A 71,084-nucleotide genomic window follows, 5' to 3' on the forward strand; every position below is an offset into this window, starting at 1 on the left:
GGAGAGTTAGAGGAGTTGGAGGAGTCAAATGGAGCAGAGATGATGACAGATGAACTGGATGAGATATCGAAGAAGATGAGAGTAATAAGTTAGATTAGGATTGTAGATATGTGTAGTATTATGTGCTAATAATTTTTAAGTGAGGGTATTTTGGTCATTTCCACAGAAAAACGTTAATAAAATAGGAAAGAAATAAATTTGTTGCAAATGATAGTTATCACCCGTTTTTGGTAAATGTTGCAAATAAACGTTAACGGAGGTAGTATATGAAATAAATTCTACGAATTTTTCATGAAATACCATAGAGTTTTTCCAAAATTCACCATATACCACACAATTTTTTTTAATTCACCATATACCATTGATTTTTTGTAAATGTCACAACATACCATTAATGACTAACGGATGTTAACACCATTAGTCATTAAGGCTAATAATGCCACGTGGAAGCTTGTGATTGGTTCCCTTCTAAATTATTTAATTTAAAAATAATTGTTTAATTAATTATCAAATAAAAAAAGTAATAACCAAAAAATAACAAAAAATAATTTTTTTAATTAAAATAAATGTTTTTTTTATTCTAAATCCCCCCTCCCCCAAACGAAGAACATCCCCCCGCCAGCTACATCACACCAGCCTAAACACCCACCGGCGATCCCTTTTGCTCTCTCCCCTCTCATTGTCGCCTCTGCTCCTCCTCTCTCTCTATTTTTTTTAGGAAATTATGGGTAAGGGCTTTTTACGGGTGAGTGTTGGGTTTTTAGGGCGGATTTTTCAGGTGGATTTCGAAGATTAAGGTCGGGTTTGGGGTGGGTATGGTGATATTTTGGGGGTTAGGGTGGGGATTTGAGGTGGGTACGGTTGTTTTGAGGTGGGTGTCGGTGTGGGTCTGCGGGCTTGGGTTGGTTTTGGCCGACGAAGGCCGATGTTGTAGGAGGGGGAACAAAAAGGGGGTAGGTGGAGGAGAGTACAATGGAGGTTGGCCGGCGTTCAGGGAAAGGAAGAGAAAAGGGTCAGGCGCTGGTGTTGGGAGGAATGAGGGGAGGAGAGAGGCTGGGCGTTGCCGGCAGGGGGGATGGTGACTGGCTGGGTGGAAGAAGGGTTGGGTTTTTTTATTTTACAAAAAATATTTTAACTTATTTTTTGGTTTTTATTTTTTGTTATTTTTTGGTTTTTATTTTTTTTATTTGATAATTAATTAAATAATTATTTTTAAATTAAATAATTTAGAAGGAAATCAATCACAAGCTGCCACGTGGCATTATTAGCCTTAATGACTAACGGTGTTAACGTTCGTTAGTCATTAATGGTATGTTGTGACATTTACCAAAAACTCAATGGTATATGGTGAATTAAAATTTTTTGTGTGGTATACGGTGAATTTTGAAAAAACTCAGTGATATTTCATGAAAAATCTGTAAATTTTAACACTATTCCAGATTTCCAACCCATTTTAAATAATCCAATCAAACAACCCTTAGTATTTTAATTTTTTTTTTTTTTTTTTAATGTATACACATCGGTCCAGTTAACTCGGAATTCTGAGGCTGATAGCATCAAATTGAGAAGAGAGACTGAGAAATAATGGAGTTCGAGACGATTAAAAATTACTTAGAAAAACCAGGTAAAGAAGATGAACCTACAGAAATCCACAAACTTCCCTTGAGATTTTTCGACGCTTTCATCATTCATGGTCTTCGCATTAATCAAATCGAACATGGTCGTATTCTCTGCTCCTTCAATGTTCCTCAACGTCTCCTGGTTCGTTTCTCTTTCTTCAATTTTTATGATATTTTTGCTGGGTCTTGTAATTAGGGTTTCTAATTTGACTCTGAATCTCCGAAATTGATTTGGGGATGATATTATAGAATACTGCGAATACTCTTCATGGTGGCGCAATTGCGTCTTTGGTGGATTTGGTGGGTTCGGCTGTTGTTTTCACTGTTGGAGCTCCGTCTACCGGTGTTTCTGTTGAGATCAATGTTTCCTACCTTGATGCTGCACTTCCTGATGTATGTTGAGGGTATTTTTGGGGAGAATTCGTAATTTTGTTGGATTTTTATTGCTTTATTGATGTTGATAAGTTGGAATTTGTATGTGTTCTGTATATTTTGATGTTTTTGACATACTGAATTGTGGGAATGTTGGGGTTGAGCTTGTTGAAGTGATTTTATAATCTATGAAGATTGATTTACTGCTGATTTTTCTAAATTTAATTGTGATTTTAGTCCAATAAGGGTGCTATTGATTTAATTGTTTCTTGGGTGATAAAATTTAGGAATTTCGAGTTTTCGTTAATTGTCGGTGCTTGAAGTGATTCATCATTCAATGGAAGACTAAAGAGGGAAAATCCCGTTTTACAAGTTATAATTATGTACTTGGTATATTACAATAGTGAATGAGATTTGTTTCTTTCTGTAACTGTAGTGCATTACTGGTAAGAAAGTTTAATTGTTTTGTTGGGTGAGCGAGCAATGGAACCTCTGGCTTCTTTTCCTTTTGATCAGAAGCAAACTAGGCTAGCTCCACCATACAGATTGTAGGTTGTGAAAGTGTGTGTGTGGGGGTTTGATTGTAAGATACTAAGAAGTACGAAGGGTTAAAGATTAAGGAGTTCATTCTAGGTCTTTTTCGGGTTATATGTTATATCATATGATGGCTTCTACATAGATTTATTTACTTATTCTGTGTGGAAAACATTCGTCAAACTAATGCTTAATTAAATCTCTTGATATGGTGTGTTGCTAGTCAGAGTGAAAATGAGATTGGTTACTTTTATCTTCCTTGTAGGTTTTGAGGGTTATGTGGCCGTTTCTTTGCTACCTGGATATAGAAAGAAAGCAATAATATGGATGTAGATTTGAGGGTTAGATATGAATATTCTAAGTATCTAGAATTTGGATGTCATATATATTTTAGATTTCTGTATGTTGGGGCTTGGATGTTCCGGTCCAAGTAACCTAGTGGCATTGTTTACTTCGTTTCCATGCATCAAACTATCAAAAATACCTTTTTTTTTGGCTGGCCTATGAGTCTATGACTAGCCGCTTTCTTCTCATAATTTTGGGTTTTTGACAATGTTCAAAAAGTTTTAATATGCTAAGAGAAATCTCTCACATGCTCATGAAAGTTGATAAAGTCGGATAATTTCAACAAAATTGAGTCGGGTTTTGATAGAACCTCACTTAGTTTTGGCTTTTATGCATCTCATAAGTCTGCTATCTGATTTACTTTTTTTTATTCAATGAATCCTGGTGATGTGTTATTGATACGTCAATGTTCAATTTTGATTTATACAGGAAGAGATTGAAGTTGAAGGCAAGGCTCTACGTGTTGGGAAGTCCCTTGCTGTTGTTAGTGTAGAATTAAGGAAGAAGGCAAGCGGCAAGATCATAGCTCAGGGACGGCACACCAAGTACCTTCCTGTATCCAGCAAATTGTAGCTCTTTATTCAGAAATGCCCTTATTGTATTAGCTCTTCTAAGTATGTCATCTATTGCGACATTGAATAACACTTTGTATGTACAGTACATTAAGATCATCTAGTATAATGATGCCTACAAGTACATTTATGTAACATTTATCTTTATAATGCAATATATGATTAATATGAAGTCTTAAATCCATTTTATGTTCTGGTTGAGTGTATATATATATTTTTTATGATCATTTACTTCAAGGCAACAAGAATGTGGTATTGAACAATTACTGTGTTCAAAGTTCAGAAATCAAAACATTATTGGTGTGCAGTAACTCAGCTAGGTTTTCAGATTTCTGAACTCTATCAGATTCAGAACTGACAATAAAGTCGAATACAAAGACACTGTAAATGAAAGTGCAAAATTCAGACATCTTCAGGAGACTGAAAGATCCTATGGTTAGTTTCAGTCAATTTCTGTGATAATAAGAAGTAACTGCTAAACTCCAATGGTGCTAACTGCTAGGTATTGTCTATGAATCCTCAAGAAATTCAGCAGCATCTTCCCAATTTATAATGCTTCTTGTTGTTTTCCTCCCACCTTTTCCATTGCCCATCCTCATCATTGCAACAAATTCTCCATAATCTATTTGGCCATCCTGAACATCAGTCTCATATTAGAACAGTCAGGTACTGCTGTTTTAAGCAGGGAAATACTTTAGCAATTGTATAATATTGTCAAATTTTATATATTCCAATATAAATTTTTGGTACTATTATAATTACTCACATTATCTTGATCAATCTCCTTGATCATTTCCTCTAGGTGATGATCATTGAGTCCAAGTTCGATGCAGGCTTGCTGGAGTTCATCAATGGTTATATAACCACTGCCATCTTTGTCAAAGTATGCGAATGCAGATGCCAAGTTCTCCTCTCTCTCCAACTTGTTCAGGTGCAGGGTTGCAGCGACAAATTCTCCATAGTCTATGGTTCCATTGTCATCCACATCTGCCTGCCAATTGGTAACCTTCACTCAGTAGCCACTAATGAATATGTATGAGAATTATATATGCTTTCTTATTTAGTTAATTGCTCTTACTGCATGCATGAGATCCTCAATTTCAGATTCCTTTATCTTTGAGTCAACCCGTAGTAAGCCATCTTTTAGCTCATCAAATGTTATAGTTCCGCTTTTGTCTTTGTCTATCTTTTTAAATAGCTCCTTCAAACCACCAATTTCTTCTTCAGAGAGTCTCTCAGCTATGACCTGCAAAAGACATATAATATTATAATTTGTCTCTCAAAAAATATGATAGTATGCTTGCGACAGAAAATTCAATATCTTCCAATTTAGAAATCTATTCAAAATCCAAACACTTAAGTCTTAAGACCCATTTCCAAATATCCTAAAAGTTTGGGGTTTGAATGTTATCTGTAACCCAAACCATTGACCTAAGATATCTGTTATTAAAGGCACAGGGAGTACCATATCAGAAATGATTTTTAGTAATGCTATATTGGATTGATATGACCTAAACCCAATATAACTGACTTAATTGGCAGTGATGTATAAATGATCTGTAAGTACTGTAACTAAAGCGCTGCAACGTAGCAGCTCTCCCCATATTTTCAAATGGAAAGTGGCACTTTGTTCTTGGGCTTAGTTTTGTAGAAAGTACAGGCATATTGAATTTTTAAACAGTGTAGATTGAGTTTTACCCGGCAGGCCATCTTCTTAAGCTTGTTCATGGCTGAAAAGTGCTTGAGGCGAGACAAAACAGCTGAATCAAGAGGCCTGTCAGGTACTTTAGTGTCATCAACAATCCACGAATGACCTGTTTGAAACAAACACTAATTACTTATTCATCCTTAATTATGCTACATCCTTAAAAGCTTGTTGGAAGAGATGTCTTACTTAGCACTTGATAGGCTGTGAACCTCTTTCTGGGATCTCTTTCAAGCATATTTCTTATTAAATCTTTGGCATCCTCTGAGATGCTTGGCCATGGTCGTGACTCAAAATCAAGCTTTCCTCTCAATATTTGCCTGAATATTCCTGCATCGGTTTCTACATAACCACAATTAAGAATGAGATTTAGTTGAAACAGTCTTGCAGCTAATTTATTGTGATACAGAAATAAGGTCACTCTGGTTTTTCAAGTTATTCCAGACTGTTTCCATACAAGATTTCTTCAAAAATGTGTATAAACAATTCAGCCAAAACAGAAGAATTTGCAGATACTGTGGGATGCCCTGAATCTAGGCCTTTGTTTACCTGCCCAAAAAGGTGGAACTCCACTGAGTAAAATGTACAATATAACACCTGCACTCCAAACATCTGCTTCTGGGCCATATAGCTTGTTCAATACTTCTGGCGCAACATAGTAAGGACTCCCCACAACATCACTGAAAGTATCACCTTCAAAACACAAGAGAGTGCAAATAGACTATTAGTCAGAGGAATGTTTGGGAAACCCCGGGAAGACGAAAGTTTTTGATCCCTAGTGCAGAAGGTAGGTGTAGTGGTATCTCATATGGGTACTTAGGAGTGATGGTATGTAGGTATATGCTTTATTGTGGTAGCTGAAATGATTGCAGTGGGATTTTTGTTGGTTGTAATGGTTGCGAGGTACCAAAATTGGTATCTCGTGTAGGGTTTTCTGTCACTGATCTTATCCGTTTCCCGAGAAGGAAAACAGTATAAAACTAAATTTAAACAGATTACGAAGATATTCAGTTAATGTGAACACAGAAGTGTAAAATAGTGCTAGTTTTATGCAACTTGCCTATTGGAACTTTGTTGACGACATTATTTTATTTTCATATGTTAAACACAATATTTTACTCGGGACGTGCTTTTAAGTTGGGAAACTCAAGAACATGTCTTAGAGTTCAAACCAATAAAATTCAAGCTTGATCTATGATGTATAGTCTTACCAATTCAGTTCCTTTCACTTTGATTTGATTTTTGATCTTTCTATGCTAAGGTAAACAGGGGGGAAAAAAAACTGTGCATTGTTAAGTACTCTCTTAAGTTGGTTGAAATCAAATTTGCTATTTTTCAAGCCCTTTGATTAACTCTGATACATTGTTTTTTTTGGTCTAAAAAGTTTATGGCTGTTATCAACCTTCAGCAAAACAGCGCAAAGAAATAAAAATGCTGGGAAAGCTGCAAACACACCTGGTTGATAAAACACAGAAAGGCCGAAATCAGTAGCTTTAAGAGAAGAATCCTCTGCAGTACTTTCAAACAAGAAGTTCTCAGGCTTGAGATCTCTATGAATAACCCCCAATGAATGGCAAGCTTCAACAACACCAATGATAGTCTTCATCAACTGAGCAGCCCCTCTCTCGGTATATTGCCCTCTCTGAACGATTCGATCAAACAGTTCTCCACCTTCACACAACTCCATGACCAAATGAACATTAGTCGAGTCCTCATAAGTACCCTTAATGGTTACTACATTCGGGTGCTCGACTAAATGGTGCATTATCTGAATCTCATTCCAAACATCGTCGCAATCTTCCCTACACAAAAGCTTCCTTTTGGGGATTGACTTACAAGCATATTTATCTCCTGTGGAGTTTTCTGTGCACAGGTATGTTGTTCCATATTGACCTTGGCCTAGTTTTTTGCCTAGGGTGTAAAGATCATTAACATTTTTGGTTTCGTAAGGAAGAACCGATGTCGGTTTCGAAAATTTTACCGAGTTGGTCTTGTTGAATGTCATGGTGATTGTTAAGATATTGTGCACTTTAGGGAAAAAATGATGTTAAACCCAGAAAAAGAAGGGTAGAAGAGATTAGTACAGGTTTGAAATTATACTAGTCATATGTTTGAAGATTTTGTTAATAAACAACTTGATGCAGCAAGTTGGCCCAATGTCAGAAAGTGTTAGTGGAAGAATATATCTTATTATATAAATTTGAATTAAATAAACTGTATGGTATATTTATTTGAGCAATTAATAATTAATTTTCATTTGAAATAAGAAGTGTGTTGATATGAACATGGACTGTTTCATCATTCACTCTTTTACGTGGAATATTAAATGCAAGTCATGACCCATTCACATGTCCACTAACATTATTGATAACTTGCTATGAGCCTATTACTAGTTGGATCATTAAAATGTGGACTTTTTTTTGGAAAAATTCTCTTTTATGTTAATTTTTCACATTTTTATTTCTCGTGAGTTGAGATACATAATGTAATTTCTTTCTTTCTTTCTTTTAATTTTGAAAGACCACCACTAAAATACTTAGTATTTGCATTTGAACTCTTGGGTTAAAACTAGTTGTAAAAAGACATGTTAATAGTAGATGACACGATAAAATTTGATTTGTGTAAACCACAATATATGATTATAGAGTAAACAAAATCAGATCATTTTTTTTGGTGAAAACATTATCAGATTATGCGATCTTGCAAATCAACCCAAAAAATCATTGCCAAATAAGTACACCTCAAAAAAACACAAAAAGATAAGATGATAAATATCAGGATGGACATTTAAAACCAAATATTTAATAATGTCCTCATTTTCTCTCAAATCATTACTACTACATGTCTACATCAATTATTTATATATTTATTATTTTTGAAAAATGCTACGGAGTACCGACTAGCTAGTAGCCAAATGTGTTATGAACTTCTAATCAGTAATCAGTTGTTGTTAATTGACTAGATCGCTTTTAAGTATTGATAACTTAACTTACTCAACATTTACCAAATAAAGGCATTGCTTTATCCTGAATTACGTATACGGCTTAAGAATATTTCAAATCTTGAAGGAGTAGCAATACACTAATTATCAGCTTCTTTGTTTTTAACAAAAAAACACTATTGAACAAACAAAAAAACACTATTAAACAAACTATAAAATACAAAAACCACTACACATATTGAAAATTTCACCTATCCGTCTCAAAATGTTCTTGTTTTGACAATAATTCTCGCAAAGAAAAAAAAAAAAAAACCCAAAATAAGAATAATATGAGATGGGAGAAATATTAATTTAGAATAAATTGCAAATAAATATTTGTATGCTAAAAGCCTAAAACACGTTTGGAAGTCATACGGTAATCGTAATATGTATAATGTTTTATAATTTTGTCATGATAATTCTAGAAATATTTGCAATCAAAGTTTGCTCCTCAAAAGTAAAACATCAAATATTGTAGGTGAATAAGGTAATAAATAGACCGGGTAAATCATGTTAAGAAATACTTCGTGCGTGCATAAGATTTATACACAATTCTATAAAAATAATGCCTTTATTTTTCAATTTTTGTTACTTTTTCTTGTTTACCCAACTTAACTTTTACAATACAACTTTGACTATAAACATTTAAATTCTAAAAGTTAGTATATTAAAATTCTAATTTGTATCAAAACAAACCCAATTGTTTGAAATAATCAAACAAAAGAGAGTACGTAATAGTGCAAAAGAAAAACATGGAGATTTCAAAAACAGGAGCTAGTTTGGTTTAGAAAAATCTATCCAATTCTTTTATTAATAAATAAATAAATAAAATTTCACCAAATCCTTTGAGATGAATGGTCGTAGACACAAGAATACTTCAACACTTCTCACGTTATTATGTTTTCTTTTACCTTGATTTCTAATTTTCTATGATAATTTCATAAATTTAATTGTCAATCATCACCAGAAACTAAAAAATTCGGTCCTTGTCATGCAAAGCTTACGCTTCCTTTGTCCTTGGAAGTAGAGGCACATTAATATTCGTCAAATACTTTACCAACTAAATTAATTGATATTAATTCTTTACGAAAAGATAATCCGCATTATAAACACAAGTTTTCATAGAATGATTTTCTGTGGTTTATCACCATTATGATTGAAAGAAAATCTGTAGGTCAATAATTTCAAGTTAAAAATTGATTAATTGAAATAATAATTAAGGGTAAATTGAAAGTAATAGAGAGTTTCATTGATAGGGTTGCATCGCCGCCTCGATTGATTTGTTGCGGCTGCCTCCTATCTCTCTCCCCCTTTCCCCCCCCCCTAAAGAAGCGATATCTGCATTTGTAAAAATTATGCACAAATGGGTGATCATATAATGGAAATGGATGTCCTTGACTTTGATCTTGATCCTGTAACAAAAAAGGCATTAATAATTACGTATTATGATTTATAGACTGAATTACAAAGTTCGGTAATAAGGGGAACTTCTAACTACCAAATGCAAGAAGACTGTATCAAGAGTAAGAGTAAACGAACCTTTACGAGTCTTAAATCGACAGGATGAACTTCCGCATCGACATCGAAATGCCTTGATGGGATGACAATCATCATCAAAATCAATCCCATAATCCTATAGAGACCAAAAAAAGGGAAGCAGTCAATATGAATCTCATTTCATATGTTTAAAGGTTAACTTTTAAAGATTAGTAACTTTCTTATCCCTATATAAGATCATTTGCAAGTCACTTCTGAACAATGTAACAAGTCACCCGTCAACAATTAAAAAGTCACTCTTTAACAATAATTTAAGGTTAGAGTTTACTCAAGTCACTCTTCCAAGTGGTGCAATTTGTTAAACACATAAATCACCATATTAATACATAATGGCATTTCTGAGAAAACTGAAATTTCACATCACAGTCATCTGCTGGATCATAATCAGTTGCACATTCATATTAATTATCTGGGCTTCGGAAAGACAGGCCTCACCCAATTTATAAGACAGCTGAGGCGCATCAAGTCACCCTTCAACAATATCATAAATTACTTCTCGACAATATACAAGTCACCCTCAATAATTTCAAAAATTACCCACGAATAGATATAAAAGGTGACCCCTCAAGACTCTTAACAAACTGACCATCAAAAGAATAAGAAGTCACCCTATAGGACAGTTCATATGTTGTAAAAATATCAGTTCACTTATACAGGCTCTAAACATTATTTTGATATCTCTATGCAAAAATGAACTTACCCAGGTTAGCTCTTCATACGCTTTCACCTCTCGTGTGGTGAAAAAAGCAAGCTGCCAAATCATAGAATACGAACAAATCTATGTAAGATGTGCTTCAACCCAAAAGAAAAGGTATGTATTATGATTTCTTTAGGAAGGTAAGAAATGACTTACATGATAATAATGATGATCTGCAGTCTCCACTTCTACTGGAATTTCAAACAAGTTGGCATCATGGCATCTGAGTGCAAAAGTCGAGTATTTCCAAGTCAGCACATATATAAAAGAAAATTTGCAAAAATACTACATCGAATCTCTCACTTTAATTGTTAGGCAGTAGTATAACATTGTTGATTACCATAAACTTAATTAGTAGGGATAAGAATAATACCTGTGGTTTACAAATCGACCAACGTTCCCATAAGTTGTAGCATCCAAACAGAGTGCAAAATCATCATCCAATATACTTTCAGAACCCCAGTCTGCATCAAGGTGAACTGGATATGTATGCCTCTCATTTGCTCTACTTTGTTTATTCCTCTCATCTAATTCTGTATTTGTTACAACCTCACCAACATACTCACATACAAATGCGCCCTTAGGTAAGTCTTCCAGGGTCCGCAGGCCCCATCCTTTTGCTTCAGATGTCCAGAAAACCTGAATGATAGAGCATCATAATAAGCAATGGAGATACAAGGGAAAACTAAAGTGTGACACTTCCAACTGATGAACAATTGGGGGTGCAGGTTTTCATATTGTTATCCTCAAAGATGGTACAGATCTTGTTTCCACATAAAGTATTTGTCTATCAATCAGTTAGTAATTAGCTTGTTCAATTGGCTAGATACGGTTAGCTATCGAGTCTGCCAGTTTGTTTATTACAATGCTGTTTAATAAAATTAGCTTCACTGTCAACAATTTTGTACAAAAAATCCAATTTTTCCGGAAAAAAACAGCAGATTTGACATGCTGGTCCTGCACTCAGTTAACTTTTCAAGGGCAGAGAAGCTATTAATAGTTTTAAAAAAAAAATAGTTAGCTTTTTTTTTTTATTTTTTTTAAGAAAAATAAAATAAAATAAAAAAATTGGATGTTTGACAACATGGGGAAATTTAAAGGAAAAAAAAAATTAACAAATAAAGAGTCGCAAGAAGCAAAGGACAGTTTGGGACTTGAAAGATATTCGATTTAAAAAATCTGTGTTGAAACAGCCACTAAATATCAAATATGGTTCGTTGTATGCAAAAGAGCATTTGAAAATGTGAGCACAAACAAGCATACATATGACACTTCTCTTTGGTGTGTGTACATGAGTGTTTTTATGTTTTTTAGAACCAAAGTTGTAAGCTGCTGCTTCTTTATATTTTATATACTTCATACTAAAGGGGAAATTTTAAACTTAGATCTCAGGCATTAGTTCAGATTGCAACATTCTGATCCAACATAAAATTTGTTCAATATGTAAGCAGATCAATTAATGCAAAACGGTTAGATTAAAGTTAAGTTTTACCTGCAAGTTGCGAGTGATCCCTCGTTGCACTACTCGATTACCACATTGCGTGCTGCAACCACATTTACTCCAACATTCTTTAATAAATTTCTTCACAGAATGACCCTTGCATTTCTCAGGCTTGCACTCATTCTTAGCCCTCTCGATTGGGCAATCTTGGCAATAGACGTACTTATTCTCAGAAAAGCAAGCTTTTAAGAACTCTGGATTAAGAAGCCCATCCTCAGTGTAGGCAAATTCACCATTAGTTACTCGTGCACATGCACAAGGTACTGGTGAAGAGAGACAATCCCCTGAACAGGCAGGACAACAATCCTCATCTGAGATCCGAGCCAATGAGATATTGACTATTGCTTTTTGGTAAATAATATTTCTTGGTATGTAAAAAAATTTAGGAGGTTCCCTGTTGCCACGCTCATCAACTAATGAGATCTTCACATTCTCTTCACCCTTTGTAATATCATCAACATAAAGCTGGGCGGGCCGCTTCCTGCCATTTCGGAATACCTGTGAGGTATCAATATCGGGCTCCTTCTCATCATCAGCTTGATGGTTTATAGTTTCCTTTATGTCTTGTACAGGAGATGTTGACCTAACTAATGATTGATTTGTACTATCATTAGCTAATTCACAATATCTCTTACAAACATCTTCCAATAAGGATTTCAATGAAAAAGGAGGGCCCGTGATCTTATGTGATCTTAGAAACTCCTCTTCCACTAATTTCAGAACTGCATCCATATCTGGTGTATGAGAAGAAGTTTTTCCAAGAGCCAAGACACAGCAGAGTTTCACATCTCCCGAGGGCAATGAAACAATGTCAAATTTGTGTTCAATTCTCTGAATATTACAATGAGTAGCACTTTCCTTAGTATTTTCATGATCCACACAACCGGATAACTTTGCAGATATATTTCCTGTTGAAGAACCCTCCATTAAATCAGGAAGCACTACAAGAAAACAGCAGCATCAGCTAGAATACCCCGTCTTTCCAAATTGTATGAATCAATTCATGCAATAGAAAATACCTGAATGAATCGTTGAGGTACTTCCGCTAACAGGTATCAGACACTTTGCAGAAACCTCTTCTAATTCCACTGGAAGAGAGGCAGCTCCATCTATGGGAAATTTAGAGCATGATAAACTTAAGGCTATTTCAGACGCAATTTTATCAGAAGTAGGGACCTTGAACGATGAAAGCTGGCCTTTTCCTTTGTGCTTAGCAGAGCAGGAACCAAATTCAACTTGTTTGTTCTCTACACATGAAATTGAAGTGTCCGCTCCTTTACTTGAGGAAGATGTCGGAAGAATGTTTCCTTCTTTATAATCTACCAACATCTCATCACTATCAAATGTTGATGATGCTTCATCCTCCTCTGGATCCCCATGCAACTTTTTCCATGGAGACTCAGACCCATTACAGTCCACTGGCTCCTGCTTCACTTCAACTCTCTATCAAAAGGTGTGCATTACAAGAAGCATAGATAAGAAACTTTAAATGATATCGTATCAAAACCAATATGAATTTTAAAAAAAATAACTAAATTCATACGGATTAAGAATGAAATAGTAAATGAACCTTTTCTTCCTTTTTTTCTTCGTACTCAAATATAGCATCTACAAGAGCACGATAGTTTTCTGCTTCGATAAATTCCCAGTTCTTGTCATACAATTTTAAAAGTTGCTTAAGTACAGGTTTCACTGTCGCTGATGATATTCCTAAGGACCTCATTGCATGAAAAGCCTTACCAACTTTTGGATTCTTCATATTTGTACTGGATAATAGACAGATTGGGTAACAGGAATATTGTATGCCTTTGCCTTCTAAGCATCCATCAGATCTATACCTGCATTCGCAAGATGTTATTTAAGTCTCACAGGATGTTATTAAAGTCATTATCTTCTCTTCCTTTTCTATATATGCACAAATCTTCTAAAAACCAGGCACAAACGGCCAACAAGCATCATAGTTATGTGATCAATTTAAAAATCTATGCAAGGAATACATATTAAAAGGTCAGGGATACATGTTATTTTTCCATAAATATCACACGTAAGAGGGATGTGGTAAAGCATTTGCTAAACACAAAATACCATGTTTCTAGATTTCATTATCACTAAACTGAGAGGTATATATAAAGATTCAACTCAATTTGGTACCCAAAGATAAAAGACACAATTGACATGAGCTTCATAAATTGTCTAGGTAAATAAATTTTGGTGACATTAACACGGAATGGGGAAGCAAACTTTTTCTTCGGAAGATCTTGGTAGTAATGCATAACCCACAAATTAGGGGGTCAGCCTTGCTGAAAATGATACATTGTTCCACAACCCACAGAAGCAGAAAGTTAAAGTTTACAGCACAATATTGAAAGAAGACCCTGGCAATAATATAGAGAAACGATTACCAAAACCATGACTGTAAAGTGTAGAATGATGTGCTGAAAAGATTGGGAAACTATGAAAAATATAAATGAAGACAGAGGCAATATATATCATATCACTGATTCATTGGTGAAAAACTGAATATTCAGCTTGATAGAAAATGGATCTTTTCTAAAGGGCTAAAGCTAGTATTTAAAGTGACTCCGGACAGCTGGACAGAAAACTAACAAGAGATGGTAGGAAGTTGCAAATTGACATTGTGTGGTACGTGAATCTTCATCATCTAATAAAAGCAAAACTCACCTTCTCTTCATGATAAACAAATGATCCCATAACCTCATCATTGATAGCCTCTATCCCTCCCCTGCTTCACAACATCTTTGTATGCAAAAAGCTCATGTTGCATGCAAAAACAAAGATCACTTCGAAGACCAAACTACTATTCCGGAGACAAGTTCTTTCAGTAGAACTTAGAAGTTTAAAAAGGCATTTACTGAATTCCGGGGACAGGTGCCCTCAGTAAAAACTTTGAAGTTTAATATTCCAATTCCTTGAATAAATACTCAAGTAGACTATCTAATAGATGTATCAACAATTTGGAAAAGCTCTGAAAACCATACACATGGAGGTAAATTTCTCCCCATCCAGTCAAGTATTACACACACATGCAAACTATTTTTATATTATTTTACTGCATGCAATGTGATAGACATAAGAGAACTGGAGAAAGGATGAGCCAGTGAGGAGAAATGAACAAAGAGAGAGGATGAAATATTTCTCCCCATTTAGTCAACTGCTTGTGAACAATATACAGGGAATTGAATAAGTAGAGAAGAGGGATCCAAAAGATAATCTATACAGAGTTGCCATCAATAAGTGCAACTCCACTAACTTCCGTTAGAAGGAAAAGAACTTAGTCACTTGACTCTTAAAATACAGTATTAATGTGAGCCCCATTACGAGAACAAAACTTCTATATATAAAATGAAACTTCATTGGGAAATAAAGTAATGCATCATCTTCTATATAGTAATCAGATTTTTTTTACTAGAAAAAATTACAGGATGTTAGTTCAAACTATTAAATATATACTACACAACAAAATCACATAAAATATGCTTACAATTCTCAACTCATTCATAGATACTGTGAGAACTTGCCCACAAATAAAACATAGAATTCAGATTTCTTAAATTCTATTGGGGTTTAAGATACCCAAAAATAGAGCCAACCCAAAGCAAAATAGCACAAGAAAACAAGAATTAAACTTTCTATGCAAAGAAAATTTGTGAAATGCTTTCCTAGAAACCATAACGACGGCAAATCAGCTGGATAAAGCATTTTGAAGGGTTTGAGTAACCTTCCCCAGATGTCAAAGAAACGAGAAGCCTTGGAAACCTTATTAAGCATATCGGGAAGGAAAAGAATAAAAGAGTCAAAGGTTACAAATCTGCTACAGCTTAGAAGAAAGCAAAGGAGCTATATGGCAGTTTACTAACAGCTCCAATCCAATTAATTCTCCCTCATCACAGATATCGTTTATGCAGTACCAAGATGGCTTTTTTACCAGGAAATGCACAGATAACTTGCGACATAGTTTTAAAAAGTTGACATACAAATTGAGTGATGGGTCTCGCCTTGAGGTGAAAATGAGCTGAGTTCAGCTTATTTAGTGACCAAAACTCTAGTTGAGTTTGACTTAAAATAGGTCAAAAGCTCCTCTATATCACCAATCACCCATAACTTGACCTAATTTTGGCAGCAAAATAACACATAAGAAACAATCTATGAGTTTATAGTCTTTATACTTTTATTAATCAAAACAGTGTACGATACTCACAATTGTGTCCTTAAAATTTTTTAAGCTTAAATTATAGCTAGTTTTTCAACTTTCTACTCTATAATTTTGTAAGCCAATATTTTTCGAAACGTGCAATGAGCTCCAGTGCAGTTGCATGGACTAAGTTTAGCTCGGCTTAAATCAAGTTTTCACTAAATAACCTATAGTGCCATGCAAAATGTCTCATCTCATCATCACCCCTAGCCCTACTCCCACCCATTACATGGTGGTTGTGACTCCATTTCAAATGTAAACGTAAAAAGGTTAAATAAAATGCTACTTGCATAAATCAGACACCAAATTCTCTCCAACATGGACACACAATGGCTAGTAACATCCCCATTTGACAATAATGCTCAGTAATCCTTTCATTGTTAACACAAAAACCTGTTAAAGAAACAATACAGAAGAGGAAGTACACTGGCAAGAAGATTATATACTTATACCCTTTTCGTGAATTCATTTGTAATGAACTCACATCTCATTCTTCCCTCTTATTATATACTTATACCCTTTTCGTGTACTCATTTGTCTCGTAGGACAGAAAATATCAACTCGATATCCATCACCCAACTCAAATACACTCAAACTCCTATAAGACCTGGTTACTCCACACATAACTCGACGTCTCTAATATGAAACCACATATATATATATATATATATATATATATATATATATATATATATATATATATATATATATATATATATATATATATATATATATATATATATATATATATATATATATATATATATATATATATATATATATATATATATATATATAAGGTTATCATTCATTCATAACTAAATACACCCCTTTGCTGTTAACTTTTTGAAATCCAGGGAATAAAGACAATTTCAAGGCATTTTTAACCCTTTAACCTATAATGGAACAAACGAGCTTCAAGTCTCAATTTTATGAGATATTAAACCTTACTGTATATGGTATGGTTTTTGGCTTTTTGCCAATTTCCTAATGGTCCACCACAAAAAATGTATGCTTGAAAAGCTGACTTTTCAACTTAACATGAAAATTAGATGTTTAGGATAGCTTTTGGTCAAACAAATAAGATGACTAATTCCACATATTGACTTCTAAGTTATAAACACAGTAACAACTATTTATACTCGACTTTAAGTTGTAAACACGATAACAACTGATTATACCAAACACCGCGATAAACACTATCCAACAATTACAACAATAGATTGTTATGCTACCAGCTAACTAAACAACACAAGTAATCCAATATCCAACAATCACAACATCATTATCAAACAAAGCCAAAGTAATAATTGAGAAAATCAACATAAAAAGTGATCACACACCAAAATAAGGAGCACTCAACTCCAATTATAGTGGGACCAGACAAGGAGCTCTGATTCTTGATCCCTATATCCAAAAAAAAGAGTAGTATTCATTCCAAGAGAATCTCCTGTAAATTTACCCAAAAAAAAAAAAAAAAAAAAAATCAACATCAAACCATATGAAGTTTTAAAAACTCACAACTAATTACAAATTCCAAAACAAATCAACAAAACAAAAGTTGGTAAATTCTAAATTTCAGTCACATTCGTCCATTAAAACAAAACAAAAGGAACCATCTATAATTCGGAACCAAAAGTGGATGTCAACTAGGTTAGTTGGTAATTTACGTGGATTGGTACTCGAGACCTAAAATAAAATCTCGTCTATATCACCACCCTTGTTTCCACAAATTGACCCACACCCACAAAAATTAACAATTCAATCTTTCAAAAACAGGGGAGTAAAAACACAACCCACATGTTAAATTTCACCCACATATTAATTTCACGGGAAATTTCGAAAATTAACATGGAAAACATCATGTGATTAACCCCATTGCATGTATACTGTATACATTATCAAAAAAATTACCGAAAATCAGAGGACCAATTTCCCAGTAATAGTGGCAAATATCAGTGTTGTTGATCGTATCCCGAAAAACTCGAAATTTGGCGACTGATAAACAAAGGAGAGAGAAAGTGCAACCAAGAATCTATGGAAAACCAAAAAAAATTGCTGAATTTGGCTACAATGGAGAAATTGTTGGGTTTTTGTAGATTTTTGTGATCATGAATTTTGTGTGATACTCTCAAGTTATAGTCTGAGACTGAGGTTTTGAAACTTATGGTTCGGTGGCTTTAAGAATAAAAAGTTTTGCACAAAAAACAAGGTTAAAAGTATACATAGACCTATGTAGAGGTTTAAACAAGGTCTCATATGAACTTTGTACCTTTATTTTGATGACGGGAGATCTAATTTGACACTTATGGTTACTAATTATGTAACTATGAAAATGGGCTCTATTTATGTATCGGGATATATCACCATACTTATCACAGCCTTACGTCTTACGAGTTACTAAAAGATTGTTAGAGATTAGGGTTTTCAAATCTTCTAGTATTGTACTAGGACTTAGGGTTCAATTTTGTGGGGTTACAACCGCATTTATTACTTCTAATTAAATTATATGAAGTACGGAGTAGTATTTACAGCAAGTACCATTGACAATTGTACGCCTTAATAATTTTGTGGGATTTTAACTTTTATTTATAATATTATATCGTATCTACAAATTTGGCTCTATCATTACTAACAATAAAGAATATAGTCGGTTAATAATCAATAGTTTATCATCATGAATAACAAAAGGCATACCATCACTTAGGCCCCGTTCACTTCACCTTATTTTTGCTGAACTGAAATTAGTTTTACTGAAATGAAATTATTTTTCCTGAACTTAAATTAATTTTACTGAACTGAAATTGTTTTTGCTGAACTGAAATTATTTTTATTGATTTTCTATTATATTTCTTCTTTATTGAATTGAAATTATTTTATTGAACTGAACTTATTTTTACTGAACTGAAATTATTTTTACTAAACTGAAATTATTTTATTTAATATCATTTTTTTAAGGTGAAGTGAACAGGGCCTTAAACTTGCCATCTTCTATTTTATTTTTGTAATTAAATTAAATAAAATATAGCAATTAATAGTATCAATTGTAACAACTCTAACAACAATTATAGCCTAATTTTAACATCTTCAAAATAATGAAAAAAAAAATAGAATCACTTACATGTGGATAAAAATCACCTAATTATATTACACATTAATATATGATTAAGAAAATTAATGATTTATATGATATGTCTAGATCGAAGACACATCAGCGATGACACTACATTGATATCATATTATCTCATGGTGTGTTTTTTTGTAAAAATAAATAAATAAATAAAATGTTAAAATAAACTTAAAAAAAAAAAAGGATTCAGAGACGCATTGTCTTAATCGTAACAAATCGTCTAAGGCGATCTGATAGGATCTTATTTGATTTGGTCAAATTTGGTTTTCAAATTTGACCTAATTTGCACATTAATTCATAAGATAAAAAATCATCTAATGAAATATCATTAGGCGTATTAATATACACTTTCCAAATATGAAATTTCATAATTTTTTTAATTACGAAAATAAAGATATTCGACGATATATGAACCAAACAAAAAGATAAGCTCTGATCTGATTTGATCTAATCTACTTATATCTAATTTGATCTGATTATTTCTAAAAATAAGATGATATCTGCTTCGGGGTTTTCTGATGTCCTGCGGGAGAGTTACAATTCCGAGACTGGAACCGGACGCCTGTACCTGCAAAACAACGGAGACTCCTGGTGGTGGGAGCTCCGCCTCCGACGGTCAAGTTAGTACTTGATTAAGGAGTAATTAATGCGGAAATTAAAGTGATTGGGTCTCTCTAGGTGAGAGTGTTTAATGTATGTAATCTACTTTTTTAGCGTGATCAGCATGTAATTCATGTCCTCTCTCTTAATGAGGATTAAGGGAGGTATTTATAACCTTGGGAAAAGTGCCAATCCTAGGTTTAGGTTAACCTAGGGCTGATTGGGGTTCCCTCGGAAGTTGGGCCTGGGTGGCCGGATTCTCCATTAGGCATGGAATATGCCACGTGTCATGACATAATAGGTCCAAGGTGGACGAATAAGCGTGTGCCACGTGGCAAGCCCTGACAGTTCCAACTGGGGGACACTTGGCAGGACCTGATTGGCCCACGTGGCGCATTCCGATTGGTGGGAGCAAAATCCCCTAATCATTTGCCCCTCACAGGTGGCACGTGAATGGTCACGTGTTACCTGTGACAGGTGTCGCACTGTAACAGGCGACGGCCTGCTACAGGTGTCACTCGGCGAAAGGCCGAGAGATTCTCCCGCCCAAATTATGAATTCTGGAAGTGACCCTTCGCCTTCTCACTTCGCCTATATAAGGGAGTGTTGACTTCAGTCATTTTCACACTTGAGAACTTTGTGAGAGAACATTCGGACCCCTGAACTTGCTCTGACAATTTGGACCCTTTCTGCCTACCGCCTGTTCTGACAAGCCAACTGCACAGGATTTTCAGAACTCCATCAACGTCACTCGTTCAGGTAACCGTCGTTCTCTTACTCTTAATTTTCTCTTTATTTTATTCTTTTTTGAAATGGCACCACGGAAGCACACGACACGACCTAGGTTAGTGATCAGCCGGTCACCGGGGACGGCTGGATCTAGGACTAGGAGTGCCGCCTGCCCTTTTCCGGACCCATCTTTGCCCTTTATACAAAGTCCGACTGTATCTGTGTCTATGCAGAGCATGATGGCCAGAACAAAAAAGACTGCCAGGATCTCAAACTCAGACGGCTCCTCCCACAGGGTGCCGATTAGTGAAACATCTGACCAGGCGCCAGATGTGGAAGTGAAACAAAGCGGCTTGAAAGCCGGCAGTTCTGAGGGAGGAGTCAAGGTGACCCCTTCCCAATTTACAGTTGACAATTCTTCATTCTCTCCTGCTCCTTTTAAAGGAGAGGAGGCGGGCCCCTCCGGGAGAGGGGAGGAGTCGTCCTCTTCGGACTCGTCAGAGGACGATTCCGAGTCTAGCTCTTCTGGCCATGCTTCTCTGGACACAGAAGAGAAAAACAGTCGTCTGCAAGAGGCGAGGCTTTCTCACGCAGTTGAGAAGGGGGACGATTGGGCGGAGCCATCCGCCTCTTACTGAGAGCAAAATACCCCCTACTACTGCACGGTACCTCGGGGCCGGATCACATCCATGCAAGAGAAAGTGGAGAGCTTTATCGCAAACCACACAATGGGCCCCGGCTTTTTAGTGTTTGTGCCGGATCCAGAAGACACAGTCGTCTGGCCGGCTGGTACCAGTTATGATAGCGCCTGCTTTGGCTGCTACGAGGCGGCCATCAAGGCTGGGCTGCGCTTCCCACTACATCCGGCTGTTCAGCGGATCTTGGATGGGTATGAGTTGGGGTTATGGCAGTTAGCCCCGAACTCCTGGGTCAACGTACTCGGCTATGTGGCCGGGTGCGAACTGCACGGGGTGGAGCCGAGCTTCGAGGCTTTCGCCCACATGAACTACCTCAGCCGGACCCCTAAGGCAGGCGGTACCGGCTGGTATCAATTGACGAGCCACAGGGGCTACCTCATGACGAGAGGTAAAGCAAACAAATGGAAGGACTGGCGGAGCACCTTCCTCATCATTGAGAGTTCAGACACAGAGCTGAACAAGCGCTTCAACAGGTGGAACAGGAATCCGCCCCTTCTTGCAGGCGGCCGCAGCATGCCGCCTGTTCCCCCCAAGGCTAAGAAAGAGATCCTAGATAAAGGACTCTTCAAAGTAGAGTCGAAGGTGAACTCTACTTCAGGGGTACGAGAGCAAGTACCCCTACACTGCGTCCCGAGCTTCAAATGGCTCTACGACGAGTACTTTTTGGCCGCCTGTGGCCTCAGCAGTTGGTGCTCAAGAGGTAGCCGGCCTGTCGAATACTCTGTTGTTCCATGCATTTCTTGTTATGACTTATTAACTTTGCTATTTGTTTTTGCAGCGGACGCTATGAGCAAAATTACCGCCTCCAAGACTGCGGCGGCCATGTTGCGGGCCTCCATCATGCAACAGTTTTCAACCGACTCCCCCAACAAGGGGGCACCCTTGGTGGGCTTCGAACCTTTCACCCTCTTTTTGGAGTTGTGTTTATGCATTTACTGACTTCTTCTTTTTTAGACGGGCGCTCCAAGAGCTTCTTCTTCCCAACAGCCGGACCCCAAGGCCCGGAGGACGACTGTTGCGAGCTCTCCTGGTTCTGCCAGGAAACATGCGGCGGCTGAGAAACAGCCGGCCACTTCTTCTAAAACTCCAGCTGGGCCGCCTAGAAGTATGAAGTTGTCCTTGTGAATTTAGACTTGTTCCCTTCTTTACTAGGTCTAACTCGTTTGTTTATGCTTGATGCAGCCGGCCCTCAGGAGCCTGACTTGGTCGAGGTGGCCAAGTATATGATCAAAGCCGTTCCTCCAGATGAAAGGGAGGCGGTCAGGGGTGTTGGCACCCTTGACCTAGACGGGATTGCAGGGGTCCTTGCTGAGGTATACTTAGCATATTTTTGAGTATTTGAATTCCAGGACGCCTGTTTTCTTTTTGTTTGGAAACTGACGCCTGTTCCCCTTTGTACTTAGGCCCTGCTCCGAGTGAACGACCTTCGCAAGCCGCTTGACCGGAAGAACAAAGAGGTAAAGGCTGCAAAAGCTATGGCCGCCTCTGACTGTGATAAGACAATGTTTCAAATTGCCCAAAATGAAGTTCTGACCATTGATATTCTTTATTATCAGGCGCAGGCTACCGCCGCTATCCGGGCTCAGTTAGAGGCGGCCCAGAAGAGGAATAGCGAGCTGGAGGCGACCATCAACAACCTCAAGGCCGAGCTGAGACCTCTTCGCCAAAAGATGTCCTCATACGAAACCTTGGAGAAATCCTTGGCGAGCGTAAAGGTACGCCTGGTGACCCAGGAGAAGAGTCTTACTCAGGAGCTCTCAGATGATGGAAGACTCTGCTCAAATCCAGCGCATGACTTGGGGCCGCCTCTTCCCCAATGCCGACTTTGCCTCATGGGAAAAAACGTACCGCCAGTGTTCTGATATATATAATCAAGAGATCCTGGCGGCTGCTGAGGAAAAGGCGTTGGAGGAGGAGGAGCCGGTAGTGGCGCTTGTGCCGCTTGGGGGTAATGCATCAAAAAAGGATGCAGCTGAAGCCGAGTCCAGCAAGAAGAGTGCTGACCAGGCGACAACTGCTAATATTGAAGATCTGCCCCCTTCTTAAGCTTTATGTCTTCTTTCCATGGCCTGCGTGCCGTTTGTTTTGTATTTACCCGGCCAGGGGGCCGGGGCTCTGAATATTTTGCCGGTCTTTGATGACCGGCTTCTTTTTAATGAATTTTTTGTTTTGCTTCAAATTTGTTTAAGTATTGAATATTCTGATATCCAATTGTACACTATACCGACTGTTTTACATGGCCGATAGTTGCAGACAGGTACAGATAGTTAGTCATGCCGCCTATGCCCCTGGACGACTGGTTGTCTGTTTCCAGGCTAGACGATCAGTCGGCCATTTATCCAATCGGTATTCGAACCATTTTAAAGACTGGATCCCCTTTAGGCAGGCGGTCCTGTCATTTGTAAAATTAACCAAGTAGGAAAGTGGTTTGACCAAGTAAACATGATTGTTACCTAGTCGCCAAGTAACTGAGTAGTAGAGGTATCAAGCGGTGGATACCGGTTGTGCCCCTTTATTCGCCAATGTTTGTTGGCTTTTAACTCATAGGTTGTTAACCTAGCAGGAGTAGTGGTTGAGAGCCCCTGTTTGCTAAAAACAGGCGGACGACTCATACCTTTTAGGCTCCATACTAAGTTTTGAGAGAGTGACTATGAGTTAACTTTGGTGTTACTCAGTCGCCGTCACTCCTGCTTGAGTAGTAAAGGTACCAGGCGGCGGAGGCCGACCGAACCTTTTGATTCGCCAATGTTTGTTGGCTATTAACTCAAGAGGTTGTTAACCTAGCAGGAGTAGTGGTTGAGAGCCCATGTTTGCTAAAAACAGGCGGACGACTCATACCTTTTAGGCTCCATACTAAGTTTTGAGAGAGTGACTATGAGTTAACTTTGGTGTTACTCAGTCGCCGCCACTCCTGCTTGAGTAGTAAAGGTACCAGGCGGCGGAGGCCGACTGAACCTTTTGATTCGCCAATGTTTGTTGGCTATTAACTCAAGAGGTACCCCCTGCATTTATCCCAAGTAATACAGGCGGTCATCTGACTCAGATGTCAACTGTTACCACTGGTTTGGTCAGTGATAGAGTTATCCTTGTCTCAAAAAACGGCTACGTGGTTGCCCTTGGGGACAGTCGTACAGGTGCCGTGTAATTAGTTTATAGAGCAATGTTCCACCCAAAAGGGAGCTTCTCTCTGCGACGAATTTCATCCGGAGGGATGCCGCCGGACGCCTGCTATGATGTTGGGACAGGTCGTATTAGTATAAAAGATTGGATCAGTTGGCTTGGCGCCTGGTCTGATCATTCGGCCTGTGGCCTTGGTTAGTTCTTGGTGAACGTAGGTGTTAAGTAAGAGGAGGGTAGCCGCCTGTTTAGGCACAGGGTCGGCCAGGCCCTAATCTTTTTTAGCTAAGTAAAATACCCAATGGAGAGTAGCCGACTGTAAAGGTACAGACGGCATGCCCTTCTGAAGATAGAGTAAAATACTCGATGGAGAGTAGCCGACTGTAAAGGTACAGGCGGCATGCCCCTCTGAAGATAGAGAAATACTCAATGGAGAGTAGCCGACTGTAAAGATACAGACGGCATGCCCCTCTGAAGAGAAATACTCAATGGAGAGTAGCCGACTGTAAAAGTACAGACGGCATGCCCCTCTGAAGAGTAAAAATTAAACATGGAGAGTAGCCGACTGTTAGTAGGCGTGCCCCTCTTAGTACAAAATTGAATATTAAGTACGCAAACTTTTATTAAGTAGCCCTTGACTATTTACATCATTCAAAAGAAATATTTCTTAAGATTATCTACATTCCAAGTTCGAGGCAACGGTTGTCCGTCTGGTGTTCCCAGACGGTAGGTACCGTCCCTGACCTCTTCACAGATTCGGTAGGGTCCTTCCTAGTTGGGAGTTAGTTTGCCAGACTCATTAGCCCTACCAACTGCTTCCATTTTTCTAAGTACAAAGTCCCCCACTTTGAGTGGACGCCTGTGTACTTTTTTGTTGTATGATCTAGTCATTCTCAGGCGGTAAATTTCATGGCGCAAGACAGCATTGCCCCTCCTTTCAGGAAGTGAGTCTAATGCCAGGCGCATGGCTTCCCAGTTTGCCTCTTCGTCATATAGCATTACTCGAAGAGTCGGCTCGTAGTGTTCTATTGGAAGAACAGCTTCCGCACCATAAGTTAGGAGGAATGGAGTTTCTCCAGTCGCCCCTTTTTCAGTCGTCCTAATGGCCCAGAGAACATGTGGTAATTCATCCGCCCATAGGCCGCCTGCTCGTTCAATCTTTTTCTTGAGACCGTCTGAGATGATTTTATTAAAGGCTTTTACCTGGCCGTTTGCTTGTGGACGGCCGGCAGATGCAAAGTAGTGTGCAATTCCTTGGTCACCCAACCAGCTTTTGAGAACAGGCGTCTCAAATTGGGGACCATTATAAAAAACCATAGACATGGGAACCCCGAACCGAGTGATGACATTTTTCCAAATGAATGAAATTACATCCTTCGTCTTGATTCCCTTTACAGCCTCCGCCTCTACCCATTTAGTGAATTAGTCGACGGCAACAAGTATGTACCTCCTTCCGCCTGTAGCAGGCGTATATGGACCCAGAATATCCATGCCCCACTTAGCAAACGGTAGTGGGCTATGAATGGTAGTGAGGTCAGTAGCCGGACGGTGAATTAGTTTGCCAAACCTTTGGCACTTGTCACATTTTTTCACCATCACCATCGCATCTGCCTCTAAAGTAGGCCAAAAGTAGCCCTGCCGCCTTGTCCGTTGAGCAAGCGTCCTACCGCCTATATGGGAAGCACAGTAACCAGAGTGAAGATCGTCTAGTATCTCTCGTCCCTTTTTTGGAGTAACACACTTTAAGAAGGGTTGAAGGTACCCCCTTTTGTGAAGTTCTCCCTTTATTATTTCAAAACTGGTGGCTCGTTTTTTCAGTGCTGCCGCCTGTTGATGATCATCCGGCAGGGTACCGTTTGTTAGATATGCCCTGATTGGATCCATCCAGGTTGAGCTTCTGTCTAAGATTCCAATAGGTTCTTCCTCAATGCTTCTCCTCTCCATTACTTCCCAAAAAACAGTTCGAGGAGTATCAGAGGAGGCGGATGATGCTAATTTTGACAATGCATCCGCCTGGTTGTTTTCTGATCTCGGCACTTGGATCAGATGGAAATCCTCAAGGGAGCCGACTGCTTGTCGGACCGCCTGTAAATACTTGATCATGGCCGGATGGGTTGCTTCGTATTCGCCATTGTACTGACTCACTATCAATTGTGAATCGGAACAGGCGTCTATTTTTCTTGCCCCTGCCGCCTTGCACATGCGGATTCCGGCTAGTAAAGCTTCATATTCTGCCTCATTGTTTGAGGCCTGAAAACTGAAGCGTAGAGCATACTCGTACCTGTCGCCCTCTGGCGACTGACATATGACGCCTGCTCCACAACCATTTGAAGTAGAGCTTCCGTCCACATATACCTTCCAGACTTGGTCTGGAACTTGATAGTCAGGAGGACGAGTCATCTCAACAATAAAGTCAGCAAAGGCTTGCCCCTTCACTGCTTTTCTAGGCTCGAAAGTAACTTCGAGGCTCTGTATTTCTATGGCCCATTTGATCATTCGGCCTGACGACTCCATGATGGTCAGTGGCCGCTTGATAGGTTGGTCTGTATACACGACGACTGCATGTGCCAAAAAGTAGGGCTTCAATTTTTTAACATCCATGAAGAGTGCAAGACCAAATTTCTCCACTAAGGGATACCTCAACTCGGCATTTTTCAGTACGTGACTGCCAAAGTAGACCGGGAGCTGACAGCCGTCCCTTTCAGCAAGGAGAACAGCGCTTAACGCATGATCGGAGACGGCCAGGTACATGTAGAGTACTTCTTTGGGCAAAGGGCTGACCAGCCTCGGCAAGGAATGCAAGTGAACTTTCAATTTCTAGAAGGCGGCCTCAGCATCCGGCCCCCATTCAAACCTTGCCTTTTTCTTAATTGCCTGGAAAAAGTATAGGCATTTGTCGCCTGATCGGCTTAGAAATCTTCCCAAGGCCGCCAGACAACCTGTTAACTTCTGAACCTCTCGGATGGTACGAGGCGACTGCATGTCAATGACCGCCTGCACCTTCTCAGGGTTCGCCTCTATTCCTCTCTGATTGATAAGGAATCCGAGAAATTTCCCAGACTCAACTCCAAAGACACATTTCTTGGGATTGAGCATGACATGGTGCCGCCTGAGTGTGGCGAAAGTTTCTCGGAGGTCCGACATATGATCTACCTGAAGCTTAGTCTTGACAATCATATCATCAATGTATGCCTCGACGTTTCTCCCAATCTGATCAAAGAACACAGTGTTTATCATTCGCTGGAAGGTAGCCGGGGCATTCTTAAGACCAAACGGCATGACCGTGTAACAGTATAACCCCTGATCAGTGACGAAGGCCGTCTTCTCTTGATCTTTCTTCCATGAAGGAATTTGATGGAAACCAGAGTAGGCGTCCATAAAGCTCATCAAAGCATGGCCGGCTGTTGAGTCGACCAGGTTATCAATTTTAGGCAGAGGGTAACTGTCTTTGGGGCACGCCTTGTTTAAGTCTGTGTAGTCTACACACATTCGCCAGGTGCCATTCGGCTTTTTAACAAGCACCACATTGGCAACCCAATCTGGGAAGTAACATTGCCGAATGAACCCTGCATCAAGTAATTTTTTAACTTCGGCGGCTGCCGCCTGACTTCTTTCTTTGCCATGGTTCCGCTTCTTCTGCCGTACCGGCTTCTTTTTCGGATCCACAGCCAGTTTATGTACCGCCAGATAAGGGCTAATGCATGGCATTTCATGGACTTCGAATGCAAAGATGTCCTTGTATTCTTTCAATAGTTTGTGAAAGTCGTCACCTAGGACTCTCAGAGCAGTCGTCCCAACTTTGACTGTTCGGTCAGGACGTGAGTCGTCTAGGATCAGGTCCGTATGCTCACCAGCCGGCTGAGGGCGGAATTCATCCGACCGCTCCTCTGCCAATGATTGCTATTTTTTGTCTTTTCTTGCGGCCCCTGTCTGGGATGCCTTTCTCTTCTTGCCGCCTGCTTTTTGAACAGGCGCACTCTCCTTGACATTGTCAAGGTCTATTTTTCCACCACTCGACCCAGTGGCCATAACAGTGGGCTTGACATCCGAGAGATAGCACTCTCGGGCCATCCTCTGATCTCCCCTTAGGGACCCGACTGTTCCATTATCCCTCTCAAACTTGAGCAACATAAGAGATGGGATTATAACAGCCTTGGAATTATTCAGGGTTGGTCGTCCCAAAATCATGTTGTAGGCCGAGAGTTCTTTTACTACCAGGAACCGGACTACCATGTGTCGTCCTTCCCCTTTTTCGCTCAGGCGGATGGGTAAATCCACTCGTCCCACTGGGTGGACGACTCCTCCTCCAAACCCTACTAAAGGGTGGGATGCCGGATGTATGCAATCAGTCTGATATTTTAGTTTCGACAGACATTTGCTACTGATGAGATCTGAGGAGCTTCCGGTATCTATGAGGATTCGGCCAACTCTCTGGTTGGCCACTTTACATTCAATAACGATAGGGTCGTCATGCGGCCCTCTTACCCCTCCTAGATCTTCTTCAGTGATGACGATCTCAGGAAAAGAATATTTGGAGGGCCGTTCTTGGTGAACGGAATTTACATCTAACCGTCTGATGTTGTCTTTGTTGCCCCTAATAGTGGGGCCGCCTCCTGAGAAGCCGCCTGCAATGGTGTAGACGACTGCATCATCTGTATCGGAGCTGTCGGCCTGTTGATTCTTTTTGGCCGACTGCTTTTTTGAGGAAGTGTTCCCCGTAGATTTCTTGACATAAATGTCAAGATCACCTTGCTCAGCCAGGAGGTCCAGATACCGCATGAGACTGATGCAATCATTGGTGTGATGACCAACATCTTCATGATAAGCACAGAATTTTTCTTGGTTCCGGTTGTTTGCAGAACCCTTCATGGGGACCGGCTTCTCAATTGAGATCCGTCCCTTGATTTCCTTTAGGATAAATTGGCTATCCTTGTTAAACGCATACTTTGGGGAGTATGGTTTGAATTCTTTTTTCTTTTTCAGGGCCGGCTGTTTAGAGGAATCAGCCGCCCAGACCTCTTTTCTCTTCTCGTCTTTGTTTGACGACTGTTTCTGTCGTCCTTCTCTTTTGTCGAACCTTTTCCCGTCCGACTGTTTTATCGTACTACAAAGATCAGTCGCCTGTATATAGGCTTCCGCTTCAATCAAGGCCTCTTGAAGAGTCGCCACCCTCTTTCGGACCAAATCAAATTTGAAGGTCGACCCGTCCTTGAGACCTCTGAAAAAGTCAGTATAGGCTACTTCATCCGGTAACCCTTGAATCTGTATTCTCATCAGATTAAACCGTCTGATGTAAGAACGAAGCCCCTCCTTCTCGCCCTGCTGAATTGTTCCTAAATCAAGGGTCGTCTTCTTCGCAGGGATGTTCATGGCGAAGTTGGAGGTGAATAAGTAAGCAAGCGTCCTGAAGTTATTTACACAACCAGTCGGCAGGTTGCCGAACCATTGTTGTGCGATTCCTTTGAGAGTCGCTGGGAAACACTTGCACCAAGTGGGATCATCCAACCCTTGAAGGTACATCAGGTTGGTGAATGCCATCAGATGGTCTTCTGGGTTAGTAGTGCCGTCATAGGCGCCTACTAATACATTTTTCACTTTGGCCGGCTGAGCGGCTTCAGTAATTTCCTTGGAGAAGGCCGACGGCTGTTCACCAAGTCTAAGCAACCGAAGCTGCCAGTCCATAGGTTGGACATTTTTTGCTGTATGTCCACCAAACGGAGGTGGCTGTAAAAAATACTATTGTTGCGGCACAAACGGTAAGTTTGGTACCGCCTGGTCGCTATGAAAGCCGGACTGATGGGAGGTGCCGCCTGACTGACGCTCATGATACGACTGAGTATGCCTCATTGAGGTATTTCGCAGACTGTCTTGGAAGTTTGAAGTAGAGGCCGACTCTGACAATCGGTCACTCTTCTTCTGCTCTAGCAGTAGCCGAGCGTCTGTGTATGATTTTCTCGACCCGTCCGCCTGAATATGACGAACAAGTTTCCTATTTCCTGGAGTAGGAAAACGGTATTTTGTGAAATCAAGGGCAGTCGGCTCCCGCTTCCTAGATTTAGGATGAGGAGTCGCCTCTCGCCCTTGAACTGGTTTCCTCTTCAGTGAAGTGGAGGGTTTCTTAGCCGACTGCTCCTTGTCCGGAGCAGGCGGCTTCTTGTTGATCAACTCTTGAATTTCTCCCTTGAAGTCCCTCATGAAGGTCATGAGTTCGTTCCTTGTGATGGGAGCAGATCCATCAGTCGGCTCGCTTCCTGTATGAAGATGTTCCCGTTCCCTCCTTTCGGTATGACGGGTACGTCGGGCCCTTAGGGTCCCGTCTGAAGCTATGTGAGCTTCAACTTCAAATTCATTCTCAGTATCGTGGTCCGACTGAACTTGAGGGTCGTCTAGGGGACGCCTCTCTTCAGGAGTCGGTACAGACTTGGATGCCATCTCAGAAGTACTCTCCCCACAGACGGCGCCAAATGTTTCGGGGTTTTCTGATGTCCTGCGGGAGAGTTACAATTCCGAGACTGGAACCGGACGCCTGTACCTGCAAAACAACGGAGACTCCTGGTGGTGGGAGCTCCGCCTCCGACGGTCAAGTTAGTACTTGATTAAGGAGTAATTAATGCGGAAATTAAAGTGATTGGGTCTCTCTAGGTGAGAGTGTTTAATGTATGTAATCTACTTTTTTAGCGTGATCAGCATGTAATTCATGTCCTCTCTCTTAATGAGGATTAAGGGAGGTATTTATAACCTTGGGAAAAGTGCCAATCCTAGGTTTAGGTTAACCTAGGGCTGATTGGGGTTCCCTCGGAAGTTGGGCCTGGGTGGCCGGATTCTCCATTAGGCATGGAATATGCCACGTGTCATGACATAATAGGTCCAAGGTGGACGAATAAGCGTGTGCCACGTGGAAAGCCCTGACAGTTCCAACTGGGGGACACTTGGCAGGACCTGATTGGCCCACGTGGCGCATTCCGATTGGTGGGAGCAAAATCCCCTAATCAATATCAACTTAAATAAGTTGAATTGAACAAAGCCTAAATCATATATCTTCACAAGAATAAAAAAGAAATCACCTTCATTAGGAAAAAGACCCCTAAATTATGAATTCAATAATTTATATGATCTATTTTGATTAATTGTATATGAGATATTTGATTGAATTTCTAATGTTATTAGTACTTAGGCTATGTTGACACATAATTTAATTTGATAACCAAATTTTGACCTAATTTGTACACTATTCCATAGATTAAAAAAATATTAAATGAGATGTTGGTATTAATTTGCACTTTCCAAATGAGATGATGTTGGTATAAGATAAATAAGATTTGATCTGATCACGTCTAATTTGATTTGAATTGAATATTTCTTAAATTAGTTGATATCAACTTAAATAAGTTGAATTGAACCTATCCTTAATTAAGGATTAATCAACCTTATTTACTAGCTTTTTATGCACAGGATTATGCATGCAAGAGTTTTTTTTTTTCCTATAATAATGCATGAAGTATATTGTAATTTGATGGAGGTATAAAAAGTCGATAACTGAAAAACAATATACTAGTACATGACTTTGATAAGATCATAAGAGGTGTTTTGAAGAATGCTTTTGAAACTTTTCCTAATGAGCGTTTGACATGTGGGAATAGGAATTTAGAGAATTAATGTAGGATATGGATGGAAAATTAGGAATTGGTTGTTAGGAATTAATGAAATTAAAGATATGAGTAGTAAAAAAAAAACCATAATGGCTTGTTGCTAAAAATGTGTTAATTTTAAATAAGAAATTTACATTATCATTATTGCCCTTAATAATACATGTATTTCCTTCATTTCTCCTCTTTCTTTCTTTTTTTATCCATAAAAGGAAAGTACATTCCAAACAAAGAAAAAGAACAAGAACAAAAACACACTAAAAAAAAAACAAAAAGATACTACGGAGGGACTAGGCTTTGTAAGGCCACACCCCTAGCATTCACCTCTAAAATCATCCTCCTCTTTCTCATTACTAACAAGTTATTGGTCAATTCCCACATTTCAATTACCACGATCCTCCTCTTTCATTCTCTTTATTGACAATAACTTTTCGATTTGGCCAATTCTCTTCCCCAATTACCCCAAGGCAGTATTTGAAATGTGGGAATTAAGTGAAGTTCAAGTTAATTTCATATTATGTTACAACAAACAAAGGAACATGTCATGCCCATATATAAATTCCTATTCCCATCCTATAATCATCCCACATACCAAACATCCTGTAAATACTTTAAATTCTATGTTTCCTTTAGATTGTCAGCTCACTCATGGGTGAATCTTGAGGATGGTTAGCCTAACCAATAATCTTATAAAAGTTTTTTTTCAAGGAGGTAAGATTGACCTCATTAGAGTTCACTCGGCACATCAGCTTGCAACTACAGCTTCTTCAAGTCTTAATTCCTTTTCTACTTTATAATTTATTTTTATTATTTAAGCACATGTTAGAAAAACAAATAATAATTATTATTTGAATAAGACACTACATGATTAAATTAGATGTCCTTGCTATAATATTTGCATGTATAAAGAAACGGTTAAGTTTCGCCATTATTTTACTAAAGACCCTGGCGATTCCACAGCCTAGCCTGTTATAATGCAAAGAATTCATTTAAGTTACAATAAGGATATCTAGATATGTCTTGAATAAGTTCATTAGAAACAATTGTTCTCCTAATTGGCGAAGCATTCTTTAAAATCTATTTTTATTTTTTTTTTCTAAAAAAAAAAAAAAAAAAACCTAAAAAAATTCTCTTAGTTTTTTATCATTTAAAAATAAGATCAACATCTCTATTTTATTATTATTTTTTTTAAAGCAAATCTATATCTCTATTATATACATCATGAATTATGTGACACAATAATAAAGAAACGTCATAAAAAGGCTTGTATCCTTGTCCGCTAGCTGGTTTAGGTACTTAACTCTTTAACCAAAAATAAAATTTCAAAACATTTGCATAGCTCAGCTCGCACTCCCATTATGCAATGAAATGAATTAGTTCTTCATATATCTGCATGAAATAAAAATAGCACATAGTTAATTTAATTTTCAAATGATATGATAAAATGTGTGCATATCTCTATTATTAGCTTTCTAGTTTCTATCGTACATATTTATTGTTTTGGTAGTGTATTGTCAAAGGATAATTAATGTACATGGAAGTTTATTTGATCATAAAATTTTGCTTTTTGAAGGATATCATCATATAAGACTTTACCAAACTAATAACCATCCACAATAACCATACTTTACTCTAGATTTTATATTAGGTATAAATTTGATGTTATTCTAGTTAATAATTTGTGTAAGATCGATAGATATATATATATATATATATATATATATATATATATATATATATATATATATATATATAATAGGAAAATGATGTAGGCGAGTTTTTTTTGTTAATTTACCAAAGATATTAATAAGTGAACCAAATCGTACTCACCATCATCTTTCTTCTTTAGGCATCGAAATAACATAAACACAATGAATAAAAGGCCCACTCCTCCAATTGCAATTGCCGCTATCTTCCCAAAACCATTCCGATTATTTTGCTCTGCCACAAAAAACAAAAAAGATGCAATATGATGAGCGATACTACTTCTGTTCTATAATATTCGACTTACTTAGCTTTAGCACAGTCGAATTGATTTATTAAAATACGGAAAAAAAGTCTAGCAAAGTTGCATAAATTTTACCTCCATCCCCATGAAATTCATGTGGATTAAACTCATAGCTCAAGTAACACAATCCCAAGAAAACTTGTCCATAAATTGAACTCACACACTCTTTCTCAATAACATCAATACCTTCAACAATACACTTTGCACAATCACATGCTTCCAAACCCACCTCACATTGAGCCATGGCATGGAATCCCTCATGGTTATTCATGGAGTAAAACCCATTTTTACCCTCATCTTCGGCCGCCTCGGTTTCTAACGCCTCAAATGCCTGGCTCCTCATTTGCTCAAAATACCCACTTGACACCACAACTTGGTTTTCACCACACTTCTTGTGGTTCAATTCATCATCAAGGCTTAAAATGCCGGTATACCCGTCCGCCTCGTATTGAACATGGCACCCTGAGAGTTGGATCCTAGCTGCCATGGAACTACCTTAAGATGAAATTTTTATAGTGATGTCAGCTATGAGATTAGCCTCATATACATAAAAAAAGATTTAAATTGCCTAACAATTATATCTATAAAAAGAATTAGATTATATCATACATAAATTCGTATGTAAAACAAAATTATATATGTATAATTGTATGTATACTTAAATTAAATTAATATATACTTGTATGTTTTTTTTTATTAAGGTAAGATAAAGAATCATTCCAATGAATATGTATGTATATAATTGCATATTAACATGTATGTATATAATTGCATATTAACTTGTATAGATTTTTTTTTTTTTTTTTTTTTTGGCGTTTAGAGAGCCACAAAGGCAGTTGATGAGAATCGATCCCAAGATCTCTTAAAATCGAGAGGGAAGCTCTAACCACTTGAGCTATCCCTCACTCTCTCAATTTGTATAATAGATACTTGCATGCTACTCTATGATACGGAGTAATTAATTATGTTTAGTAAATTCATAAAATAAAGTAAGATTATCGAAGTAAGTTGATAACCAAAAGTGATGTTAAAAAAACTAATGTGATAAACATAGATGAAATCTTACTCTAGTATTACCACATAAGCCGTTTGTGACATTTTGGAAGGATTTCATGCACTCGTTGCATTTGTGATCATCTAGATCTTGACGACATTGAAATCTGCCTGAAAGGGAAGCTTCATAGCGATCCTCAACCATGACAAAAGTTGTATGAAATTTAGATTGAGAAGACTGAGATTGTAGCTTCTCGAAAAGTGTTGTTCGTGCATTCAAATATTTCCCATGAGGATCGTGGAGCATTTGAGATGAACAACGGTGGAAAATTAAGGTTTTATGGTCTTCTAATAAGATCCCATTCACAAATGATACCAAAACTACAAAGAAAATCAATGAATAAAAAGTGAATGTTGTTAGAATTATAGACATGGGATTTCATTTGTTTTGTTATATAATAGGTTCTTAAGTACAAGATTTGGTATATATACTAGTCTAAGGAGATTTGGCGTGGTAGTTTAAGACTTAAATGAAAATTGGTACAAATTTAAGCATATTTCTTGCCTACCCTCAACTAATCTTGGATTACAATAATCTTAGGTACACATTTTATGAGCTACATACCTTTAAATTTAATATATATAGAATTGATTAAGCTAGAATAAGTGAATAACTGCCAATATCTAGTATTATATATCTTTTGAGTGGAGCATTAGTGACGCAAAGTTCATGTTAGTCAAAAGAACTAGAATAATTTCTAAGTTTGGATAAACTTCCATTTACTAAAATTTTAACTTATGCAAAGTAAGCTACTTTTGCATTTTTAATATACATGTCATATTGCTTACGTTTGTGTTATTTAAATACATGTAACATTTGACTTAAGGTAGCGTAGTTAGGTGATAGAGTTTTGGGTAATGTTTGAAATATGTGATAAAATTTCATTAACCTTGCTACATCTAATAGAGAAAAAATGTCAACAACGAAAAAATAATAATAATACTGCACAAAAAAAAAAAAAAAAAAAAAAAAAAAAAACAATAAAAAATTGCAAAGATCTATTGAAAATAGTATATGACGAAAATAATTTCTATAATTACCGATATGATAACATGTGTTAAAAAGGTCAGTAATTAACATTGTCATATGCTAATTATTTTACAAGTGCGAAATTATAAACATTACCATATGCTAATCCGTAATGTAAAAACGTTGAATTCCATATTTTTAACCAAAGTAATTAAGGTCCATAAGATATTAGGTACAAATTGTCCCATTTTAGAATTTGAATCCTATTATGGGATTAAAAAAAATTCCTTTCACTTTCATCCAGTCAAAAATTCTAATAATGAGAAAAATAAGGATGAAATTCAAAGAACAAAAGTCTTGCATCTCCTTGCCTATGATTTTTTTTGTTTTCTTTCATTTACCCAACTAAAAAATTCTTTTCATTTCTTATCTCGTCGTCCTTCAATCTTCAATCAAAAGATCGATAAAAGGCGACGAGAGGGAATTAAAGAAAAAGTAAAGAAAAAATATCAATAATCTATCAAAGAATTCAACTCCTTCACATTCATTTTAATCATTCAATTTGAATGGTAAAATTAAAATTCCAATAAAGAAACAATGACAGAATCTATCCAATTACTACAAATCAATATTATTTCAGCTCGAGACCTAGCAACGGTAGCAAGATCAATGAACACTTATGTTGTAGGGTGGGTTAACCCGAACCGAAAACTAACAACCCGAGTCGACCATAGGGGAAATAACTCCCCCGAATGGAATGATAGGTTCGTCTTTCGGGTCTCACCAGAGTTCCTTGTATCCAGCACTTCAACAGTTGAGTTAGAGATATACTGCCAAACTTGGCTACGTGACACTCTTGTCGGGTTTGTTCGAGTAGCCGTGCCTAACCTACTCCCCACAGATAGCCCTAACGGGCTAACTCGTCGATCAGTTGCTCTCCAAATTCGTCGTCCTTCGGGCCGACCTCAAGGTATCCTTAATGCCGTTGTCTCGGTCCTAGATGGGGCTAGACGAAGCATGCCATTGTCTGGAATCGGGACCACAAATGATAAGGGGAATAACACGATCTCACGCAAACCAAATCCAGAAGATAGTATTATCTTACGTCGGGCAAAGAGTGAGCGCTCCTGGGCGGCAATGGCCGACCAGGAGCCTCGTGCTGCTAAGTCCCCCTTCAAGGGCCATGACCCAGGCCCAGGACCGGGTCATGGGCCGGGCCCAGGCTCAAGTATAGGCGGGGGGTCATCCATCTGTAACTCTGATGTAGGACCATCAGCATCGGTGGTGGCAGCGGCGGTGGCAAGGGGGTTGTACATGCCGCCAGCGCAACGAGGTCGTGGTCGTGGACGTGGTCGTGGCAAAGAGATAATAACTAATAATGATGATGATGGGAGCTCTATTTTGCAATGGGCGGATGAGCAAAGTGAGGACGGGATAGTGACAAAGATTGAGAGGTGGAAAATGGAGATGCAAAAGTCGTTGCACGGCGGCGGCAGAGGAAGAAAAGGTGGTGGTGGCCAAGTAGGTGATGGTGCAAGGCACAAACATAAGCACCGACGATCAAAATCAGAAGGCGGGAGATTATTTAGGTGCTTTGGTAAGGCGTATGGTTTTGAACTTACAATTGTTTGTGGGTCCAATGGAAACGATAAACAAAATAACAAAAGTGGTCAGAAAAAGGTGCATCATAATAACACCACGTCGGACGATGAGAGTAACAGTCAATCCTACATTATCGTATGATTAATTTTAATCGGATAGATGGCCGTCAAGTGTGTTATTATAAAGGTAGAGTGTATATGATCTTTTTTTTAACTATCCTTTAATTTTCTCCCCCACCCCTAAAAATCCTTTTGTATAAATTTTTGATTTTTGTCCTTCACTTTTTCTTGTGTATATTCGTGATTTTTTTTTGGGTAAATACTGCCTTATTTCTCAGGTTAGTCAATTACTTATTTTGACGGCACATTATACTCACCGTCTTTTGTATATTTTCCTTCACTTTTTCATTATAATTACTTTGTGTAAATAATTTTTTTTTTTTTTCAGTTTAATCATTATTTATTTTGACATTATTGAGACATTTTATATCTACTATGGAGTGTTTTTGTAATTTTTACCTAATGAGAAATTGTAATCATGTGAAATTTCATTTATTCTCTTCAATTTATGATTTCAACAAACAAATTTTAAAAATTTTTATATGTAAATAATAATAATAAAAAAAAATGGTCAATGTTTTGTGTTTGCACATGTAGTAATAGCCAGAATGGAAAAGAAATGGTGAGAAAAAAGGAAATGAAAAGAAACAAACTGTAGAGAAACAAGTGATTTGTATATAACATCATTGGAAAATAATTTATAAGAAAAACATGCAGTTCAAGAAAAATTTGTTTTACTTTAATTTCCTCTATTTATTAGTATTATATTTTTATTTTGGTCGAGGTACACACAGGCCTTGGTTGAACACACCATCTTAGGTAAACAAGTTCAACTTGTCAACATTAGAAGGCCATAACCCCTAGCCAAGTTGAATCGTTGCTAAAACTAACATGAGTGAAAGGTGAGAGATGTTACCACTTTGTTGTTCGTTGATTTTTATTTTTTTTATTTTTTAATATATCTCCATGAGAAAGTTCGTATTAGTTTTTGTAACAAGATATTTTGTCATAATGGAATGTGTTAAGATTAATCATGATGCTTACGTGTGAAATAGGTTTTATATACATGAGTTTAGGTGTTGCATTAAGAAGTGATGGTTCATGGGCAACTCGTTTTCGCAACAAAGAAGATGAATGTGCGTTGGGTATGTAGTTGAGTTTGCTAAGGCCAATCTTGCTAGGCGCAACGTCATAATATCTTAGAGATCAAGTGTTGTGTAGGCTTTTGAGGCTAAGGATTATGCTCCTTTTTTCCTATACTTATTAGTGGAAATTTAAAATTTTAATCAAATTTGGCTTCTTTAATTTTTTGATGTTAGTATATCTAACAAAGGGGAAATATTGTAGCATATATGTATTGTAGCTAGGAAAGATAACTTGCCTTATTTATGTTGAGTTGATGTGTACAAACTCATCCCTCATAGCACTTTTGCCATGGCGGATTCTAAAATAAGTTAATATATTTCCGACAAGTATTTCCTCTCATAAAAATTCATTATTTTTTTTAATAGATATATATATTAGTGATATTTCATTTATAATTTATGAAATTGTCCTCCTTACATAGTACTACGTATTGCCAAGTTGAAGAATTAGATTGAACTACTATACCCCGTTCGTTGTACTAAATCAATTTTTACTATATGCAAGCTTGCAAAGTATATATAAATAGAAGTGTTATATTAAGAGAACTTTTCAATAGTAAAAAAAAAGTGTCACATATACATCACATTGCAAAATACTAGTTATTAAGTGTACGGGATAGTGCCGACACCATTAAGACTTGTTCATTAAATATGTTACGATGTTAGCTCTCCATTATCACGCATATCGGCTTACTCTCCATAATTGCCTTAATCACGGCCACGTGGAGAACTGCTTCCGACCATGTAGGCACCTTGATCCGGATATTGAGAACTTCGAGAGTTTGTTAAATCTTTACAAGGAAAACCTAAACTTGAACATTAACTCATTAGAAGCTACAAATTGGCGGTTCTTGGACGGTTCAAGCAAAGGAACTTGGTGTCTAGTACAAGCTCAAGTTCCAGATCACTCTACTTATTACTCTACTTAGTGGTTTTTAATTAGTTTTTGCTTGCAAGTTTTTACCTTTCACTTGAAAGGGTTTTTCTTGGTTTAAGCACTTAGGATTAATTTTATTTATTTTAGGAATTATAGACTAAGTAGAATTAGTTTCCTAATCTAATTAGAATTGGAATTGGTTTCCTAATCTAAGTAGAATTAGAATTGGTTTCCTAATCTAAGTAGAATTAGTATTCCTATTCTATTTGGGTTACTTGGGGCTAAAGGCTAGGGACTTGTCCTAGTCCAATTAGACTTAGAATTAGTTAGTTTTTAGTCTATAAATAGTTGTACTTTCATGACTTTTAAATATAGAACTTTTCAGATTAATAAATCAAAGTATTTGTTTGTTTTGCAATCAAAACATTTGTTTCTTGAAGCTGGTGATTAGGTTCTTTAAGCTTTGTTTAAATTGATTAATTAAGGGGTGGTGTGACCTTTTACTTAATTAATCTACTTGTCTTCTTGTTTGATTCTTGGTGGACGAATCCTATAGAGAATTAGGCTTGAATTATCCTTGTGTGTGTTTAAGTTCCTTGAACATACGCATCACACCTGTTGCCTACGAAGTCAACTTGCCACCTATGGCGATAGGTGGCACCAACTTGATTGTTTTCTTATAAATACCCAAGCATAATTCATTATTAAGGTACGATCTTTATTTCTCTCTCGCTCTCTCTCTCTCTCTCTCTCTCTCTCTCTCTCTCTCTCTCTCTCTTATTCTTCTCATCAAATTGCTAATTTTAGCATCGAAGCGGTTGTCCCCGGATAATCCCCCGGGTTAGCTAATTTGTATTGACAATAAAGGTACTAAATTGGCCGATAAACCTTTATGGATCCCAAGACTCAAGTTACCAGAGCACACTCGTAACAATTGGCGCTAGAAGGAGGGGATAGTAATAACTTCTATCGTCCAAAGAACCTTAAGAAATCATGGACGGGAACAATGAAACCATAGCACCAATCCCAGAAACTAATAACCGTAATTATGATATCGGTATTCTTAATGCCGGTGCAGGTAAAACTATTAATAGTATACCTAAGATCATGGTGGAAGACGAAACCCACCTTATTCCCAATAATACGACAAATATGCCAATAACACTAGAACAACCTCACGCCACAACCCCGAATCCTATGGACGAGTTCACTCCCGAGGAGTTGGAGCTGACGGCAAGGGTTATGCGAGCTATGTCCAGAAAAAGAAAGGAAGTTGATGAAGCAGCTGCTAGCCGAGCAAGAGGAAACAAGGCGCAATATATGCCTGTATTTGTTAATTTGGAGAGTCAGTTTAATCAAGCTGCATCCCCACCTCGGTGGCAGCCGCAAGAAGGGTCACCCCCGTTAAGGCCAGAACCATTAAAAAGAGAGCGTCAAGCTCCTCCTGGTGTGCGGATTAAAGATTCGTGGTCTCAGAGGCAAGAAGCTAGCAGTGGGCCAACCAGTCGCGTGACTAAAGCTATGGCCAGGCCGAGAGTCTCTCTGTTCACTCAGGAGATCCTGAATCAGCAAATGGAAAAAATCAAAATGTCGTCATGCAAATATGACGGCATGGGTGATCCCAAGAGGTACATGGCTGCGTTTGAAAGTCATATGATGTTGTATACCGACACGGATATCGTGTGGTGCAAGGTTTTTCCAACAACATTAACGGGAGCAGCCTCAGATTGGTTCTTGAATCTAGAGCCCGGTTCAGTTGACTGTTTCGAGACTTTGGTAGAAATGTTCACTGGCCAATATGTAAGCAACAATGCAAGGCAAAGAACATCAGGAGAGTTGATGGCGGTTGGCTAGAAAAGGATGAATCTCTAAGGGATTTCATCAGGCGATTCAATAACGAAGGAAATACAATTCCTAAGTTGCAACAAGAAATAGCTGTGATGGCCCTCATGAATGGACTAAATAATTGTGATTTCAAAAAGTACATGAGCCGAAAAACCTTCTCGAACTTAGGTACAACATTTAAGAAAGCACATGAGTACATTAAGAGTGATGAGCTCTTAAAGACTAGTAGTAGAGCGGTGCCGGCAGAGCCAAGTCGGCGACCGGTTGACAATGCGTCACATGAAGTGAGTAGGCCAACCCAACAAAATCAACAAAGGGCAAGCAGGCCCGGAAAAGGCCTGGGCCGGTACAACAGTTACACGCAGATGAACACGCCAAGGGCAGCGATCTATTCCATAAACCAGCAAAGGGAGGATTGGACCAGGCTGGCACCAATGAAAGCTAAGGGCCGAGACATGAACAAGTACTGCATGTTCCACAGGGATAACGACCACTATACAGAAGATTGCATTCAGTTGAAGGAGAATATTGAGGATCTAATTAGAAAAGGGCACCTTCTTAGTACCGAGCTCAACAGTATACTAGTCGGTAACGTCAACCTCCGGCAAGACAGATCGAATACCAGCAACCGGTTCACAGACGTACGCCTGAGGCAAGTCGGCAGAGTGACATGTCAAGGCAAGGACAAGTGCCGTCAGGGCGTAATATAGTGGTGGATGTTATTACCGGCGGGCCGGTGCACGGGGGATCCATCAGTGGCGCCAAGAAAAGCTTGTCGGAGCACAGGCACGTGGTGAATGCCTTGGGTTTAAAAGATCGTCCTCGCCCCTCCAGTATTCCCTCTGTGTCCTTCTCGGAGGCTGATATCAAGGGCATCGTTTTTCCTCATGATGACCCGTCAGTGCTCATACTGGCTGTAAACGGTAGTCTAATCAAGCGAGTTTTGGTTGACGGGGGAAGTTCTGCAAATATACTTTTCACAAAAGCCTTTGACACCATGATTATTGGGAGGAAATACTTAACACAAGTGCCATACCCGAGCATTGGCTTCAATGGCTCTACCGTCATGCCTGAAGGCAGCATTGTGCTGCAGGTTTGTATCGGCGAGGGAGCTACAACAAGAGATGTAATGACGGAGTTTCTAGTGGTGGATGTGCCGTCAGCATACAACGCTATCGTCGGTAGATCAATGATCCATGACATACAGGCTGTCGTATCCACATACCACTTAACAATGATATATGTATCGAATTCCGGTTTCCCTGAACGTCTTGAGGGAAGCCAGACAATGGCTAGGGAATGTTATGTGACTGCGCTGAAATGGCCATGCCGACAACCACTATGGTGTGGGTCAAAAAAGGGAAAGGGCCCTATCCATACACGACATGTCTATAGAGAATTTTGATACACGGCCAGTATCGGTACCTCGCCCTTTGCCGGGAGGTGAAACCGTGGAAGTTGAATTACAGCCAGGAGTTCCAGACCGAGTAGTAAGGGTTGGATCCGACATGGATGTTGATTTGTGATGTCATTTAGTTGACCTCCTGCGGGAGAATGCAGATGTCTTTGCTTTCTCGGCTGACGAAATCCAGGGATACATCCAGACGTAATGGTACACAAAATGAATGTGGATAGAAAAGCACGACCGGTAAGGCAGATTAAAAGAAATTTCTCAACCGAGAAAATTGAAGCTATACGGGGTGAAGTAAATAAGCTGCTAGCGGCAGGATTTATAGAACCTTGTACATACCCTGAGTGGTTAGCAAATGTGGTGATGGTGAAGAAATCGTCAGGAAAGTGGAGGATGTGTGTCGATTTTACCTATTTAAACAAGGCTTGTCTAAAGGACTGTTACCCATTGCCTGGGATAGACAGGCTAGTGGATTCTACTTCAGGCCATGCTTTGTTGAGCTTCATGGATGCTTTCTTTGCATACCATCAATTCAGCTTATACGAGCCTGACAGGACCAAGGCTGTGTTCATAACGGATGTCGGATTTTCTTGTTACAAAGCAATGTCGTTTGGGCTGCGAAATGCGGGCGCAACATATCAAAAGTTGGTGGACAAAATGTTTGCGAATCAGAAGGGTAGAAACGTGGAAGTATATGTGGATGACTCAATCGTGAAAAGCCAACTAGCTACGGATCACGTTGCGAACTTACGAGAAACATTTGATACTCTCCGACCATACCGAATAAAGCTAAATCCGGAAAAATGCATTTTTGGGGTTAAGTCAAGAAAGTTTCTAGGATTTATGGTTAGTGAAAAGGGAATTGATGCAAATCCCGACAAGATTGATGCCATTCTCAGTTTGCCATAGCCAAAGTTGATAAAGGATATACAAAAGCTCACAAGCCGCATGGGGACATTGACAAGATTCATTAGCAAATCTACCGACAAGGCATTACCATTCTTCATGGTATTGCGTCAAAACAAAACGTTTGTCTGGGGAAAAGAACAAGTTAAAGCACTCGAGGTTGTAAAAAATCATCTCCGATCACTACCGACAATAGCTAGGCCAGAAAAAGGAGAGAGGCTACAGTTGTACATCTCAGCATCTCCAAAAACGGTAGCGGCGGTGTTGCATGTAGAGCGAAAGAAAGTACAAATGCCTATCTACTTCGTGAGTCATGTTTTGAATCCTGCGGGACAACGATACCCGTTAATAGAGAAGATTGCATACGTAGTAGTGATAGCGGCACAAAAGTTGAGGTCGTATTTTGATGCGCATACAATTGAAATTCTCATGAATCGATCAGCCGTTAGAAAAGTCCCTTCAAAAAATGGAAACCTCTGGTCATTTGCTTAAATGGGCCATAGAGTTGTCGGAATATGACCTAGTTTACAAACTGCGAGTGTCTATAAAGGCACAAGCCCTATCTAGCTTCATTGTTGAAACATCTTATACAGATGAAGAGGAAGATATCGGTACATGGAAGGTCTCAGTGGACGGTTCAGCAGCTTCAACCGGTTCAAGGGCCTGTATCATAATGACATCCCCACAAGGAGATGTATTTTAGTACGCTATAAAGTTCAAATTCAAATATTCTAATAACGAAGTCGAATATGAAGCTGCAATCACTGGAGTCCAGCTGTGCATAGCGGCAGAGGCAAAACGGATTGAATTATTAACAGACTCACAATTGGTTGCAAGCCAGTTCCGCGGTGAATATGAAGCTCGGGAGCAAAAAATGATAGCTTACTTAGCCAAATTGAAGGAAATAACGGCAAAATTAGAGCACTTTGAAATCAACCTGGTTCCACGTGCCCAGAATGCACAGGCAGATGCCTTAGCCAAATTGGCGAGTTCAAGTTTCAATGATCTGAAGCGAACGGTGATGGTAGAAATCCTAGATCATAAAAGCATTGATACAACTCGTGTGGAGGTTAAATGCGATGATGGGGGCTGAAAGTGGCATGATGATATCTTGGCTTACAAGTTATATGATGCTCTCCCTGCTGATAAGCTTGAAGCCCAAAAAGTGAAAAAGGATAGCATTTGGTTCGTTATGTTTCGCGTAGGATTATACAAAAGAGGCTTCTCATTACCCTTGTAGTGGTGCATAACGGCCTTTGAATCTGCAAGATTGATAGAGGAAATTCATGAAGGAGAATGCGGAAATCATGCGAGTGGTCAGTCTATGTCTTTAGAAGCTATGAACAGAGGTTATTATTGGCTGACAATGAATGCAAACACGCTAGCATATGCTAAAAAATGCGATAAGTGCCAGAAGTTTGGGCCGGCAATAAACCAGCCGCCAAACGACTTGACACCCATCTTAAACCCAGTGCCCTTTGCGCAATGGGGAATGGATATTGTCGGACCATACACATCGGCTAATGGGGGTAGAAAGTTCCTAATTGTTGGAGTAGATTACTTCACCAAATGGATAGAGGCTGAACCGGTAGCGAAAATAACGGCAAATAAGGAAAAAGTTTGGTTTGCCAGTGGCAATGGTGTTTGATCACGGCTCCCAATTCGATTGCAGCCCTGTCAAAAATTTCTTGAGCATATACAAGGTAAAGTTTGCCTACGCGGCAATCTGCCATCCATAGTCAAACGACTAGACTGAGGCCACAAATAAGCAAATACTCGGTGCACTCAAAAAGAAAATCGAGGACGCAAAGGGGCTATGGGCAGATTTGGTGCAAGAAATACTGTGGGCTAGAACGACAACAAAGAAACAACTGGAAAGTCACCTTTTAACCTCGCTTTCAGTTCAGAGGCGATTGTACCAGCTGAGGTCGGCCTTCCAACATTTCGTATTCAGCATTATTGTGAGGAGCAAAACGACCTTTTGTTGCGACAACAGTTAGATTTTTTGTCGGAAGTAAGGTTGAAACTGCCATCAAATCTGCAGCTTATAAGAATAGAATGAGTCATGCTTACAATAAACGTGTTAATTATCAACCTCTTGAAGATGGCAATCTGGTTTTAAGAAGAACGGAGGCTACCGGTAAAGGAAATGCAGATGGTAAGCTTACCGCAAATGGGGAAGGTCTGTACCAGATTTATGAAATGCTAAGGCAAGGGTCATATCGGTTGATAACCCTGGAGGGTGTACCCCTTAAGAACGTTTGGAATGCAAGCGTCCTTAAGAAGTATTATGTTTAACATCTGTTGTTCTATTAGTTCATAACTATGTATTATCGGTATGACTAAGGGTCATCGTATTTTGTAAATTTTTTGTATTTAGCTGAAGTCGTTAATAAAAATAAAGCTAACGGCCTGATTCAAAAGTGTGACCCCCCCTGCTTTTGGTATGGATGTGCGAACAGCCTAGCTAGCTTTCTCACCCAATTAAGTGAGGAGGGAGGTTAGATAACGAAAACACCTAATAAGCGAGTTGAAATGATGGTCTAATCCACTGTCTTTGCTCGTCCTAAAAAGATTACAAGCATTCTACCGGTGAAATCGTGCTATAACTTGGACCCATAATCTGGTCAGGTTATAGTGGCCGATAGCCGTTTTGCAAAAGGTGTTCGAGTAAGTTTTAATTAAAACTACTCGGAGGACCGAAGCGCACATTCGACTTGATATTGATAAACACTTAGTATAATAAAACTGCAGAGAACTTGGCTTAAAGTACGTTGTAACCGATGGATATCGATAAAAAGTTCTTGTGAAAAATATTTTTGTAAAGATATAAATCTGCAAAAAAACAGTAGCCGATATCTAAAAAATGTTTAAGCGCTCCACTTTCTTAAACAAATTAAAAGATAAGACGGGCTAAAAGTACGCTATGTAATTAATATGCAGATAACAAAGACAAATAATTCATAGCAATAAAGGCTTCATGTATATGTAGCAGTTAAAACTTAAAAAGTTGTCAAAGCATATTTAGAAACATAAAAAAAAAAAAAAAAAAAAAAAAAAAAAAACGACAGCCATCACCCAAAAACACGAGGATCAGACCGACTAAATTCAGACAACAATTTTTTTTATACTAACGAAAACATAGTCTTAAAACAAAAAAAACCAAACTTCATTAAGCTTAGCGACGGTTACATGAAAACGAAGATCCACATGACGAGTTTGGTGATGACTGCCCGCCCCATTAATCTTTTTTCTTCTCGGACTCTTTCTCTGGTCCTTTCTCGCTTGGGGGGGTTGGCAAGGAGGGCGTCACCAAATTCTTCATCGGGATACTCTTGTGGATCAACATTGGTCATTGTTTCAATGCTGGGGGGATCAGCGAAATATGCCTCTTCATAGCTGGTAGGAGAATGATGCTTATCCTTGCCGTAAGCATCTTCAACTGACTGCCATCTTGTCTCTTCCCAACTCGGCTTTGCATACACAACGATGCGCCGCCACCCATCCACCGGTATAGCGATCCACCAGCTTATCTTGGTATAGGTCAGACCTCAGAAAACAGTTGACGGCTCGGCGCCTGATACCGAGCCTCTCACGCTGAGCTTCATCTAAGCTTTTCACCAGTTTCTCTTTATCCGCTTTCTCAACTTTTAGGCTTTTTTCCAGATCGGCAATCTTTGTTATCAGCTTGTTTTGATACAAAAGTTTTTTCTTCAACTCTTCATGATCAACAACTTGCTTTTCCAAAAGCTTCATCTGGATCTTGTTTTCCTCGAGCTCGAGAACAGCAGCCTTGCCCTCGTCATCAATCTTCTTCACCTTTACGGCAGCTTGGTCTGCATATCTATGGTAGTATTTGTACATATGTACAACCTCCACAGCCGAGTTGACAGTCTACGCAGGAAAACAATTTTATTAGCTTATAAATTAAAATACAAGAAAGAAAAAGGGGAGAAACAATATCAATATCTGAATGATGAGTTGTAAAGTATTACCCTCAGCATATCATTCATTAGCTGGTCGCAAGGAGCGGATAGCCGATCAATAGGCCTGTCGGACGGTGTGGCCAAGTCCTTCAGCATCCTCCAACCCATGCTCTCACCAGTTACCGGGTCGTCGACGATGACGGGCTCTCCCCGGTTCACATTAATGTGAGGCTGCCATGGTTCACCTGTGATGAGTCTATTTTATATATATTTTTATTCCCTATCCCACGGTCATATTTGTGATTGTTTGAGCTCTGCGGAGCTATTTTTATTACTAATATACGTTTTCTAGTGTTTTTGTATAGTTGGTATTATTTTGTAGGAATTTGCAGATTTATGACGATTCCCGAGCTTATTGAGCCACTACAAAGATATTAGAGTCGGATCGTATTTTATGATCGTATATTTATTTGCACAAGATCGATTAAAGGAAATTAGTTCGGTGATTAAGGGCTCGATATAGTAAAAGAGGTCCAAAGTTCCCACACGAAAAACGGACTATACAAGTGAAGAAACTTGGGCTAATGAACTCTAAAAGACCAAGTCCAAGAACAAAAGGGAATGAAACATTGAAGCCTAACTCTAGCTAACCGGGCCCGATCGGGCCAGGCCTGGCCCGTTCGGGCGGATATCAGCGCTTACTTCAGCTACATGGGCTTTGTTGTTTTGGGCTTATTATTTTACATCTGAATTCTTGGACGATTGACGGCTTATGATTAATTGGTTTCCTTGTGTTTAGTGGGAGTTGGAGGCTTGGACTTTTCTTATATAAGGGAGGTAGTAGTAGTTTTACGGGAGTTAGGCTCCGTTTGGTAGGGCGTAAAACATTTTTACTGAAAAGTGTTTTCCCTTTTTATATTGTTTGGTTTGGTGTAAAACATTAAAATGTAAAACTTGGGGTGGAAAATCATTTTCCACCCTATTGAAAACATTTTCCCCCCAATTTAGAAGGAAAACATTTTCCATCACAAGTGGAGGGAAAACATTTTCCTTCACAATTGAATTTTTAGTTCAACCAAATAATGGAAAATGCTTAAAATGAAAAATCATTTTCCATTCAACCAAACAACGGAAAACTTTTTTGAAAATGAGTTTTCCATTGTAAAATGATTTTCATGGAAAACCATTTTACATTGAAAATGTTTTACACCCTACCAAACGGACCCTTAGTTTTGATTAGATTAGTTTAGTTTAGTAGCTTAGATTTTTATCATATTCTTTAGTTTAGTTGTTATGCTTTTGTCAGACACTTTGCTTTTATTTTTGTTTAGTTCATTCGGAATTTTTAGTTATTCGTTATTATTATTACTTTAGTTTTATTTATTGTTTTTATTATGTTTTGTTTAATTGCTTTGTCTACTTTAGATTAAATTATGTGTGAGTAGTTTAGTTCTAGGGTTCTTAGGGATCCACAATTAATATGAAGGGATAATTTGTTTTGGTTGATTATTGATGTTGCATGATAATTTCTTATTGAATTGTTTTAATTCTTTACAATTGGATTATGAATCGAGCATATATGATTTGATTGTAAAAGTGTAGCAATATTGAATTGATGAACCGAGCAGATGTTAGATATTAAAGGCTATTGACAATAGGAACTTAGATCTAGTAAATTGCGATAGCCTGTTAGATCTGTGTTGATTAATAAATTGCGAGAGCCTGTTAATCATGTTATGTACGCAATATTAATTGTTGATTGTTATGTTTTATCCCAGAGTATTAATTATTGGTGAACATGTGACCCTGGGCTTTTTATTATTGATTTTCCCTTAGATTAATTCATACAAACCTTATTCGTTTCTTGATAATTTGGATTATAATAATTAATTAGGAATAGAAGAACGTTGTTTCCCTGTGGATTCGACCCTACTTCCCTATCTATTTTAGTTAGTGGTTTTAGGAATTACTTTTGATTTGGTAATACGACTTTATCCTGTCAAAATTTGACTTGGGGGAGCTATTAGTTAGTGAGGTGAGGGAGTTGTAGTGTGCACATAATTTGCACAATTTGGGTGGATATGAGGAGTAATCTATTCTTTTGATATTGTGATTGAAAAAAAGGAGAAATTGTTGTTCAAAGTTGAAAAATTCCAATGTGAGATAAAAAGAAAAAAAAAGAGCAAAAGGAAAAATTGTTTTAATGTTCAAGTGTTCTAAATGAAGGTTGCTCAAAAGAAAGAAATTCAAAAGAAAAAAATTCAAGTTCGAAGAAGAAAAAAAATTTCAAAGTTTGTTTGATTCATTCAAGTTCTATATTATCATATTTTTATGAGTGAAATTGTAAGTGTTAGAAATCTTGTGAAATATTGGATTGGTTGTTTGGTGAATTCTTGTAGTGTTGAGTTATGTTGGAGAAGATTGACCATTGCTTATGTCTGGCCTTGGGTTTTTATTAGGATTTGGCTCCCTTAAGTATGGCTTTACTCACATTTTCCCAAATATTTCCTACCTCTTTACCTATGCCTTACATTACAAGCTTTAAAAACCTTCCGACCTTTGAGTATAGAGTTGTGTGAATGTGAAAGTAGTTGTTTACTAATGCGAAGAATGATTTGATATATTCTGAGTCGACTACTAGGTTGGGTGTATGTCTTTTAAACACACGAGTGCGTGAGTTGGGAGGGCATTGTTCACATTAAAGGGGTTGGGATGGAGAGCGATCGAGTACACCTTTTACTCGCCACATAAATGAGAGTTGAGTGTGTGAGAACTAGTCATGAATTCTATATATATGCTCTTGTAGTTTGCTCTATTTGACAATTGTTAGGGAAGGTTGGTAATTGGATGGATTTGAGTGATTGATTATAATGCATGTTTGATGGATTGGCTTTGAGTAGGGTCATGGTTTTGAAATTGATTTGGGGCGAAGTTATGATTTATTTATTCATTATGTCATTGCAACGACGCGAAATTTTGACAGGATAAAGTTGTATCACCAAATCAAAAGTAATTCCTAAAACCACTAACTAAAATAGATAGGGAAGTAGGGTCGAATGCACAGGGAAACAACGTTCTTCTATTCCTAATTAATTATTATAATCTAAATTATCAAGAAACAAATAAGGTTTGTATGAATTAATCTAAGGGGAAATCAATAATAAAAATCCTAGGGTCACAGGTTCACCAATAATTAATACTTCGAGATAAAACATAACAACCTGCGGTGCCGGCAGGAACTAGGAACTCTTCCCTCACCTCGTTAGGGATCTTAACGTGAGGGATCTCTATAAAATCACCTGTCAACACTGGGATGAAAGAGTTCTGACTGCTAGAGCCAGATCGAACGGTTACAGACGGTTACATGTCTTTGTTGGTTGAGGTTGCCTTATCAGCAGGAACTGACGGTATGTTATGAACAACAATGTTACTGTCTTCTTCTGTTTCCCGCCGTCATCATCCTCTAAATTCACAACCTTTAAGTTGTCTACTGGAACATCCTTAAGTTGAACTGATTGCTGGTCCTTGGGCGGGCCAATTTTCTGCTTCTTAAACATATCTTGGTCAGTCACATCACTGAGCCTCTTGGATCCAATGCTTGCACCACCACCCCTTTTGAGGGGAAGAGTCTTAGGCCTTGTCCTTCTTTGCTCAACTGACGACATGTCGCGCTTGATTCTCTTTTTTACTTTTGAAGCTTTAGTGGCAGAGACTGGTAGCGTGTCGTAGGCCGACTTGGGATTGGGCGGACATTGCTGTTTTACCCTACCATCAGGATATAACCTCAGTCGGGAAAATTCTAACTTCTTGATTCCTGCAACCACATTAACCTTGTCAGCACAACAACAAAAAAAAGGGAGAAAAAAGAATAATATGGACGAGGTCAAACAGAATTTTGTGAATGAAATAACGACAACACAATAGGTAGTTATGAAAGTTAAACAAATATGTGATAGATGGGCATTGCCCAGAATGCAATTACAGTTAGGCAGCCACACCCCCGGAACAACTTTGTTTTTCTTACCGGCGTTAATATATACACAGTCAAAAACTTAAAAGCTTTTTCTTCAAGTTTTCCTAACTTCCTAGCTTTAATGGTATCTAACATGCTATGAGGAGGGTAGAAAGTTCTACGCAGTTTATAATCATCTGGCACACTCAGAAAATAAAACTGATTCTGCCATTTTTTCCTGCTGGTTAACTTCGGCCATATTGTGCATTTACCGGGAGCCGTGTATAACGACCATCATCCCGGTGATTGTCTATCTTTTTTGGTCCAATGTAACCGCCGGAACAGATTTAGGGTTAGTGGGAAAACCATGAATATCATGACCCAGACAAGAGAAACCACATTCCGAATTGACGGCGGTGTCAACTGTGCAACACAAACATTCCAGGCTTTGAAAATCTTTTCAATAAAATGATGTAAGGAGAATCTTAAACCAAACTCGAAGTGCTTAGCATACACTAGATATGACCGGCGCGACAGTCCAGTGCAGTTTTCCCCTCTTCAGGCAATCTAAGGTCATAACTGCCAAGGAGGTTATAGAAACGCTTACCATGTCGGCGGTAATCTTTCTCGGTAGCAACCCTGAGCCATTCTGGGTCGAGTACTGTATCTACCACTTTAAGATCACATGGTAAACGCATAGGTTCTCGGTATTTACGGTCATCCAATTCCGATTCGTAACCCTCATCAAGCTTCTCCTCTTTCAATATCTGCTCGGCAACAACAACATCTTCTCTAATATCCTCATTGGTCTCTTCTTTATCCTCTTTTTCATCACCACCTTCACCCTCTTTATCTCCTTCCTTACTACCTTCACCCTCTTCATCTTCTTCCTCACCACCCTCTTTATCTTCTTCCTAGTCACCCTCTTCATCACCTTCTTCTTCACCTTCCTCATCACCTTCTCGAACATTACCGACACTCTGCTCCTCATCCTCTTTCGAACCCTCAACACTCCTTTCGACAGATAAAACATCCTCATCCCTAACATCTTATATCGATGGTTATGGCTCTGTCATTGGTTCTTTGTCAGGACGCCGACTAAAATTTTTTACATCTTGAGGCTGATAACTGGTACGCTTTGTTCTCGGCATTCTTGTACTTTTAACACCTACTTTGCCGAGATTTGTACCGTACTGATCAAGAAATTCATAAACACTTCGTAAATGATGACGGACACTTTGAGGCTCAATACCAATAATCTTTACGTCTTCCAAAATATCGGGATTATCAGGACGTAAAGCCTTCTCAGCGTCAGCAAGACATTAATGTCGATAGTAGGCCTCCTACTCTTGCGCTGAGGACAAGGGTGTAAAAGGATCAACCTCATTGCCTTTACCCACATTCGAATGTTTTCTAGATCTAGACATAATGATATTTAAGGCAAGAATATTGCTAAATTTACTGTAAAATGGCAAATACCAACAAAAAACGCAAACAAAAGTTAGGGTTTTTAACCTCTTGAAGTTCCGATTCCTCGTTAAAGGACGAAATCAAACCGCTAGCAAAAGTTCCGAATGAACAATTGTAACACCCTAGAAATTCCTTTCCTTTTAAATACCTATTTCAATCATTTAAATCACCTATAAACAATTTCCATCAATATACATAAACTTAGAAACCTAGGGTTTGTAATTTGGGGCTTTTTAATTCAAAACCAAATCTGAAAATTTATATACAAAATACTTATTATCAAAAATCATAAAAATCATCACAAAACCCAAAAACAATAATTAGATTAAGGGTGGATTGAATTAAAAATCAAAAAGAAGAAATTTTTTTTTTGTTCGACACCGCACAGCCACGACCACAAGTGGTGGTGGCCGCCGGCCGGTGGGTAGCCGTGGTGGTGGCCGGTGGTGGTGGGGTGTGTGTGGGTGGTGATTGAAACAAAAATAAAAATAAAAGGGAAGAGGAAAAATTAAGAGAAAATAAGAGAAGAGAAAAAGAGAGTTACCTTTGGGTATTCTCCACCTTGGGCAAAGTTTAATTTGCCCATGTGATGGGTATTTATACTATCTTTCTAAAACCCTCCTAGACTTAAATCCCCTTTTTACCCTTAATGATCCATTTCCTAGTCAAACTAGTATTTTGACTTTCTTTAAAAACTCGTTGACTTTAAAATTTCCTTTTATAAAATAATATGCCCCAATATTTCCAAATCATGAAATAAAATATTTTCAAGATTATTAAATAATTAAAAATAAACTTTTAATTAAAATAATTCTTTTTAAATTAATGAAACGCCATAAATAATTCATTTCGAATTATTTAATACTTTAAGAAATACTTATTTAAATTAAAATACGTATAAAAAATACGGGGTATTACAGTCTACCCCCCTTAAAAGAAATTTCGTCCCGAAACTTGGGTAGCAAAATTCAAACTTTTTCTTCACTTTGTATAATATTAATGTACACTTTTGTCATACTTTTTCCTTTAATGTCTCTTTGAAATCAAAATTACTCGAAATAACCATAAAAAAATGTGCAAAAAGTACAAAAATAACCAAAAATATAGGGAAAAAGCGCGAAATTCTACCGCATTCTACCCCCGTAAAGAAAACAACTTACGTCCCCGTAACTGACCATACCTTAAACAAATCAAGATATTTCTTTTTCATCTCATCCTCAGCTTCCCAAGTTGCTTCTTCATACTCCTGGTTAGACCAAAGCACTTTAACAATCTTAACTTCCTTATTGGGTGTACTACGCACTTTACTGTCAAGGATCTTGACAGGTCTTTCCTCATAAGTTAAGCTTTGATCTAACTCAATGTTTTCAGGTTGTAGCACATGTGACTTATCAAGGATATACCTTTTTAACTGAGATACATGAAATACATCATGCACTTTACTTAGCTCCATAGGTAAGGCCAACGTATAAGCCACTTTACCTTTCCTTTGCAATACTTCATATGGACCAATATACTTTGGGCTAAGCTTTCCTTTCTTTCCAAATCCCATTACACCTTTCATTGGTGACACTTTTAACAATACTTTGTCACCGACCTCAAATTCCTCCTCTCTACGCTTCAAGTCCGCGTAGCTCTTTTGGCGATCTTGCGCCGCTTGAATCTTAGCTTGAATCTCTCTTACCTTCTTAACTGTATCCTCGATCATTTAAGGCCCTAAAATCATTGTTTCACTTATGTCGTTCTAACAGATCGGACTGCGACACTTCCTTCCATATAATGCCTCAAATGGAGCCATGCCAATGCTTGCATGGTAGCTATTATTATAGGAAAATTCAATTAAGTCCAAGCTATCTTCCCATCCCCCTTGGAAATCTATAACACAAGCCCTCAACATGTCTTCCAAGGTTTGTATGGTTCTCTCAGATTGCCCATCTGTGGCAGGGTGAAATGTTATACTCATCTTAAGTGTTGTACTTTCCTACACACTCTTCTAGATTCTTGAAAGAAACCTAGAATCTCTGTCAGACACAATATCTTTTGGAACTCCATGTAATCTCACCACATTTTTTATGTAAGCTTTTGCAAATTGCTCCAACTTCCAGGTCTCCCTCATTGGTATAAACACTGCAGATTTTGTAAGTCTATCCACCACTACCCAAATGGTGTTGTTTCCGCTCTTTGACTTTGGGAGGCAAGTCACAAAGTCCATTGAAATACAATCCCATTTCCATCCAAGAATTTCCAATGATTGCACAGTTCCTTGCAGTCTTTTATGTTCTATCTTCACTTTCTGACAAGTTAGACATTTTGCCACAAATTCCGCAACGTCATTCTTCATTCTGGCCCACCAATACATCTTTTTCAAGTCTTTATATAGCTTGTCCCCTCCTGGGTGTACTGAATACGATGTATTGTGGCCTTCTTCCATCAACTTTCTCTTTACCTCTTCACATTTTTGTGGTACACACCAATGACCCTTGTACCTTAAACTCCCATCTTCATAAATTTTGAAATCCGTAGCTTTTCCTTGCTTTATTTTCTCACGAATCCTATCCAACTTTACATCTCCTGCTTGATTTCCCTTATCTTATTAAATATTGTTGGTTGAATACTTAGGTTCGCAAGTATGTCTGCTGGAACTCCCCATTCAACCACTTTTAGATTCATTTTCCTTATTTCTCTACATAACTCATCAGCCACTATTAAAGTATTCAGTCCATGACTGGTTTTACGACTTAGAGCATCTGCGACTACATTTGCTTTCCCCTCATGATATTGTATGTCTAAGTCATAATCTGTTGTATATTCACTTCATGAGTTTAATTCTAACCATCTCCTTTGGCGTGAGTTTAATTCCCTTTGAGTGAAAATGTATTTTAAATTCTTATGGTCTGTATAAATCCTACATTTCACTGCATACAAGAAGTGCCTCCAAATATTTAGTGCAAAAATGATTGCAGCTAGTTCTAAGTCATGAGTAGGGTAATTTACTTCATGAGTCTTTAATGTCTTGATGCATACGCAATCACCTTCCCATTTTGCATAAGCACACATCCTAGACCATTCTTGGATGCGTCATTATATACATCATAAATTCCACTATTGTTTGGCAGTGTAAGCACTAGCGCTGTGATTAGCTTTTGTTTCAAGAGTTGGAATGCTTCCTCACACTTGTCACCCCACTCAAGCTTCTTGTCCTTCTTCATTAGAGAGGTCGTAGGTTTAGCAATCTTCGAGAAATCTTTCACATAACCCCTATAATACCCTGCTAAACCTAAGAAACTCTAAACGTCAGACACTGTTTTTGGCGTAGGCTAACCTTTCACTGCCTCGATCTTTGCTGGATCTACTTCTACTCCATCTTTGGACACTAAATGACCTAGAAATTCCACTTTCTCCAACCAAAACTCACACTTAGAGAACTTTGCGTAAATCTTGTTTTCCCTTAGTGTTTGCAGAATTGCCCTCAGATGTTCTACATGTTCTTCTTTACTCTTCGAATACACCAGTATATCATCTATGAACACTACCATAAACTTGTCCATAAATCGATGAAACACTCTATTTTTCAAGTCCATAAAGATTGTTGGAGCATTCGTCAATCCAAATGGCATTACTATGAACTCATAATGTCCATACCTTGTTCTAAATACAGTCTTGGGAATATCTTCAACTGCAATCCTAAGTTGATGGTAACTAGACCTTAAATCAATCTTAGAAAACACAGTTGCGCCTCTCAACTGGTCAAATAGGTCATCAATCCTTGGTAATGGGTACTTGTTCTCTATGGTGACCTTATTTAAATCTGTATAGTCAATACATAACCTCATACTTCCATCTTTCTTCTTCACAAATAACACTGGCGCTTCCAAGGTGATGCACTTGGTCTTATGTATCCCTTTTCTAACAAATCCTGCAATTGTTCCTTTAACTCACTCATCTCTGCTGGTGCCATTCGATATGGTGCCTTGGAAATTGGTGTTATTCCTAGAACTAGCTCTATTGTGAAATCAATTGCCCTTTTGGGTGGCATTCCAAGAATTTCTTCTGGAAACACATCCAGAATCTCATTTACTACTTCTATATCTTCAGGCTTAGTTGTCTCTTCATGTTCCATATTCCTCACACTACAAAAATACACTGGATGCCCCTTCTTAATACACCTTTCCAATTTTAACACATATATGATCCTTGGGCACTTGGTTTCACCATGCATCCAATATGTCACCAACTCATTATTAGCTGTAGTCATTTTTACTTTCTGTGATACGACAACTAATCTCTGCGCTGAACTTGCTCAACCAATCCATTCCCAAAATGACATCAAAGTCACTCAACCCAAACTCGATGAGATCTAATAGAAACATTTTTCCTTCGATTTCTAAAGGTACATCTTTAAAGGTCTTGTTACACTTTACTACCCCACCCGTAGGAATAACTATAGGCAAATCTACCTCATCTACGGTTTTCAAACAGTTTGATAGTTTTGAAACAATGGCCTTTGAAATGAAAGAAAAAGTTGCACCAGAATCAAACAAGACTTTAACAGGAATAGAGTTAATAGAAAAGGTACCAGTGATGACATCTTTCGTGGAATCAGCTTGATGCCTACTCATCACATTCAATTTCCCTGGAGCTCCACTCTTCACCTGATTTCCTCCATTATTATTGTTGTTGCCCTTCGCTACACTCTGCTGTGCCCCCTTATTTCCTGAATAGTTGTTTCTTCCCTGAAAGTTCCTCTGAGCCCCTCCTTGATTATTGCCCTGTTTGCTTCGATTGGGATCCTTGGAGAAACATTCATACTCCCTGTGTCCTAACTTGTTGCAAGCAATACAGGTAACCAAATTTCCATCAAAATCTTTACCAGGGTGATCGTTCTTACACCTCTTGCAGTAAAAATGCCTTGCTCCTCTATTATATCCCTGGGTATAGTTTTTAGCTCCAACATTAAAGTTTTGACCACCTTGGCGATTGTTTCCTTGGAAATTATTGTTGTTGTGGAAGTTGTTGTTATTATGGTGGTACTTTTGCTTTTTGAAGTTGTTCTGGTTACCTTGCGGGTTTCCAGAGTTATGTCCCACCTCTTTTCTCTTTTCCTTTCCTTCCACTTCGGCTATCTCTTTCCTTTTCTTTAATTCTAAGGCATATAGGTGTGCAGCTCTCCCATACACTTCATCCAAGGTTTCAAATACTTGCCCACACAACTTTAACTGCAAATCAGTAGTCAGTCCACTCTCAAACTTCCTAGCCTTAGACTTTTCTGTAGATACAAACTCCGTAGCGAACCTAGACAGTTTAATAAACTTGGTGTAGTATTCAGTGACCGACACATTCCCCATTGCAAGGTTAGAAAATTCCCTAACTTTTTGTTTCTGTAAGAAGTTAGGGTAAAACTTGTCTCTAACCTTCTCCTGAAACATAGTCCAATTAAATCCAGGTAATGCCTTAATGGTAGCTTCATTTTGCTGCCACCAAAGGTCAGCTTCACCCCTGAGGTAATAGGTAGCACAGCCTACTTTTGAAGTTTCCGGACACCCTACTGCCCCCAAACAGTTTCTCAAACTCCCTCAACCAGTTTTCCAGTATAGTTGGATCAGACTCTCCTTGATAGGTTGGTGGCTTGCACTGCGCCACCTTCTTAAATAGCTCTCCATGAGCATCTATATTATTGGTTGAGTTCCTTGCTAATTGTTGGGCAATAGCTACCAATGCCTCACAACTTCACTCAGCTCTTCTTCATCGTTGTTGTTACCATTCCCTCCTGCCATCTTTCTTCGCCTGAATTAAAATAAAGGGGTCTTTATTAATTATGGTCTTGGCTAGCTCTCAAGTTAGACACCCATCTAACTAACTCACACCCTTGACATATACACATTAAATTTTAACAAATTGGGATTGCAAAAGTTAAAATTCCCAAAATTTGCAGCTTTGTCAGCCAAATATTGATTGCTAACCAACCACACATTTAGTAAAGCATCACATTAATAAATAAAAATAATTCCCATGGATTCCCATAGTTTTGTAATACGGGGTATTACAACGGCTGTCACTCATAATGCTTATATTTCTTGTGAAATTTCGATACTTCGGTGCGTAATTGTATCCACAATTAAGTAAAAACACTTGTGAAATTTTACACTTGTGAAATTTTTTTCGAAAATTTAAGAAGTTGAAATGAGAGAAAATTAATTGATTGATTTTGAACATTTAGACTTCAGTGAATAGTGACGATTGATGTGACGGAAGTTGCATGTGATCCTACGGCTGGCAAAAAACGCTTTTTTAACAACCCACTTCGGATTCTTGACACGTGCCCCACTACTCTAAACGTTTTCCCGCCTATTTTATCATTACCCAAATTTGCCCCTATATTTCAATAATCTGACTTAATATATCTCATTTCGGCTTTGCTCACTTTGGGGGGCAAATCGGAGATTTTTTAATCTCAGCCTAATTTTTAGTTGAGCAAATCAATGTTTTTACTTTGCTCACTTTGGGGGCATATCGGAGATTTTTTAATCTCAGCCTAATTATTAATTGAGCAAATCAATATTTTAGTTCACTCACTTTGTAGGCAAATCAGAGGATTTTTAAAACTCACTTTTCTACTATCAAAACGCAGTCTCAGCCTGATGTCGGCACGTTCCGCTTATCCTGTATTCAACCTATGACAAGCGAGAACGTCGGTTACACAGAAGTCCTCACTTGGGGGGCTAGTTGTACGGGATAGTGCCGACACCATTAAGATTTGGTCATTAAATATTGTATGTTGTTAGCTCTTCATTATTATGCATATTGGCTTACTCTCCATAACGGCCTTAATCACGGCCACATGGAGAGCTGCTTCTGACCACGTAGACACCTGTTTCCTACGAGGTCAACTTGCCACCTATGTCGATAGGTGGCACCAGCTTTGTTGTTTTCTTATAAATACCCAAGCATAATTCATTATTAAGGTACGATCTTTATCTCTCTAACTCTCTCTTTCTCTTAAACACTCTCTTATCTCTTCTCTTATTCTTCTCATCAAATTGCTAATTTTAGCATCGGAGCGGTTGTCCCCAAATAATTCCCCGGGTTAGCTAATTTGCATTGACTGTGCAGGTACTAAATTGACCGATAAACCTTTACGGATCCTAAGACTCAAGTTACCGGAGCATACCCGGAACAATTAGCATATGAAATTAGGGGTGAAGCTAGGATTAAAAAACTACTAGGGTCGAGGTTATTATTACTTTATTGCATGTATTACAAAATTTTCAAAGCCACATATATATTAAAAAAAAAAAAATTGGGTCACCCCTGTCAAAAACCCCGGACTTCACCCCTATATGAAATAAATATAAGAAAATGGAGTTGAGTTTGATATTTTAATTTGAAAAGCTAAGGCTTCAAGTCGGGAGAAGAATAGAATTTGATTTTCAATAAGCTGATACAAACAATCAAATTATGTGAATCGACATATTAGTAACCAATAATTCAAAACCATGAAGAAACAGTAAATAAATATAATTTCAAGCCATTGTTTAACCAAACTAGAACATAGTTACATTATTACATCAATTTTAAAAAATTTAAAGTTCACTTATATCCCCTCCGAAATAGAAGAAAAAAATATTCAAGCAAAAAAAATTAATCAACGACCAACTGGTTATGCAGTTCATAATTTAAGCTTCCACTGCAAAAGAAAAGCACTTTTTTGACGATTTGCTATGAATGTAAGTTATGCATCAAGTCAATACATACATATATACTCGTGAAAATACACCAGATATTTTATCATGCGAAATCCTTTAAACTTGTTATTTTCATTATTTTGTTGTGCCGTTGTGGTACGTGGATTGTTAATTTTATAGTAAGATTAGATCTTTATTATAATATAGATTTGATGACTTTGGACCTTTTGGCTATTAGAAAGAATAAACGAGAATTACAGGCTTGAAAATAAAACCAATTTACACATAATACAAACAATATATCTACTTTAAAGGGCTAATTATCATTCAAATCCGATGTCGTCCAGCGGTTAGGATATCTGGCTTTCACCCAGGAGACCCGGGTTCGATTCCCGGCATCGGAAGTTTTTTCGCCTTTCAACCTTTTCTATCGCTAAAAATTGGGCTTAAATGGGCCAATAAAATAATTGGCTAGCATATTCCTACCAAGCTACACAACCCAAGACTAGTCTACCAATTTAATTTTTTTTTTTTTTTTTTTTTTTGTGGGTTTTAGTAGTAATCAATTGAACCATAATTTTCAAGTGTTTAATCATGTTCAAATACAATATTCACATTTCCTATATTGAATAGCAGTTTGTTATGATTGGATTTTATAGTACGTCACTAGTTTAATAAGTGAATTTAAATAATTTTTAAACCCATTTACTAAATGAATTTGAATATAAATACATATATATATATTTTTTTTTTGGTGAAGCCGAGGGGAAAGCCCCAATATAAATATGTATATGCTTGTTTATAATACGGAGTAATTCATAAACAATTCGTTTATTAATGTTTACGATTTTTTTTTGTGTTCATAAACATGATCGTTTATACAGAACGATCAAAGCTCGTTTAATAAACGATTGAGAAGCTAATGCGTGCGGATGTCCGCACGCAAATTTCCGTGCGCTTGACTTGGCTGATATGTTTTACTTGTTAACTGATATGTTTCATTTAATTTGTTGGTTGATATGATTTATGTATTGGCTAATATATTCTTTTTGTTGGCTGTATATTTTTTTATATTTTTGATAGGTTCCTTTTGTTGGCTGATATCAGACATCATTTGGCTTATATGTTTCTTTAGTTGGCTGATATATTTATTTTGTTGGCTGATATGTATATTTTAATTGTTGGCTTATATGTTTCATTTTGTTAGCTGATATGATTATTTTGTTGGCTTACCTGTTGCTTTTATTTGCTGATTTCATCCTTTTGTTGGTTGATATGCATCCTTTGTTGGCTGATATGTTCCTTCTGATAAGTACCTTTTGTTGGGTGATAACTGCTCTTGTTGGCTGATATATTCCTTTTGTTGGTTGATACCTTTTTTTTTAATTAATGTTTGATATGTCTCTAATATTGATTGATATCAGACATCAATTGGGTTGATACGTTATTTATTGGCTAATATGATTAACAACATACTATAATTTTTTATTTTCTTCTCTCTCCTCTTTTCCCCTCTTCCTCTCTTTCTTTCTCTCTCTTTCAAATGTATCAGCCGACCCAAAATGCTCAAAATCAAACACCCACCAACTCACGCACAACCCCCTGCAGCCCCTTAATCTTCTCGCCACCAATCCGCACCCATCACCACCAGCCAACTCCCTTGCTCCCATCGTCCACGCCACCAACCCAAACAAAACAGCCACCGCACCAACACTCCCTCACTCAATCAATCCACGCCCCTATCTCACCGCCTATTAGCCCTGCACGCACCAATTTCAGCCACCCAAACCAAGCACCGCACCACCAATCGATCCTCCGCCAGCTGCACTCGCCACCAATCTTTCACTACCCCACTTCGCAACCCACCAGCCGCATCTTAACCACCATCTCCTGCCAACAGCAACCACCACAACAGCCGCAGATCGCAAATCGCCAACCACCAGCCACCAGTCGCAGATTGCAAATCGCCAACCACCAGCCATCAGCCGCAAATCGCAACATCACCAACCACCAGCCACAAATCGCAAATCGCATAACCACTTCACCTTCGTCTTCGTCATCGTCATCTTCGATTCAATCATAAAGTAAATCATTTTCTTCGATTTGGTTGGCTGATTCAAGCATTATGATGATATTCTGTGAATTGTGAACCCTAAAATCTTAGTTACCTTTGATAATTGAAATGAATGGTTAAGTTTCAATTGTATTTGAAGGGGAAATAGGTTGCCCGCACGAACTATTGGGTGCGGACGTCCGCACTCAGTAGTTTGTGTAAACAATTTTAACTTATTCAAATTTGTTAATTAATTACTTGCTCAAATAAAATGTTTAAGTACTTCATATATGATTAGCATTTGATTATCATCCTAATTTTTTTAAAAAAAAATTGATTCATGCCAAAGCTTGAAGCGTGTGTACAAGAAAATCTCATTTATGAAAGACTAAAAAAATTAACAAACCGTTGATAAATATTACGGAGTATTCCGTATAACCTTTTGAAAGAACCAAAATTGAACACTATTTGACCTCAATAATAGTCCGGAGTTTATTTGAATAAAGTACAGTGGTACTCTGATCGATCTACCTCTACTAGACGTATATGGTTTGTTTCGACATTAAATTAAATGCGTGGGGTAATTGCTCAATGACATCAGATTGATTTGTTTAGGAAATGGGCCTCCAACTTCCAAGTTCGACGACTTTGAATATTTGAGTGCATTGATGCATGTATGTACCATTCAACAAATTGAATTGACCAACGATATTTATTACATTTGTACATGTTGCCGATGTTGGGCATAGTATTGTATTGCTATGTCTGTATCTTTTTATTTACAATAAAGGACTATTATTTGTGAGATATAAAGTGTTTATAAAGATATGACGTGAATATTAACATAATCCATAGTAACATAGCTTATTGAGGGAGAAGTTTTTCGTTTTAAGTGGCTATTGGCGTGGTGTACCTAGAGAAGAGCACTAAGGTTTCATGCATTCATTTCTAAATAATAATATAGATTCCGTTATATTTTCTTATACTTTTTTTTAATACCCAACCACCATACTTACATCTTATTAAAGCCATTAAATTATAAAAAAACTTATGTGTCGGTTAAAATATAACACTTAAAAAAATGAAGAGAGTATGTATAAGTTTTTGAAAATTTCATACATATAAGTTATTGGACTCGGTAAAATTGACTCGTCCAATACTTTGTAAACTTTTAGAAGATATATTTCTTTTTAAATAAAAATCCGAGTGCAAACAGAGCAGCATGCAATTCAATTACTACCTCCATTTCATATTTTTTGCTACTTTGGAGTATTATTTGTGAGATATAAAATATTCCAAAGTTGCAAAAAATATGAAATAGAGATAGTAACAAAAACGTTGTCAAAAACTACAAATACAATTTAATACAGTACTAGTTTTTTTATTATTTTTGAGGCACATAATAAATTTTTGAGCGGCATGTATCGTCCCCGCTAATCTTCAATTATTCATAGTTCCGTACTTTCATAAATCACTTTGCAAAAACCATATTGAATTTGAATGGAATAAAAGGTAAAGGCATTCACAATGGTAGTATAAAAGGATTTGCTTGCAATTATAAATAGTTAAAACTATATGCTCACCATTATGGAGCTACATGCTCACCATTGTGGAGCTACAAAGGTTGTAGCTAAGGCCAAACCTTGTAGCTCCATATAGTTACAAGGTTTTGCTCTACCAAATGCACTTATATTGATTTGTTTATAATATTTGTATGTATTTATATTGATTTGTTTAATATTTGTATGTATTTGTTTTATGTTTATTTTATTATTATTATTATTATTATTATTATTATTATTATTATTCCCAATTACAAAAATAAATAGCTAACCATTGTGAAGATTGTAGCTTATATGTTGTAGCGTATTTTAACTAAGAAGATAATGATGTGGCAATTGCTAACTATAAACACATGTAGCTAGCCATTGTGAATGCTTATGTTTTAGCATTTTTAATTTATATTGTATGATAAATGACTGGATTTGGTTGTGTTAAAGCCTTTTAAGTTAAATTAATGCATAGGATGACTGCTACTCCAAGAGCATATGTAATTTTAAGAAGAATATTCTACTATTATTCCAACATCTTAAGTTAACATCACAATGCAAGGCCGCAAGGCTGCTAGCTAAGCCATCGTTTATATGTGTCATTCTTTTTTCTAATTTTTTTTTTTTTTTTTTTTTTTTTTTTTGACAAAGGATTAAATTATTATTATAAATGTGTCACATTTTGTCTATAATTTCTCAATTTAAGTCCTGGAAACTTTGCTATTGATTCACACATATTAATGCCGGGTAGCTTTGATCTATTGGATATATCAACTCTCATACATGAATCGTAGCTATATATACATCATTAATTTTATAATTATGATGTTAGTCTTTTGCGTTTTATATGAAGAAAACAACGTAATCTACCAAACATCAGATCGTAAACCATATTATTATTTGACATATTTCAATAAATGCATTTAAATCAAAAATATATTATAGTTATCTATTACTTGTATGATTTTTATTTGTTGAATAAGAGTTGAGTCGATCATTATAACGTAGGAAAAATAAATATGGAGTGTTTCGGGTGAAAACAATGGGACCTTGCCGAAGGTCCGCTGAGATGGAGAAGACTGGATTCGGTCCAAGTTATGTTGGGCCGAAGGTTTCCTGCACAGTAAACACACGTAAACTAGCCTCGGGGGTGTTGCCGAGGAAGGCCCCTCCGATGCTAAAGTCAGTACAATGTGTAAGAAGAAGACACTATGCAAGAGAGTTTGTAGCTTGAGGCTTTTATGGAATATATCAGAATGTATGAATGAACTCAGAATATGAATATGAATGTGAATGTCTCAATATGATGTCTTTTATACCTCATCATACATGGAGAGGTTGGGCCTTAGCCCAATTGGCTTGCTTTGTGGGCTGACCTTTGACTTTAGCACAATTGGAGAGTTGAACCTTGACCTTGGGCTTTTAATTGGATCATTTAGTGCTTAGGCCCAATTGGACTAAATTGGACCCAAACAACTTGCCCCCCAGACCCGATTTGGAAGGATGACGGGTCGGGTTTGATTTAATTCAGAAAAGGAGGGAAGTAAATGATTTAATTAATCCAAAAATTTGAATTTAAACCGTAATTAATGAGATAACAACGGTTAATGATTGTGGAAGTTGGACGGATAATGGGCAGTTTAATCACAAGATCATGTGTTTAATGGTTACTTAGTGGAGTATTTAAGAGAAATTAAAACGCAGACTCCTCGTATCCCGTACCTGGAGATATAAACAGAGGCGCGTCATTTCTCCTCACTTATTCACCAACACAAACCCAGAATTCTCGAGAGAGAAACCAAGAACTCGCATCAAAACTTCGCAAATTCCCCGAGCATTAAGCTTAGAAACTGAGACTTGCCACTACGAACTCGTAAATCGGCAACTTTCGCTTCAGATTAAGGTAAATTCCTTTGATTTCAGTTTATTTTTCTTCGAATTCGAACTCCTTCCCCTTTTCTTTCGACTTTTTTCTTCGAAATAATCAATGGCAAGAGGAGTTAGAGGTAGAGCCCGTGCTCCAAGAAGAGCAAGGCTGATTCCCGATCCTAGGAACAGGATTGGGACCTGGAATGGTCAAAGGCCGGAGTCTGACCCTGCTGAAGGGATTAGGGCGACTCCCCTTTCCTCGGCTCCTCCTCAGAGAACGGAGGAGCCGAGCGCTTCTGGACGGGATGATGAAGTTCCCGTTGTCCTTTGGGATATCCTCCCCGGGTTTTCAGAATGGGAGAATGCCGAAGTTGCTTCGGCAATGATAAAGAACCGCCCCTACTCATGGTGGGTGGAGAATGCCGATCAATATCGATTTGCCGAGCAAATTGAGTTGCATTACGGCATTTTTGAAGCTGATGGGTATTGGTGCCGAATGCCCTCGGCATCCGATAGAATCCATCGTCCACCCCCGGGGTATGTGGGGGTGTACACAAGACAGCTTCAGTATGGGCTGAGGTTCCCTTTGGACGTATTCGTCCGAGACTTGCTGATCCATTACAACATCTCTCTATGTCAGTTAACTCCCACCAGCATCCGAAGGGTGATGACATACTTATGGGTCTGCAAGTTCTTCAAGTACGTGCCGAACCTGCACTGCTTCAAAAAGCTCCATCGGCTAGTGCCAAATATTCAAAGTGGGCACGGAAGCCATGGTTCTGGGTGGTACCGGATTGAGTCCCGGCCCCAATACCTAACCATGTGGCCAAACGACTCTTCAGACAAGGACTGGAGAGGTCAATGGATTTGGGTTAGGGCACCCACAGATCCGGGCCACCCTTGCGTCTTCAGCGCTCCCCGGTACCTCGCTGAGCCTGATCCCGAAATGGGAAGTTTAGGTCCCCCCGCAGATAACGGGGCGGATCCGAACCTGGATCAGCAACATATCTTCGGCAAGCTGCCGAACCGGGGGGGCAGTGGCCGAATGCAGCATATCCCGGAGACTTGGCTCCCCGATACGCATTACGTTTTCCAAGAGAACATGCTAGCAGCTGTTGGCCTCAGCCGAAAGTTTAAGGATGGTAAGCTTCTTCGGCTGGGGCCGAGGCTTTTTAACTACCTCTTTTTCTTCTCTCGCTTTGCTTTTTTATGCTGTGCCAACCTATCTGAGCTAATCTTTCCCTTTTCCCTTTTTTCAGAGCGGGACGAGACCAACGTTGGCATTAACTACGCTCGTCTTGGTGTCAACCGAGAACGAGTTGTAACTGAACGGGCCCCGTCTATCACTGAGCCGAGGCATAGGGAAGTTCATCTAGACTCTTCCCACTTCCAAATTGAGGTTGTTGCTCTGTATCAGAGGCAGAAGCCTTGGTGGAAGAAGAGAGACCCTTGGTTTCAGCTGCTGGACGAAGAAGCTGAAGCTGCCCGCACAGCCGAAGAGGTTGCACGGGTACTCGAAGCTTGCGAAGGAGGAGAAGGGTCCTCCAGAGCTGCTGAAGCCGAAGCTGCAGCTAGAGCAGCTGAAGAAGACGAGGCTTTGCTGAAGACCTCGGTGAGCTTTCAGACAACTTTTTCTTTTTTCTTTTCTTTTTTTTTTTTTTTTTTTTTTACTCACATTCTTCTTCCCCCCTGTCTGTTACAGTCTGAAGAGAGTAACAGACACAGAGAAGGCAAAGCTCCTGTTCGTCCCGAAGACCAAATACAAGAGTCTTCAGACTCAGATATGGACGAGCAGCCCCTTCTGAAAAGGCGCCGAAGGATGGCCATCATCGGCCCTCATGACTTTCAGAGGAGGCCGATGACCATCGGCGTTGCAATAAGGGAACCCGATGAAGGCAATGGATCGCCGAGGGTTCCCCGGCCACCACCCCAATCACCTCAAAAGACCCCTCCGCCACCTCCTGAGATGGAGGTGGATCAGAAAACTCCCGAATCTAAGGGAGGGGTCCAAGAAGAAATTAAGGAGAGTGCTGCTGAGCACCAAAACAAGGATGCCGTGATGTCCAGTGCTGAGGGCTTCACGGCAGATATCGCAAGAGAGGTTGAGGCTTTCGTCCTCACCCCTGAAGAAGAGGAGGTCATAGTAATTGACTCCTCTGAGAAGGATGATGCTGAGACAACCAAAGCTAATCAAGCTCCATCGTCATCCTTCCCTTCTTTCCAGACTCTGCATTCTGGAGAAATGGGTTTCTCGGCCCCCCGAATTCCAATCCCAGACCACATCTGGGACCTCATATGGGGTCAGAACCGAGAAGGAGCTGCAGCCTACTTCGGCGATTTTGCTGGCATGTCCGAAGTAGACAGGGCAAGGATCTGGTCGCTGAAGGCCACTGCTGGGATGGGCGAATCCAGCAGATCAGTTCCTGACCCAGCCAGGTCTAACCAACTGTTGATGATGCAGGTAATTTTCCTTGTCTTCATTTCCTCTGAAATTCAGCTCTATATATTTTTTTTTATTTATTTATTATTTTTTTTTTTGTCATCCTGTTTTCAGTTCGTGCACAATCAGACTCTCACTGTAGAGCTGATAGATACCCTACAAGATAGGGTAGACGCTGCTGTGCACGACAAGAAGGTGGCTGAAGAGGAATTAAAGCTTGCTAAGCTGAAGCAAGCAGCAGCTGAAGAGAAGCAGCTGAAGGGTGAGGAGTATGAGAAAAGAGCTGCTGAAGCCCTCAAAACCTTCTGCGACGCTATGGAGAAGGAAGTTTTTCCCCCACTGATAGAAGTGGAAAAATTCCTCCAGGAGCATATGGGAGTGGACGTCTCCAAATTCAAGGCTGCTGTTGAGAGCCGAATTCAGGAAGGAGCTGCTGCACAAGCTGAAGTGCAGCAACGTCTAGAGGCTCTTGAAGCCAGCCGAATGGCTGCTGAAGAGCTGCTCCATGCCAAAGATGTCCAACTCTCAGAGGCTGCTGCTGCTGCCGAAGCTCAGAGAGCTGAACTCCATGAGGCTGAGGATCAACTGATGATCCAAAAAGTTGAAGTGGCCCAAGCCCAGACAAAGGCTTCCCAAATTCAGCAGGAGCTGAACGAGCTGAAAGGTTCCTCCTCCAAGCTCGTTGATGAGCTGAAGAAATCCAAGGAAGACTTGGAGGAGACCCAGAAGAAGCTGGCTGATGCTGAGGCTTTACTCAAAGTCCGTGTCTATACCCAAGAAGAATATGAGATGGGTTTCAGAAACGGGTTCCGAGTATGCCGAAGAGTCTGCCTTCATGCTGAACCGAAGCTGGACTGGTCTAAGTGTGCTGAATGGGTCCAGAATCCCGAAGACCCTCATATGAAGTATGCAACTCCAGCCGAAGCTGAAATCCTTAAGGCTGAGGAAGCCGAAGAGGAAGCTGAGAGAATGGAGTTGGAAGCTGAACAGAGGGAAAGGGAGGCTCGGCAGAGTGCAAAGCCCGCTTCTTCTGCTGCTGGGGCTGAGGCCACCATGGGGCTCAACGCTGATCAGTCTGATCCTCAGGCTGAAGCATAGGAACTCGGGCAGTCGTCTTCAGAATCTTGCGGTTCATCATGTGCTTAACTTCAGACTTGCCGCTTTCTGAATTTTTTGCCTTGTTTTTTGCTTCAGCTTGCCTTGTCGTACAGCAGTTTTATTTTTTTTTTGCTTATGTACGTATTTCGGCAGCTGTTATTTTCCGCTTGTGGGCGGCTGCCGATACTGTTAAATTGAACTTGTAGCTCAATTTTTGAGCATGAATTATATATCTGATGCTCTTTTCTTCAGTTGCTTTGTTTTTGAATGCTTTACTGTTTCTGTTTCTTCAATTCTGCCGTACATACTTGCACTGAGAGTGCTTCTTGCCCCCCAGAAATTGAAGTATGACTTCAGCTGAATAAGCAATTTCTTCACTTCTTCAAAATGGGTATCCGAAACACAGGGCCAACTGAAGGCAATGCTTCTGGGATACAAGTCTTACTGAAGATTGACTTCATCTGAAAGTTGGATATCCGAAACACAGGGCCAACTGAAGGCAATGCTTTGGATATTAGCTTTCTGGGATACAAGGCTCAGTTAAGGCAATATCCCAGAATTGTCCATGGACTAACCTCTTTGGAACAAGTCTTACTGAAGTTTGACTTCAGCTGAAAGACCAGTGTTCTTAAAGAAGACGCATATCCGAAACACAGGGCCAACTGAAGGCAATGTTTCGAATAATGGCTTTCTGGGATACAAGGCTCAGTTAAGGCAATATCCCAGAATTGTCCATGGACTAATGTCTTTGGAGAACAGGTCTTACTGAAGTTTGACTTCAGCTGAAAGGCCAGTGTTCTTGAAAAAGACGAGTTCTGTCAGCCATCTGAAACCCAGTTACCCGAAGGCGAAGGTTTCAGACGAGGCTGATTTTAAAAATTTTCAACTGTTGCTGTTATCCTTGATTTTCTGTCTATCTTTGAAAAATGGATACCCGAAACACAGGGCCAACTTAAGGCAATGTTTCGGATAATGGCTCTCTGGGATACAAGGCTCAGTTAAGGCAATATCCCAGAATTGTCCATGGACTCATGTCTTTGGAGAACAAGTCTTACTAAAGTTTGACTTCAGCTGAAAGACCAGTGTTCTTTAAAAAGACGAGTTTTGTCAGCAATCTGAAACCCAGTTACCCGAAGGCGAAGGTTTCAGACGA

At 38.6% G+C, this 71,084-nt stretch overlaps 6 protein-coding genes and 1 non-coding gene across 8 annotated transcripts; 3 read left to right on the top strand and 4 right to left on the bottom strand.

The window, feature by feature from the left end:
- Positions 1 to 1,515: 1,515 nt before the first annotated feature.
- On the top strand, positions 1,516 to 3,622 carry LOC110736717 (acyl-coenzyme A thioesterase 13-like). Its single transcript, XM_021917014.1, has 3 exons — positions 1,516 to 1,761; positions 1,869 to 2,012; positions 3,300 to 3,622. The coding sequence occupies exons 1-3, from the start codon at positions 1,585 to 1,587 to the stop codon at positions 3,441 to 3,443; spliced, it is 465 nt and encodes a 154-aa protein (XP_021772706.1). The 5' UTR covers positions 1,516 to 1,584; the 3' UTR covers positions 3,444 to 3,622.
- Positions 3,623 to 3,692: 70 nt separating this feature from the next.
- Positions 3,693 to 7,331, bottom strand: LOC110736716 (calcium-dependent protein kinase 24-like). 2 transcript variants are annotated; one of them, XM_021917012.1, is made up of 7 exons: positions 6,603 to 7,330; positions 5,697 to 5,840; positions 5,337 to 5,489; positions 5,141 to 5,256; positions 4,521 to 4,688; positions 4,209 to 4,433; positions 3,693 to 4,077 (listed from the first exon to the last, which is right to left on the bottom strand). In XM_021917012.1, the coding sequence occupies exons 1-7, from the start codon at positions 7,150 to 7,152 to the stop codon at positions 3,952 to 3,954; spliced, it is 1,482 nt and encodes a 493-aa protein (XP_021772704.1). In that variant the 5' UTR covers positions 7,153 to 7,330; the 3' UTR covers positions 3,693 to 3,951. The 2 variants fall into 2 exon arrangements, with proteins under 2 accessions (XP_021772704.1, XP_021772705.1); XM_021917013.1 differs by having other exon boundaries at positions 4,026 to 4,114; positions 6,603 to 7,331.
- Positions 7,332 to 9,450: 2,119 nt separating this feature from the next.
- On the bottom strand, positions 9,451 to 13,641 carry LOC110735875 (histone-lysine N-methyltransferase SUVR4). The gene is made up of 8 exons (XM_021916052.1): positions 13,453 to 13,641; positions 12,902 to 13,325; positions 11,874 to 12,823; positions 10,755 to 11,020; positions 10,538 to 10,604; positions 10,385 to 10,435; positions 9,626 to 9,760; positions 9,451 to 9,465 (listed from the first exon to the last, which is right to left on the bottom strand). Exons 1-8 carry the CDS (start codon positions 13,639 to 13,641, stop codon positions 9,451 to 9,453), a joined length of 2,097 nt encoding a protein of 698 aa, XP_021771744.1.
- A 19,528-nt stretch (positions 13,642 to 33,169) lies between these two features.
- On the bottom strand, positions 33,170 to 35,479 carry LOC110736718 (cysteine-rich repeat secretory protein 11-like). Its single transcript, XM_021917015.1, has 4 exons — positions 35,101 to 35,479; positions 34,099 to 34,518; positions 33,846 to 33,956; positions 33,170 to 33,404 (listed from the first exon to the last, which is right to left on the bottom strand). Exons 1-4 carry the CDS (start codon positions 35,447 to 35,449, stop codon positions 33,397 to 33,399), a joined length of 888 nt encoding a protein of 295 aa, XP_021772707.1. The 5' UTR covers positions 35,450 to 35,479; the 3' UTR covers positions 33,170 to 33,396.
- A 972-nt stretch (positions 35,480 to 36,451) lies between these two features.
- On the top strand, positions 36,452 to 38,266 carry LOC110736036. The gene has a single exon (XM_021916193.1). It carries the CDS (start codon positions 36,644 to 36,646, stop codon positions 37,787 to 37,789), a length of 1,146 nt encoding a protein of 381 aa, XP_021771885.1. The 5' UTR covers positions 36,452 to 36,643; the 3' UTR covers positions 37,790 to 38,266.
- Positions 38,267 to 46,711: 8,445 nt separating this feature from the next.
- LOC110736037 lies at positions 46,712 to 48,131 on the bottom strand. The gene is made up of 2 exons (XM_021916194.1): positions 47,887 to 48,131; positions 46,712 to 47,785 (listed from the first exon to the last, which is right to left on the bottom strand). The coding sequence occupies exons 1-2, from the start codon at positions 47,983 to 47,985 to the stop codon at positions 47,330 to 47,332; spliced, it is 555 nt and encodes a 184-aa protein (XP_021771886.1). The 5' UTR covers positions 47,986 to 48,131; the 3' UTR covers positions 46,712 to 47,329.
- Positions 48,132 to 61,253: 13,122 nt separating this feature from the next.
- Positions 61,254 to 61,325, top strand: TRNAE-UUC. The gene has a single exon. It is a non-coding gene; the product is annotated as a tRNA-Glu (tRNA).
- Positions 61,326 to 71,084: the final 9,759 nt, after the last annotated feature.

This window comes from Chenopodium quinoa, unplaced genomic scaffold, assembly GCF_001683475.1.
Source record: "Chenopodium quinoa cultivar QQ74 unplaced genomic scaffold, ASM168347v1, whole genome shotgun sequence".
Taxonomy (NCBI): Eukaryota; Viridiplantae; Streptophyta; class Magnoliopsida; order Caryophyllales; family Amaranthaceae; genus Chenopodium; species Chenopodium quinoa.

Excerpts from the sequence above, each read along its gene's own strand:
- LOC110736717 (XM_021917014.1), top strand. The coding sequence starts at position 1,585 with ATGGAGTTCGAGACGATTAAAAATTACTTAGAAAAACCAGGTAAAGAA. Across the intron at positions 1,762-1,868 it reads ATGTTCCTCAACGTCTCCTG|AATACTGCGAATACTCTTCA; the intron begins GTTCGTTTCTCT and ends ATGATATTATAG. Across the intron at positions 2,013-3,299 it reads TTGATGCTGCACTTCCTGAT|GAAGAGATTGAAGTTGAAGG; the intron begins GTATGTTGAGGG and ends TGATTTATACAG.
- LOC110736716 (XM_021917012.1), bottom strand. The coding sequence starts at position 7,152 with ATGACATTCAACAAGACCAACTCGGTAAAATTTTCGAAACCGACATCG. Across the intron at positions 4,434-4,520 it reads TTGAGGATCTCATGCATGCA|GCAGATGTGGATGACAATGG; the intron begins GTAAGAGCAATT and ends ACCAATTGGCAG. Across the intron at positions 4,078-4,208 it reads AGGAGATTGATCAAGATAAT|GATGGCCAAATAGATTATGG; the intron begins GTGAGTAATTAT and ends ACTGATGTTCAG.
- LOC110735875 (XM_021916052.1), bottom strand. The coding sequence starts at position 13,641 with ATGAAGAATCCAAAAGTTGGTAAGGCTTTTCATGCAATGAGGTCCTTA. Across the intron at positions 11,021-11,873 it reads GGATCACTCGCAACTTGCAG|GTTTTCTGGACATCTGAAGC; the intron begins GTAAAACTTAAC and ends TCTATCATTCAG. Across the intron at positions 10,436-10,537 it reads CAGATCATCATTATTATCAT|CTTGCTTTTTTCACCACACG; the intron begins GTAAGTCATTTC and ends ATGATTTGGCAG.
- LOC110736718 (XM_021917015.1), bottom strand. The coding sequence starts at position 35,449 with ATGTCTATAATTCTAACAACATTCACTTTTTATTCATTGATTTTCTTT. Across the intron at positions 34,519-35,100 it reads TGTCACAAACGGCTTATGTG|GTAGTTCCATGGCAGCTAGG; the intron begins GTAATACTAGAG and ends TTTCATCTTAAG. Across the intron at positions 33,957-34,098 it reads TGAATTTCATGGGGATGGAG|AGCAAAATAATCGGAATGGT; the intron begins GTAAAATTTATG and ends TTTTTGTGGCAG.
- LOC110736036 (XM_021916193.1), top strand. The coding sequence starts at position 36,644 with ATGACAGAATCTATCCAATTACTACAAATCAATATTATTTCAGCTCGA.
- LOC110736037 (XM_021916194.1), bottom strand. The coding sequence starts at position 47,985 with ATGGGTTGGAGGATGCTGAAGGACTTGGCCACACCGTCCGACAGGCCT. Across the intron at positions 47,786-47,886 it reads TAATGAATGATATGCTGAGG|ACTGTCAACTCGGCTGTGGA; the intron begins GTAATACTTTAC and ends TTTCCTGCGTAG.